The 72,089-nt window shown below is 36.5% G+C and overlaps 1 protein-coding gene across 1 annotated transcript; it reads right to left on the bottom strand.

The window, feature by feature from the left end:
- Positions 1–12,773: 12,773 nt before the first annotated feature.
- Positions 12,774–56,798, bottom strand: SAMSN1 (SAM domain, SH3 domain and nuclear localization signals 1; the record flags this gene model as incomplete). Its single annotated transcript, XM_080919671.1, has 8 exons — positions 12,774–12,973; positions 23,976–24,126; positions 26,577–26,783; positions 28,146–28,297; positions 30,373–30,502; positions 34,142–34,291; positions 38,284–38,355; positions 56,742–56,798. The coding sequence occupies 8 exons, from the start codon at positions 56,796–56,798 to the stop codon at positions 12,774–12,776; spliced, it is 1,119 nt and encodes a 372-aa protein (XP_080775797.1).
- Between the last annotated feature and the right edge of the window lie 15,291 nt (positions 56,799–72,089).

Below are 72,089 nucleotides of genomic sequence, written 5' to 3'. Positions count from 1 at the left end.
CTATTCAACAAATGGTGTTGGTCCAACTGGCACTCAGCATGCAGAAGAATGAAAATAGACCCTTTCTTATCTGCTTGTGCAAAGCTCAAGTGGAAGTGAATCAAAGATTTCCATATTAAACCAGGTACACTGAAACTATCAGAAGAGAAAGCAGGGAAAACCTTAGAACACATAGGCCTAGGAGAAAATTTCCTGAACAGAACGCCAATGGTCAAATATGGGCAAATGTTTCTAGTCCCATCCCTTTGCCTAGAAATTTCATAAAGTCATTATTTCTAATAGCTGAGTAGTTCTCCATTGTGTAAATGTATCCATTCCTCTGTTGAAAGACATCTTCCAGAATCATACAGATACAGTTGAGGATGCTTGCAGCTCACCATTATACTGAACATGGAGATCACAAATGAAGGAGCTAGAGAAAGGACTGGAGGGGCTAAAAGTATTTGCAACCCCATGGGAAGAACATTATCAACCATCCAAACCTTCCAGAGCTCCCAGAGACAAAACACCAACCAATGAGTGCTTGTGGAGAGATCTATGTCCCCAGGTGCATATGCAGCAGAAGATAGCATTGACATCATGGGAGGGGAGGCCTGTGGTCCAGATAAGGCTCGCTTTCCCAGTATAGGGGCAGCCAAAGTGCTGAGGTGGAGAGGGTGGTTGGGAGAGGGAGAACCTTTATGGAAGCAAGGGGAGGGGGATGGAGGATGGAATGAGGGAGAAAAGGGATAACATTTGAAATGTAAATACAGAGAATGTCCAACTTTAAAAAAAAGAGTTCCCAGAATTCTAAGCATAAACTATCCATAACTGGCAAAAGCATGCCTGTACCAAAGCAAGAGAGACAATCATGGTTAGCAGGTGTGGACAATCTGAAGCAGCCCACATCCCATACCTGGGATTAAAACAATGACATAAGTCACATAACTGGTTTTTAAGGAAACTAAAATTCTCCTCTCACTGGAGAGCACATTCCTAAATATCTTACTTTGCACTACATTTTGTTCTGTGTATGACTCTGATGTAATTTGAACTTGATGCCATATCTCAACCCAAATCTGAAACCTTCTTGCTTGTGCATATAAACATGTCCATCAAAAGATTGCTTGACTCTTCTAGGTTCGGGTTCAAACCTCTCCTGTGAAGTAGTGACTATATTCATTCTGTTTCAGACATCTTTCATCTCAATGGCACAAGTCTCTTGTTTATGGATTAGACAATACCATCTAAACTACACTTAGCATATAATACAATAACAGTTATTTTTGACATGCTATCAATGTTTAAAATCTTTCATTTTCCAGAATTTAACTCCAGTATTACTAGAAATAATGGAAACTTTGGAAATTGGAAATAAAAAGATGAAATATGCGTGTCATTCTCATGTTTATAGGCACAGACTTAGAACTGATATGATGTGGCTGGCTTTTGTTTGATTACAATTATAACTGTAGAGATTCTTGTGTCTAAATGTTCACTTAACCTTTATATATTTATAATGTGTTTTACTGTGTAGTATATTGAATTCTCAGTTAAGAACTGGAATGAGACAACACAATTCTGGAACCATTATTTTTGATTCCAAATCTTTAAACATCTCCAGTTCCTAGTGAGCAGCTATACCTACAACTAATCACAGAGTCAATCCTGTATCATTTAAAAAATACGTATTAAGCTTGTAAGAACACTAACAGGAGGAATCGACATGAGCACTACTCAATAGACTCAGTGAACATGGAAAGAGTAAGGCATTGTGCCCACTGTCGGAACCTGAAACCTACTCCTGAGTAATTATTGCTCATTGATTTTAAATTGGCAATTGTTCTCATAAATTATACTTCATGTAGCTAAGTATGTAACCTCACAACTTACTATATATTTATACTAAGTGTTTGCGTAGTGCTTTTCCTTTCATTTTTTCTGATTCAAAGTGAGAATGTGTAAGCAAGTTGTCGAATGGCTATCTGACCATGGTAATCAATTGTGTTGTCTGTCTTCTCTGAACTCCACATGCCTTCCTTGATTTGTCAGTTTGGCTATATTATACATCTTTGCTCACGACTGTGCTGTGATTATAGCTATTGTCATTGTCCTCAAACCTGCAGTTAGGTTGGGACCTTTTGATAGCAAAAACCATGTCCCTTATGTTTTATTAGGCCAAGTGTCTAATGGAGTTTTCTGTCCTGAGAAAGTGTCAGTTAATATTTGCTGGAGTCATATGGGCAGGACAGCTGTCAATTTGCACCCGGAAAGCTCACAAGGAATCCTGCAAGTATATATTTGGTTTCCTGTACATCAGATGATCCATGTTGTTGGGCTGCGAAGCTGGTTTGTCAGACAAAGGCACTTGCTGTGCCAGTCTGGTGCCATGAGAGACAAGCTCAAAAACCCACACATAGGTGGAAAAAGAGAAGAGACCATAAAGTCTTGCTCTGCCTTCCAAATGCTTGCCTGGCATATACACCTTCTCAACACCATAATAAATAGGCAAAGAAAATAAATTCTCTTCCTCTCTGTCTTTGTCTCTGTCTCTGTCTCTGTCTCTGTCTCTGTCTCTGTCTCTCTCTCTCTCTCTCTCTCTCTCTCTCTCTCTCTCTCTCTCTCTCTCTCTCTCTCTCTTCTCTCTCTCTCTCTTTCTCTCTCTCTGTGCTCTGTGTGTGTGCCTGCTACCACATGCATGGGGAAAAGACAACTTCAGAGTCAATTCTTTCCTTCTACCATGTGAGTCGCAAAGATGCTGCTAATCTTGGTAGATTCATCAATAACAGCCTCTTCTCTAAGAACCTTTTGCTAGTCCATGAATAATTTTTCAAAGTACATTTTGTTCTTCAGTCATTTCCAGAGAGTTTAATCTCAAATCTTATGTAGGTTTAAGATATTCCAATACTGATAAATACCCTCACTTACCTAAAATAACAGATTTATTAAATAAATTAATTATTGAAATGGCAATGTGCATAAAAACATAAGATAGCTTTGAACTTACTAAAAAAGGTAGAATTTTATTAATTGTAGTGATCATATTGCCTAAATTATATCTCAAACATGTATTATAAATTAGTCTTAAATTTATATCTTTAACCAGGTTTGAAGAATTTGGAGTTTTTGTTCAGAAGAAAACTACTGTAGCCCTCTTAAAGCATAGTAAGTATATGTACAGAGCCAAAGAACACTCCAGGAAATTTACATAAATCCAGGTGCCTATATTAACATTTAATACTCAAAATATGGTAGTAATTTATCTCATTAAATTTTCTTGCTGTAACAGTGATGCTTCAGTATTTCATAAATGTTTAATGATTTGTTATGTCTTACAACTTCGAATGGACAGTTGTAACATTGTAATAAGTTTATATATGTAGGCCATGCAGAGAAATGGACTACAGAGGTGCCTATCACTGGGAGTGTACCGTGGAAAAACTCGGGAAAATAGAATTCTCAAGTTTTAGAGGGAAAAGAAAGATATTAAGTTGGATTTTTGAGGGTATAAACGTAAAAGCATCTAATGGAGCTAACTGTTCATTCTTAATTTCTGTAAGTATTGTTTTTAGTGATGTGACCGCAGTGAACTTGGCAGAGGACAATTTTGCTCGGGTGCCTTTCTTGTTCAAGCTCAATAGGAGCTTTACAATGCAGACATTAACCTGACTTTTACATGGCTCTTAGGTGCTTAAGCACTTGAAGAGAGTAACAAAACTAAGCTTCTTCCAACCCCCTCAAGCTCAGACACCTTTGCTCTTGCCTTATGCAATGCTGACTTGAATGCTAAGAAAAAGCTATTTTCCTTTTGCTCTCTGTAATTTAGGTAGCTCTTTGCATACTGGCTCTGGCTCTGTGTCACATAGGAGCTTCCAATAACTGCCAGTCACATGGTGACAATTATGCTTGATTAAGCAGATCCAGTAAGTACTTGATGGACTTTTTCCCATAAATGCTGACATTCTGAAGCCAAAGGGAAGAGAACACATGCCGTTATCCTGTGCACTCTGCCTTCTCCCCTGGTCTCTCTTGATAATACCAGGCTCTGGATTTCCTAAGATCAGTTCCCCAAGACACTGAAAGTCACCCAGATCCCCAATGTTTTTAATCAAATATATCCTTAAGTAATTTGAATTTCTTGAGGTCTGTGACTCTTTTAAACCAAAGGGTGGTGATATGTGTGATTGGAAGGGATCTTTGACAATGAATTATGTTTGCTTTTGGTCATTTTAACCTTGATAACTGACTTTGAAGTTTTCATACTGTTCCAGAACCCTCTAGAATTTCATACAAAATAAGTGTCTACATTTAGAAATGATTGTGAGCAATTTCAATGTGAGAACATAAACCTTTGCTATAGGATAGGACATTGTTTAATCAACCACTGAAAAGGCAAGGTTCACATTTTCTTAAAGGTAACACAAGGTTTTTATGTGTTGGGATTACTCAACAAGTTTGACACTTAGCTTAATAAAATAGTTTAATTTTATATGATGCCATGGCCTGGATCTGTCATGTTTGAAGGACTCTCCTCAGAAAATGACCCAAGCCTTCACATTCTTTCCTTAACATGGGCCAAAATCCTTGTCTAGCCATATAGGTGAAGGAGTGAAAGGAGACCCAGATGAAGTAAAGAGAACTGTAGGAGCTGAGGGGAGGAATCTCAACAGAGGTTTTATGGTTCAGTCACTGTCTTCGGACAGAACTTATCACATGGACTCAAATGGATGGGAGAGAGCTCAGGTATGGCTGGGAGCCCAATAAACACCCTTTGGTGCACACAGGTCATTTTCTCTGCCTCATAACTCACATGACTGAGGCTTTCTAGAACAGGAAAAAAGCCAAGCAAGCATGAAAAACTTTGATCATAACAATTTTAATGGGTACCAAAGACTGCCTTTATGGTTAATATAAACCTGTGTAAGGAATATATGAGTATAACCTGTTGGACATGCTATTTCTGTTTTCAGAGTGTACAGGGTGCTTCTTGAAAAAAAAAACTCAAATTGGTATTCTTGCTAAGGAACGTTTGAAACCACAGGTGTACTTTAGGTCTTATAACTTGTTTTATTGACTCAGGACTGAGCTCTTAAAAAGGTTTACATTTGGCTTACACCACTAGTATTCTATCATAAAATGCTTAACAATTATGAACCAAGATACATTTTCTCTTCCACAATACCCTGAGCCCAACCATTCTGAGTATTTCTCATTATGTAACCCCCCTCCGGGATTTGCATGTTTCATCAGTGGCTTAAACTAGTTCTTCAGTAATAAATGGAGGATAAAACATGCACGAATACCATGTGAATCCACTGGTCTCAGTTTACTAGAGGGATTATGTGTGCAGACATATGTACCCAAAGTAAGTTGTGCATGTGCCCATGTGGAATGTGTATCTTCAGGGCAAACTTTATTAAAGGAACAATTTGTTTTAATTGATATTCACTGGGCTTCACTCCATTGTTTATTGTTAGCTACTCATGTGTAGTGTTGGTTGATATCAGTAGCACAAACATTTGTTTCAGATAAATGGTGTTTCAGTTGGATAAATTTTAATTAAGCAACCTTTATTGTACAAGTAGCTGCTTTTGAAACTATGAGAAGAAACTAAATTCTCTAGTTCTGTTATCCAGAACTGGAAGCTGTTCAAGATTTTCTTCTATGACCTTGAATAAGATTTTGTTTGTGAGGTTTCAAAATACACATAAAAACAAGGAAAAAGAAATGTTTCCAATGTAATAGATTACACTTTTTATTTCTACTGAAAATGCCTGAACATGGATGTGTGTGTGTGTGTGTGTGTGTTTGTGTGTGTGTGTGTGTGTGTGTGTGTGTGTGTGTGTGTGAGTGTGTGTGTGTGTGTGTGTGTGTGTGTGTGTGCCTGAGGTCCAGGTCTGGTGACTTTTGTTCTTTTGCTGGTTTGTGAGCTTCCTTAATCCACCCATCTTCAGCTTCTATGCTAGAGATACCTATGTGGGTGGTGCTGCACTTGGGTTATGAATATTTGAATTCAGGTCTTCATGCTGGCTCTGGCATCTCCTCAGGCCCCTTCATCTCTTTGTTAGAATCACAATTCTAATGGCATTTATGGATCCACACAATCCTGCCTACTATTCTATCTCCAGATCCCTAATTACACTTACAACGACTCTTTACCCAATTAAAGTAGCATGCACAGGAGTCCCTGATTTAGTGTCTGCTGTCTTTGGAGCAATAATTTAGCCTAGTCCATTTGTTTCATTCACACTTCATTATTGACCAAGTGGTGAGATACAAAATGATATAGAATAGTCTGTTTTTTTTTTTTTTCCTCATGGTCCCAGAAATAGTTTGTGCTGAAGAATTATACAATAAACAACACCATAAGAGAAATGCTGCTTACATCGTTGACTTTGGCATCTGCTAGGATCCATCCTTCGGTTTGTGACACTCACCTGCACAAATGCTAATTGTCTGGCCCAAAGCAAGCTCATTATGCTGTTGATTGTTCCCACGTTAAGAATTTATTTTGGTCTCCATTTGGCGCTATGTTTACACTACTATTAACTTCTTTTTCATATGGAGCATGATCACCTCCTCATGAACTCCTTTTGGTATACTTCATCTCTAGGAATACCAAGAGGGGGAATAACGACCAACTGTGCTGTGAGAAGCTCTGTAGCAAAGACAAAAGGCTCAGAATGATTTCAATAACATTTTGAAACACAATTCCTTATAAATAGGAAGAATATGTTTTCATCATTCCATAGCTAAGAACAGCTATACTACTAGTGACCTTACAGCTGATCATGGAAGAATCTAGTTTATTTTATTTTATTTTTGATTGCTTAGTAATATTATTCTAACCACGAAAGAGAATAGCTATTACCTACAGGATAGTTTTATCTCCTACTATGTGGTAGATATTATGTACAGCCTCATTTCCAGCACAGTTTATATTTCTACTCTTAGGCATATAATTTTCTATAAAATTTACAAATTCCTCAAAATAGCAAAATTCTCTGCATAACAATTTAAAATAACCAAAGTCACACAAAAGACTGTTTAGTTGGGAGAGGGTAGGATACAGAAAAACAAGAATACTCAAAATTGCATAAATGTCCTCTGGCTCTTTCCATGTTCTGAGGGCGAATGTACTGTAGCAATTCATCAGTCATTCTAATAGTCTTTTAACTTCTGTCAAAAAGCCTACTAAATGCTAACATCTTAAACGTTTAATATTTGAAAACATATTTTCATTAACCATAAAAATTATCTGGCCATCCATATTTTGAAATAAATTTCTTCAAGACTCAGAGTCTCATGTTTTTGTGTGTGAGAGACTAGTGCTAGGGAGTGATATTATATATAAAATGTAACTTTGAATTAGACAATTTTATATGAGAAAAGTTGCTAATATAATCCTAGTGTGAATCTAATACCATTTTTATACAAACTCCAAAAAAGCTATTAATGTCAAACATTTCTGATACATTAGTTATTAGCTGAATTATGTTCTTGTATCATTCTGGTTTAGTTCATAGTTAATGGGTGAATATTAATGTTGGTAGATGTCTTTTGTCTTAATAGAAATGACCCTATATTTCACATAGAGGTACTATGGGTGTGGTTATTGCTAAGAAGGAGCTTCTGGCAGCTAGACTGGCCTGACTGTATTGTGATAATATCTTATGATATCATGCTAGTTGCTATAGTTTCAATAACTTTTAGCTTCTTGGAAAAATAATTATATATATGAGGTCATAAAATAGATAAGGTGTTGAAAATTTGCAGAGCATATATTTTGTTTGTATCAGTGGAAAAGTTTTACTTTTCTCCTGTCTATTCCTGAAATTATTGACTGTCACCAGGAGCCAAGTCTGGGAGTAAGATAGAAGTAAATGACCTGAGACCATTGAAATGTAGTCATAGGTGAGGCATAGAGCAGTGCTCACTGGATTCATTATAACCCCAAACCTAGCAGTCATGATGGATAAAAGATGAATGTATTACCATAATTCACTACAAAGAGCAGATGGCACAGAAACACACACACAAACATATATATATATATATATATATATATATATATATATATATATATATATATAAAATTTAAAGGGGTCATATTTTTTAAAAAATAATTACAGAGGTGTGAGCACAGGAGAGAGGAGAATAACCAAAAATGTCTAGGAGAAAGTAAGTGTACAGCCTTAGTGGAGACATCGTTACAATCTATAAGAGTCATGTATAAAGTTACCTGTCGAGAACTGACAAGTGACTTTTTATTAAGGGGGACTGCTAGCACGCGGTTATAGTGTTCACATTTTCAGCCATCCCACCAATCTCCTGATGTACTGCCCATTCATTGAATCCAAGTGGTACCGCCCATATACAGATCCAAGATGGAGGTCACAGAGATGAGCTTGGAGTGGATAAAGGAGCATCTTTACATGGTGCTGTTCATGTCAGTAAACCTTTGCCACATCCACATTGCCGACATTTAATACTCTAAAACATATTTCATTAGGTTCTTGTGGCATTACATTTCACAAAAATGTCTCCTGAGATTAAGAGTCCTGGATGAAGTGAATCTGAACAAGATACTGGATTCAGAAGCATCTGATGTAACATTAATGTCACTTCCTCAGTTATGGAATCAGCTACTATTTCAGTGATTTTCCTTAAGACTTTTGTTCAAACCACAGCCCATATATATTAATATCAATGTATATTATAATATATATTATATATTAACAACATTTTAAGCACTGTTGCCTCTTTCTGGGTACACTTAATGAACTGCCTTCATCTGTAATTAATCACACCTTTAGAAAATACAGAGAAACATGATCCAGACAGTTCACTATCAATCCTCTATTAGTGTTTTTTTTTTTGGATGGGAGGGGCATAAAATAGAATGATTGAAATGTCTGTGGTTTATATCTCAAAAGCATCCTTTATGATTTCACTTTGGTGTGTGGTTTGCCTTCTAATTATAGTCTCTAGAAAAATACTTAAACATTACTTCCTGAATCTTGGATTCTAAGACACAATAAAAACTCAGAGGGGAATATGTTTGTTTCTGTAGAGAGAGGCAGATTTTCTGCCCCCAAGGCATTGTCAGTGAATGCTTCAGGAAGAAATGAGTAAAGGTTTGAAGAACAGTTGCAAAAAACACAGTTACTGCTGTGCATAAGTTCGTGTAGCCTTTGGGTACGAGCTCTTATGTGTCTCCTTTTGTTGAGTTCTCTATCATTTTATGAATATGCATGTCAGGGAAAAGCCTTCCATCTGCTTTCTTTTAGCTGATTCTATCACATTTTGAGTTGTGCATCATTATTGAGCTTCGGAGAAAGATGATCCTTTACACCACATATGGATGTAAAAGGGTGAACGACTTGATGAATTGCAAACAAGTGTAATTTATACTGACAAACTATGCCAAAAGTGGATTTCACCCCATTTTCCTCTGCAAATGGCAGGATTCCTGCCCACTTTATTGGCCTGGTGCCCAAGAACTTAAAGAGAAAGTGATCTTCTCAGCCATTGCACCACTATTCCAAGCCCTGTGAGGAAACATTCTTCTGCTCTTGGGCTCACTTGGCCCAGAAGCTCAAAGATATCACAGACTCTACTAAAGCCAGCTTTCATACCTTTATCCATTTTACATTTGTAAAATACAACAGAGAACCCAACTAAGTGTTGGAAATGGACATGTGAGCAGTTTTCATGATGCACATGTGGAAGGAGAGTGGTGAAGGGCACATGTACATTCTCTGTAACATGCTAACATTTTGATGGCCCATGGAATCTTCTGCCTAAATGTGCACAAGCTCCATATACATGAAATACATTTACAGTGTCTTCCTAGGGGCCTCTCTGTTGCCTGTAACTCATAAACCATGGCTCTGTAATTTATGGGAAGCCAAGGCCCAAGACATTAACAATCCTAATTTTAATTTTTCATTCATTAAATAATACTTTATATATTTAATAATTCATCATTAAAATAATTATTTCTTTCATGTCTCAAGAGTATAGAACCAAGGCTAAGTGCAGTATAGTGTGTTTCTGAACTGATCAGATGAAAATAATGAAATAATGCATTATGCAAAACCTATGAGCTGAATTCTACATACCTAGCTTACTCTCCTTCATTGCAACTGACCAGCAAAGTTAGTCTTTAGACCTCAGATCACTGATGTTTGAAAATGTCAAGATACCCTAAGTACCCATGGTATCCTGTCTGATTATGTAATGAGTACTGCTTCTACCTTAGAGCTAGAGCTAAGGGAGGAGAAAAGGAAATTGTAGATGTAAAAGTTGTAGTAGCTTTCACGCAGATACTACACAGATGATGTTGAGTACTTCATATACACATCCCGTAATTTATAGCATTTTTAGATGTAAAAGAGTCACCTTTTTATAATAAATGCCTGAATATAGCCCCACAGTTCTCAAAGGCAGATGAATCAACTCCATAACCTTTAGTTTCTAGGTACACATGCACAAAGAGTGCACAGAGGTATTTGGCAGTGAAGTGGAGATAGAACAAAATTGGGGTTACTTCTCTTTGATTCCCACAGCTCAAACACCTACCAAAGGTAGAAGTTATGGTTATACTTAACCTCTTTAGGTTTATTAGGTTGACTTATCTCTGAAACTTTTTATAAATTTAGTAGGGCTGCTCCCTCTAACAAGAGTATTTGAAGTGTCAAGGCTGCCTAGATAGGAAGTCCTTGGGTGGCAGTGTGGAGCAGTGCTGTGTAAGAGGAGGGAATATCTCAAATGTCATCACACATTGTTCTCAGAACTTAAGCTCACAGCGGAAATTTCTCAACATTAAATGTCATCAATTTGGCCACACTCAGGAAGTTGCAAAACACGTGGCTATAACTTCAGTGAAGTGGGACTTACTGAAACCTAATAGTCAGCTACAGATCACTCTTTAGTTTGTTTTCATTCATCCCTCTTAGCAATTTGATTTAAAAAAGGCTAATAACATATTTTAGCTAAAGATACTGTTCAGGCTTATAAATATATCAGTTAAAGGGTGAATGAAAAAATAAAACCAAAATGGTCTAAATTTTGAATTTATCAAAAATCAAACAAATAAACAAATAAAACTGAATTGGATCTGATGATGCTGACCTGTAATCCCAATAATCAGGAGGCTGGGGCAGGAGGATTAAAAAGATTATACACACACACACACACACACACACACACACACACAGGGAGAGGGAGAAGAAGAAGAGGGGGAGAGAGAGAGACAGAGAGACATAGAGACAGAGTCAGGCAGACAGACAGTCAGACAGAGACAGTCATAGACAGAGGGGAACAGGGGACTGATACAGTTCTTGCCTTACATATACATGCAGTAGGAGTCAACCCCAAATATTGAATATTGCTTGTTTATTAGAATATTTTATTTATTTAGTGTGGGTAGAATTTCTCTAATCTTATCTACTCTCTCACAGCTAAATTTGCTAATATCGGAAACCTCTGGGATAATTTAATCACTGAATATGAGAAAGGTTTTACAGATGTATAGCAATACTTGTGAACTACTAGTTCAAACAGGTTGATTCTGTTGTCTTTCTAATACACATTCCTTGGTCCAAAAGACCTTATTGAACAAGTCTAAATAATGAATGTGATTGGTCATCCTGCCAGGTTTAACCCTACAGAGCCAATAAGAATATCCTATAAATATTACCTCATGGCATTCTGACTCCCTTCTCATCTGCTCTTAAAGAGCCCAGGCTCTCTTCTAGAAAAAGCAGTGGGAGCTAGAGTTCCCTTGTTTCATTAGCTTTAGGTGAGGTGTTTCTTGCTTTTCTGTGTTGCTCCAGTCAGTTCCCTGTGTATGGGCAATAGGTGAGAATCTGCTGCCTCTGATGTAACTTTTTTGACATTGATCAGTGAGAAGCTGTTGTTTAGAAAAAAAAAGGAAAGGTAAAAATAAAACAACGGAGGCAGTTTTATGGGTGAAAGGAAAAGTTCACATCAATCTGAAATCTGTAGTATTCATGGAGTTCAGTAACATGGATCCAGAGTTAGAAGATAGTTTGGAAATCTCTGCAACATCGTACCTTGGACTGACTAGGTACATATGACATGGTCAAATAGAAACTTTTCTTAAAAGATAATATTAAAATACTTCAAATAACTTCAGTCTAGGAAACATAATATGTACATAGTTTATTTTATTATTATTATGGTATACAAAATTTCAAAAATATTTACATATAAGGGTGAAACATGTCTACAACTATGTGAACTAGAGCAGAATAGGCAGTATCTTGTTAACTCTATCTGAATATCAGGTGACAGTGAAGAAACAAACAGAGAATTGTTACTAAAGCTCATTTCTGAATACAGTGAAGTCTGTAATCCCAACCTCTATTTTAATTATTTAATCAGTAATTAAAAAGTAAGTATATATTCTACCTGTAGAAATTAGTTTAACTAAAATTCTGTCTATAACATATTCAATAATATATATTAATTAGCACATGGTCTCCATGTCTATACTTATGAAATAAAGGCAAATGCAGTACATACCACACACGGGCTTGTGTTATATCTTTTTTTCTAATATAGGCAGGTAAACTTTAACACATATTGATTAATAAATATACATTTTATGCACACTCAATGGTAATTAAGGTATATAAATTTGCATATAGAGTCATTCATATTAACACTTTGCATGCTGGGCTGTATTGGGAACTGTCCCATTTGATCCTGCAGCAGACAAAGTGTTCAAATGGAATTCAGCTGTGGGTGAGGACAAGACGGTGTGTTCAGTCACTGGGCTCTCTGATGGCTAGCTTCTGTACCATGTCAGGCAGATTTTCTGACTCCAGATCTTCTTTGCCATTATCTGAGTTTCCTGATGAGATGTAACAGCCAGAGTCCCTGGGACAGTCATCTAACTGAGATTTCCTTATGATGTCTGGGTTTGAGGACAGAGGCGTAGGTTCCTCTTCATGTTCTGCAGTGGCTGTCAATGGAAAAGGTGTCCTGGTTAGGAAGAGCCATGACAACTTTTATATGACTCTCATCTTCAAACATTAACCTATTTAATTTATTCCAATCCTGCATTTATTACCATGGAAACTCCTGAGAATGAAATATCCGTTAATTTGTTACAAACACAATCAGCACACTCGGATATTCAAACTCTTGGATGTCAGTGACTGCTCATGACTTCACTTTTAGTTTCATGTTATCCTTGCAAATTACCTATATAAGCACTGTCCAATATGGACTCTCTGTTTACATTAATAGTATGTTGCCAAAGAAAACAGATTGTATCCACAGTATGACAGACATCTGGTCCAAGTATATCTTAAGGGATCATTAGAAAAATTCATGTGTAGTTTGAAGTATAATCCAAGTGATTTTGATGAACTGTTCTGGAATTATGAACATGTGGATATGTAACTAAAAGATTAGTCACTATGTGCAACTATATAGCAGGTCTTCAATTATTTGGAATTAGGTAATACTATTTAAAATATCCAAAATTGTCCTGTATCTGCATTCACCATAAAAATAAACATAAAGAAGAAAGGTAGTTTTTTGAGTATAAAATTACAAATTTTCTAGAACTCCTTTCTGAAACTGTAGTTCACCTTATGCATCTTTGTAATTCTAACAAAAGTTTATCTTGTGATTGATTTGATAAAGCACCTTGACATGAAAAAAAAAAAGAAAAGAAAAAACCCTTACTACATTTTAAAATAAAAACTTTTAGAACTTAAGTGAGAGTTATCTCTAGAAAACCTAGGCAACTTTTTATAATGTGACCTCTTTCCGGGCTCCTTTATCATTAGCCTTCTCTTTGTCAATGGGATGTTTGTCCTCTTTGGTACTGGAGATATACATTTTGCTGCAACATGGGCCAAGTTCTCCGGACAGAAAATGAACATCTAGTTGTCATCTCTTAGCTCTGACAACACTAGCATGTCCCCTGTTTTCACTTAAGAGCTGGAATTTGTCACTTCTCAATTCACTTCTCTCACCCTCGGACCAGTGAGCACATAGATTTGTAGTTGAGGCCAGAACTGTGCCTTAAATTCTTAATCACATTGTCCTATACTTATCCAGTTTCAGTCAGAGGATAATAGAGCAAAGCTTCAGTGTTTTCAATTGACTCACCCAATGTTAATTGAGTTCTTCTTAGGAATCTGTCCTTACCTTGCATGTCATGTTCTGTTTCTCAAGAGCATTGTCCAGGTTTCATCTTGATCATGTTGGTTTCTGCTCTGCCATCTACTTAATCCATCCTCACTAACCTCATGAGAACTGAGCCCTGGTAACTTTGAGTACATGTGTATGTAGGGAAGTAAGGTCCCTTTCATGGATGGTAGGAGTTATATATGACCCTTACAGATAAACTGAGAAAATAAATGCGTAACATATTTCCTGATTCTATAGTTACAGGGTAAGTATTTGTTCAGAAAAACTAAAACCCTTTTCTGAATTTTATTTTCAAACCACAAAGCCACATTTATCCCACAAATTATTCCTGATATATAAGATGAACATTGACTATGCAATACAATATATAAATAATATTCTCCTGGTAGGGTTTTTTGATACAACTTGTAAGTTTCCTGGTATTTTGCCCTTGAAGCCTTGTGCTGTGAATGGTTTGATCAGAAATTCTGCTACCTTGAAGCATTTGCTGTTTATTAGCAAAGACCCTAGAGTTGGAGGAGTCTGACTTCAGTGGACCAGATGAAGATTGGTCACGGGTTAGCAAGTCTTCCTCTATGGACAGGCAGCTAAGTGCAATCATCACTTTCTGTTATTTTTGTCCTGCCTTTGCCTTTTAATCTAATGCGACTGAAAAAAAGGATTTAGCTCTGTGTCCCATCACTTTTGCAGAAGGCTATCCAGACTAGTTTCTGCATACTCTGCCACATTTGCAGAGACCACCTTATCCAGGTTATCACACCTTTAGACTTGCTGGTGGACAAAAGGCCACATTAGCTCAGATTAAGTGTTGCTTTATTACCTCAATATAAAATGAAAAGCCCTTAGTTAGTCCTGTTCAGGATGAAATTCTAACCAAAACTTGGAATGACAAGAACTTTTAACTCCTGGCCCCATGTCCTATTTAGGTTGAGCAGAATTTGTGGAGCAATTCTAAAGACAGACAACTGAGGCTCAAATGCCTCTGATTTCCAAAATTATTTACCCTTTCTTTCAAACACAAAGCAAAACAAAACACCTAGCTTCTGTTTTCATCCTTCATTCACTACAGATGGTCACAAAACAGTGCATGAAGCTGACCTTCCCAAAGCACATTCATTGTTTTAGTAATGAAAGAACATTTGTTTGGTTTCCACCTGAGAGCTGCAGTCTCTGAACTGTAGGAGTGGCTTTGTTTTAAAGAGAACTTCGTTACTGTGCGAGCCCTTTCTGCAACTTTTATGAAAAGAGAAGTCATTTCTCAGTCTGAACGTTAAGCAGCACAGTAATTTACAGAACAGCAGTGATTTGCTAATGGTCTCCTCGTCAAGTGAAAACATGACTCTTCTCCTCAGATGCCTCCCACCAGGCCTGCAATGATTTCAGGCAGGTTATCAGCTGGAGCCCCTCAACTGTAACTATAAAAAGAAAAGTAGGGTCATTATACTTCACCACAGAGAGGACAGCTCCTTAGCACCCCATCTTTGCATTTAGAGGGCCAGATTTCCTCCTTGTTCCTTTTGTCTCAACACCAATGTCACAGATTGCTAGAAATGCTGGTCTTAGGCTTCTGTTGCTATTATATTTGTTTGGGTTTTCATTTTTGCCTACAGAGAGAATAAACTCGGGGTAATGTATTCATATTTTCTTTCTAAGTCATTTAGACTGTTCTTGTGTCAGCAAAACAGAGCAGGGCTAACTGGTCTACCTAGAAATTGAAACTACAACCTACATCAGCTATGTTCTATGGTCAAATCATCTCAGCTAACTAGGCAAATAACATATTGTAAAAAGAAACAGTTTAATGCCGAAATTATGGCCTTCCCAGTGTATTTCTGAGTGTGTTTTTACATACTAAAATGTTTCTGGTGATACATTAAAAAAACAACAACAACAAAATAACATATATTTTCTATACTATGTTATTCAAGCTATGTAAGAGCATGTGTTCATATAATTAATAAACAAGTATTCAAATATTAGGTGAATTTTCTATTATTTCTCAGATATCTGTAACATTTAATATTGTATGTTTAGATAGTGGAAAAGTTAAAATAGTATATTTTACTCAATATAGTCACTGAATGGTTTGCAAATTTTCCAACAGCCATGCATTTTCAAATGTGAGTATGATAAATTTTTTAGTAATTATTGATATATTTCTCTTATTGCAATCAATCAATAGCCACAATAAACTTTAGAATTCAGTTATATGTGCTACATAATAAAAATGAAATTACCATGTTAAGAAAAGATTATTTAGAAAATATTTTATTTTCTACCAAAAAATTTTAGAGAATTATATATGGTCCATGACTGTCATCAATGTTGAAAAATAGCATGATAATTAAGACATAAGACAGCCAATATAATTAACATAAGATAATTATATTGGAGTTATGACATTTAATTAATTAAGTGTAGGCAGTCTCAATTATACCTAAAATGAAGTTTTAAAGACATAAAACAAGATCCTTTTCCTGGGAAGAGCATCCCAGTTTCTAAGGAAAGCAGTCCTCCCAATTCTGACACATTAAAATGTTTAAGGAGCTGTTGGAAGCAGATGCAGAGACTCACAGCCAATCATCAGGCAGAGTTCAGGGAGACCTGCTGGAGAAAGGATGGTAGGAGCCAGGGGTATCAAGGGCATCACCTAACCTGGCTCATAAGGGCTCACAGAGACTGAACCAATAACAGGGAGCCTGCATGTATCTATCCTGGGCCTTCTGTATGTATGTTATATTTTTGGTCTTTTTGTGGGACTTCTAACATTGGTAGTAGGGGCTGTCTCTGACTCATTTACCTGCTCCTGACATCCTTTTCCTCAAACTGGGTGCCTCAACTAGTCTTAAAATGTGGCGAGTTGTCTAGTCTTACTTCAACATGATATATCATGTTTAGTGGGTATCCATGAGAGGCCAGCTCTTTTCTGAAGGGAAATGGAGAATTGGAGGGAAGGGACAGGAAGAGAGGAGGTGGGAGCAAGGAACTTGAAGGAAAGTGAGAGGTGAAACTAATGAATAATAATAATATTTATTATTGTAATTATTACTTAAAGTTGAAGTTTCAGTGAAAGTAAGAACTTCCCGTTTATGCTTGACCTTTCAGGGTTTTTAACCTAAATTTTTCCAGAATTTTACTTTTACTATTTTGTTTGCTTTGTATGTTTAAAAAAAACTAAACAAAACAAAAAGAAACAATTCTGTGACCCCAAATGCCTGAAAGTAAGTTATTAATAAAAGTGGTTTGACAATAACAAAATAATATTTACACTGGTTAGTTAAATTAAAACCAAAGACAACCAAAAGACATTTTACAAACTCTTGAAGGTAATGAAGGCACTGCTTGGCTTTATGAATCTTTCTCTGTCTATGCTCCATTACCACTGAAGAGAAACACATTTTAGGATATCTACAAACCTGTTCTGGTTTGAACTCCATTTGTGTCTCTAACACCGAAACTTGACAATTCTCTAGTCTCAAACTGTTAAGACAAATTCCTTTCTTCCCTTAAGTTTCCTCATGTTATTGACTTAGCCACAACAATAAAAATGTAGAATAAACAATTTAATGTTGTGCACACATGTTCATATCAGTACAAAGCTCTTAATATCTTCAAAATACCTTGTTTTTAGGGTATGTCTCAATGCTTGGAATAAATTAATTGGTATAATTTTTAAGTTGTGAACTAGACCTACTAGTGTTTCAGCTAGCATTTTTTGGTAATTTTAATGGAAAAATCTTATATCTTGAATTGCTATACATTTAAACTATCCACATATTAAAACTTCAATTGTATATACAGTTGCTTTCCAAAAATTATTTGTACTCTTGGCGCACACATGCATATGTCACTAGCATATCCATGAAATAGATCTTGACCACACACCAAACTTTTATTTGCCTATTTGTGGAATTGATACATGTAAGGTGGGCTGGAGGTGATAACACTTTCTGTCTCCAGGAAGAACTCTTCCTCATTATTTGTAAGCATCTTTACTTCAAATCCTCACTTGGTACAAAGCAAGTCTGTAAGCATGTGTGAGACTCCTACCAGATAAGAAGCAGACTAGAAGCTTTAGAAAAGCACGATTTTAGATGATATCATCTTGTTTGACTGAGGGAATCATTTCAAAGTCATGCCTAGGCTAAGTCCCAATCAAACTGTAGACTAAAAACAAGTACAAGAGTATCTTATACACACACACTCACACACACACACACACACACACACACACACACACACACACACACACAGGGCAAGGAGGAAGGAATTGGGGAGAGAGGAGAGGAGAAATATTACAGTAATATGACTGATGTGAAAATTCTTCTCACTAGATAAATTACTCTCTATAGAAAGGGTAAAAATGCTTTGATTTCAGTTTATTTTTACTATGTACAATATGCTATTTGTCATAATTGAACCATCAGATAGTAACAATAAAAATAAATCTGAAGAAATTAAATCCTAAAGACAAACAGCTCTGACTGAAAATATATTAAATTGTGTGTGTGTGTGTGTGTGTGTGTGTGTGTGTGTAAACAAATACCAATAAAACATCTCTTCATCTCCTCTACTGTTTTATGTGAACAATTATTGTGTCTTTCATAAAAATGTGTATCTTTTTAAATAAAAAATCAAATTATATGCCAGGTGGGTTACAAAACCCAGCTACACATGTCAGGAGCTAGACACCAGGTTAGACTGGCAAGCGGCTGGACCAACTGCTGGATGACTGGCTGGCATCACTACAAATCTCCCCTCTGGCAGCTCACGTTCCAGCTCCTGACAGAGCCCTCCCATTTGCTCTGCATCAACTTGGGCAGGCAGGAGTGCACAACTGGGGGTGGTAGAGCATTGAGGAGCTGCTGTGACCAAAGCCGGTGCCAACCACCTGGCACACAACCCACCCTTTACCCTTCCTCCTCACTTGGCACCAAAATCAAAATTTACAAGTACCTAAAATATCCGGAGTAGCAATTCTGAGAAGTTGGCTGATTTTGTTACTATTATTTTTCTATTTAAAACTTAATTAGCCCTGAATGTAAAAAAGGAAGATATTTCCATCACCCTAAGGACCATATATATTTTGGTAGACACATTTTAGGAGACATCAACATAATTCCAAATGTACAGAAAAAAAACATATAGAAGGAAAGGAAACTATATACTATAAATGACAGTTAATTATTTTATTTTAAAGAATATTTCCAAGTAAGATAATGGGGCATTAAAAGTTTATTTGTAAAACACCTCCTGGAAAACACAGACACAGACACACAAACACAGACAAACACACACACACACACACACACACACACACACACACACACACACACACATCTTTCTCTTCAAGTTGATGGGAACATTTCTTCTCAAAGCAGAGACTAATTTTAAAGGACGGATAAGAGGAAGCTTCGAATGTGGGCCCCAAAGACAATAGAAACTCTATAGGAAGACCAACAGAATCAATTAATATCGACCATTAGGGCTCTAAGTTTCTGAGAACCAAAAATCATACACGGGCTGGACCTAGGCCTCCCCACACATATGTAGCAGATGTGCAGCTTGGTTTTCTTGTGGGCCCTCAACAACTGGAATGTGGGCTATTCCAAAAGCTGTAGTCTGTACATGGGATGTGTTCCTCTAGCTGAGCTGCCTTGTCTACCCTCAGTAGGAGAGGAAGTGCCTCTCAGAGACTTGCTGTGCCAGGGTAAGAAGATATGTTGTTGGCCAGAGGGCACCAGCTCAGAGGACCAGGGAAGAGGAAGGAGGAGAATTGGGGGAGGTGGGCAGTGAAAGAGATGTTAAATGAATAAGTAAAAAAAAGTTAAATTGAATTTTAAGGAATTCCATCATGAATACAGCAATCCTGCATTTGCTGTTCTGGGAGCTGGACCACAGTCCCCTTTTGTCTCATTCTCTGCATTCCCAAGTGGAAGAGCCATGAGCTTATTCTGTTCAGTGATGATGTAAAGTGGGAGCGAATTTTGAATATCTCAGATTGTCCCGCTGGGACTGCAGAAGCCCAAAGTCATCAGTGTCCTCCAGAGTGATCCGGTGATCAGCTCCAATACCTCCCAATCACCCTTCTATCAGCTAGGTAGAGAAGAGTCGTGACTCCTGCCAAGCAGTGGCCTAAAATATTTAATCCAGTTTACATTTTAAAGGTCAAAGTGAGAGCCGTGCTATCTAGTTCTGAGCCAAGAGAAATTAAAAGGTGTTTTTTTTTTTTTTTTTTTTGTTGTTGTTCTCAATTTTAAATTGCCATTCTCCACACCTGTCCTTTCTCCTGTCCCCTTCACACTTGTGATAGATTAAAGATTCACTCCGGGCTTATCACAAGGATTTAACACTCAAGACGCTTGCCCAGTTTGCTTAATTTTTGTATTGAATGACTGGAAAAGCCAAAACTCTCCAAACATTCAACCTAACAATGGAATAACATAGATATTTCCTGGCCTTGCTGAGCTGTTCTGATTCAATGGTAATACCACTGTTATATTCATAAAAGGAGGGTTCTTTACATGGCCCATTCTTTTCAAAGAGCTATTTTTAGTTTGACTGTGAAATGTATTTGTTTTTTTTTTTAAATAAAGTTGCATTTTTATATAGCCATATATTCAAGGACTTTATCATTCAAGGAACATGAAGGTTGTGCATTTAATCTTTAGCTTGGTTGTAGAAGATGTGATTCATAAAGTTGGATAGACAAAAATAAGCCCTCAGCAGCACGGTGCTGCATCATCAGAATTCACCATCTTATCAACAAATGCAAGTCATTCTTCTTTATTTCTTGAGTGAAGCAGTTTCATATAAGATGAATGGCTTCCAGTCAAGGAAGCCTAACACACGAAATGCATCTTTTTGACATGTGCATGCTAACACTACTTTATACCTTAAGGTTAAAATAAGAATAACCTCGGAGTTGTGTGTTGAAAATGACACAAGTCAAATCTGCAATTCTGTATAGTTTGTTCCCTGAACGTAGAGTCTTGGTGTGTATTCTTACACAGAAGAGGCACTCCTTGACTTTGAAGTCAGCAACTCTTGACTTTCAAGTACCACATTCTAGAGTCTTATACAGGGAAGTCATTTCTAGAATCTGTCCTTTCTGTGTCTAACAGTGAATGCTACACAATGTTTCTAGACAACAGTGTTTTAGTTTCAGCGACCAGGAAAATCTGGAACATAGAGAATCTCAGAGGACTAAGTCCCAGATATATGGGTTCAAAAAATCAAGTATTCATTCTTTAGTTTCTCTACCTTGAAAGCTCATATTTTTGATAAAATTGCATCCGGCTCTCTATTACCTCTATAAGTAATTCTTCACTGGCTAGAATAGGTAATGAGAACAAGTAATGAGCGATCAGATGAGGAAGTGAAGTGGGCATTGGTGACTCTACCTTCCCTTCGTTGGATCCTACTGAATACTGTTTGTCCCCAAAAGCACTGCTTGCTGGAACATAAACTTCACAAACCCTGCTGCAGGACAGCTTGCAGTAGCTCCTTCCTGTCAAAGGATGCTATGATAGTATTGTCTCTTCAACACAACACCAATTCTCTCTCTCTCTCTCTCTCTCTCTCTCTCTCTCTCTCTCTCTCTCTCTCTCTCTCTCTCTCTCTCTCCTGTCTCAAAACCAATAAACTAACCTAAAAATCACCACCATCCTCTTGCCTCAACCTACTGCGTGCTGAGCTGAATTTGTGCTTGCTCCCTGAGCTAGAATGCTCAAATAATATCCTTTAAGAAATTGATGAAGTAGCAGAAAATTTTCATTTTGAAGTATTTATCATTTTATATTTACTGGGCTGCTCTCGAAGGACAGAGTTCTTGGCTTCCCAGCAGTACCTTGGATCACAGCATCACCTCTCCTCCTTATCTGATCATTTCGCTCCTTCACAATTTATTTCTGAACATTTTCATCAGTTGGAAATAGGAAAAGATAGTTGTTTTGTATTGTAGGAGAACGGTAATTATTTTCAAATATCCAGAGATGACCCTTCTTCTCCTTGTATTTCATGCTCACATTCTTTTGAGAAACCTACAGAGTTGGTTTCTCAGCTCACGGTGTCTAGTGAGGGGCCATGGGCTAAACTGACAGGATGTAAAAGGAGCTGTGTGTGCCTGAGAGGGATCTCTGCGTCAATGCACACAGGTCAGTTTTATCTGGGCTCATGATACCAAATAAGCTCTCTCCCTCTCTAAGTCAGTCTTTGCCTGACGTTGCCTTCATTTTCCTCCTGTGCTCTTAAGTCCCCAGAAATAAAACTTTAAAAACACAAACCTACAATCATTTCTTCTTGCACTGGGCTCATCACTCATGCAGAAGATGCAGGAAAAAGATAAATATCTGTGCAAACCCAAGACTGCAAGTATGACAGAAGTAAGAAAGCGTCTCAAGACATACACCAATTCCTACTGCACATGAAACAAATATAGACAGACTGTGCCTTGGTTTGGTGGAACACATGGCATCAGGTACAGGATAACTCACCAAAGAAGTCGAGAGGACTGGGTGCTATACACAACTCCCTTCTTGCTCACTATCTGAGCTGTTTCTTGCAATGCTAAGAAGCCCAGCACTGCTTCCCAAACACTGGGTTGGAATACCTCACTCTGAAATCACTAGGAACTTGAGCTGGAGGCACAAGGCACTATCTGCTTCAGGTTTCCCCATTAAATAGGGAGGCTCATTGTCTGAGCAGGAACAGCACTAAGGACAAAACTAAATGTATAGATAGACCTTGGAATGAATCTTCACTGTGTTTATATGTTTGAAGAAAGTAATGAAAAGCTACTGTTGGTATTACTTTTGAAAGAGAAGGCTGACTGGATGGTTTAAATTACTTTTAAGCTTCGAAGTTAGATTCCATCTCCCCTCTCTCTTCCACCCCTTCTTCAAACCATACTTCCCAAACCTCCCATCTATGATTATAGTTCACAAGAACACACAATAACCTAAGAACACACAGTAACAACAACTGTACATATTTACCTGTGGAGTCTAATTAGCTTTTTCTTACTTGCATGTATTTAGGGCTGAGACTTCTTTTTCTTTTTCTTCATTACAAAGTACTGTGCAGTACTTGGCATGTCCTAAGCTCCGGGTTTGGAGGCCTGACTAGATGTAATAGAAATGGAGTTCTGAATGGGTAATTGTAAAAACGAAAGCTACTCTGTTTAAAAACCCATCTGCTATAACTCGTACACAGCCATAAATGAATCTACATTTATTATTTCATCTTCAGTTTATATTTACAAACACAGAGAGCCATCTCTGATAATAAGAGTGAGTGCTGAATATTTTTGCAAGCTATTATAACATTTACAAAGAGTAACACAAACACCCACTGGAAGTGACTATATGGTAATGAAATGAATTTTCTTGTGTGGTGGGGAAGGCTCATTAGCTTAGAGCCAGGCTCTGCGTTGTGCTAAGGAAGACATGTGTGGCATTACTTACTAATGGCTCATGCTGTCACTGGGATATTTTTCTCTAAGTCCCTTGGTCTTTGAGAATGCAGGCATCCAATTGTGTATAAATTAATAGCTTGGCAGAATCAAAAACAAGAGATCCAGAGAACTATTTTCCTTTCCAAAGAATATACTGAAACTCTTTTCCGTTAATTATAAATGTTGGCCAGAGTTGTATCCAGTATTGTGTAAAAATACCCTCATGTTATAGGAAAGAATTCTTCATGATTTTTTTAGGAGCTGATGCCGAGGCTTTGCTTTTACTGATTCACTGATTATATTAAGTCATGATGACTGGGAGTGGGGAAGAAGCGTGTACACTTACTTTCTTCATCCAGGAGACTCTCTGCAGCAGACAGCAGCCGTGCCCTGTCTTCTGGATTGGTGATGTTTAGTTCAATGAGATGACATTCTTTGATATCCTTCAAGTCATCCAGGGACTCATAACCATTGAGCAGAAGTGTTGAAGTATATTCCTGTAGGAAGAGGGAAATAGGTAAAATCTAAACTAGCAGGGTTCAGGTATTTATTTTCTCTAAATTGAAAGCAAGTATATAAATGCCTGTAATAAGCAAACCACGAATAGAACTTTAGACTAAGGCCATTTTATTTACACTAATTTCACACAAACAAACTCAAGGGCATTTGAGAGATAAAAAGTAAGTTCTTAACCTTCAGGAGGGCAAGTATAGAGAAGAAATAATCACTGGAATCTACAATAGTGGTAAATTGTGGGTCATTTACCAGCTGATTCTTCTAGCCCAGTTGGCAGTTTTACTTCATATATAGTGAAATTGACAATGACAACATTTTAAAAGTTTTTCAATAGAATATATCTAATAGATTATGTTACAGAAATATTTCTGAACCAATCTCTCCTTTTTATTTCATTGTCATAAAAATATCTACTCTTATTATTTTCTTAGTGTAGTTTGAAAGTGAACTTGAACTCCTGTGAGATGGATCAGTAGGAAACTGCTTACTTCCGAGGCCAATGGCCTAAATAAATTAGGTCCAAGAACATACACGCACAAAAAGAGATTCATGCTTACAACTTTTCTCTGACCTACACACACACACACACACACACACACACACACACACACACACACACACACACTAAATAAATAAATAAATAAATGAATAAATGTAAAAAGTAAAAATAAACTTAAAGCAGATAGAATTCTGTAGACAAAGGGAGTTCATCATTTTAACTGGTTAAAATATTGTGTATCTAATTAATCTCAGACTTGCTGTTTAATTTTTAAGTTAAAATTTTAATTACAGGTGGAAGGTTTGGAGTTGGAAATAGTAGTATTTTCTTTCCTCAGTAGAGATAGTGTGTGTATCATTTGCAACAACATATATTAGGCTAAAATGCATAGACTTTTTGAAAATAAAGTATCTGTCATTTCTATAATGCATGTTCTAACAGACTGAATATGCAAAGTGAAGATAAATAGTTTTATAAGCTTCCTCAAAAATTCCTCCCATTTACTTGAAGATACTTTCAATATCTTTATTTCGGTTACTAAAATTGAATATGATTAAGTAAATCTAGTCAATTCTCCAAACGCGGAATTGAGGGTGTGCCAAGTACTGCAGAGTACTTTGTAATGGAATAAGAAAAATAAAAAAAAGGAAGGAAGGAAAGAACGAGAAAAGGAAGGAAGGAAGGAGAAAATGAATGAAGGAAAGAGAAAAGGAATGAAGGAAAGGAGGAAGGAGAAAAGGAAGGAAGGAAGGAGAAAAGGAAGGAAGAAAGGAAGCCTCAGACATAAAAACATGCAGATAAAAGAGGAACTAATTATTCTCCACAATCAGGAAAGATTATTACAAACCACATTTTAACCAAAAAGGGGGAATAGTAATTTTTTTAAATTGCATTTTAGAAGAATGCAGAATAGCCAAGTGTCCTTTCGAACACAACCAACTGTAACTTCTTGAGCACAACACCTTTAGGTGTTTTTCTCTTGGTCGTATGGGTGGGATTCAAACCCCATTTCCTCCCAGGAGGATCACACTGTACCAGTGTTATGATAGAAACACTTGGACAGTATGTTGCCAATAGACTTAGTAACTCAGAAACAGCACTTAGGAAACATATCATTTATCCTGTCCTGGTGAGTTAATTTTACGAATGGAATGTAAGAGTGTAGATGGAATGAGTCTACAGTACATACTGCACTGTATGATGCTTTATACCCTTTAGCAAGAGTCATTCCCTTTAAAATGCACTAATATAAGGAAACCAGGGTTATCAACCAGACAGTCACAGTGCCAGTGGTAGAGTGGGTTCAAGTGAAGTGCGTCTAGAACAACCCTTCCCTTGACATGGTCACTACACCAGTGAACAATGTTTCTTTAATTACTGTGCAGTATTTGCAGTCATTTTCTTTGTACTTTATTTAGATTTCTCTATATAAAAATTCAAGCTTGTCAAGTTTTCTTCTCAGCCCCTCAGATTTCACTATATTCTTCCTATCTCTTAATCATTTTCATTAAAACATTTTTCTATGATCTCCAGTTACACACACACACACACACAAACACACACACACACACACACACACACACACACACGTGCACGTGTGTATGTGTGTGTATGTGTATATATAATATGATATATATTCTCATATATAGTGTGTCTGTGCGTGTGTGTGTGTATTTTTTTCATTTTCATTCCTTTACATTAATCTCCATTGTCACTGGCTGCTAAGTATCTTTAGGGTTTAGTACAAAGGGCACTACATCAAATCTTATCCTTGAAAAATAAAAGTAACAAGGTAAATAGAACTGTTCTAAGAAAATGGGTTTTCTTTTGTTGTAAATCATATTTTTAACAACTTACATAGATGACGATCCACCTTTCTCCACTATACTATCACTGTTTCAACAAAACCAAACAGACCACATGCTTACTAACCTGAAGGTGAATCCTTTCTAAGAACTCCTGGAGAGTCTGGGGGTTTTCTCTTCTACTACTTCTGGGCACCTTTATTTTCTTAGGTGCTGCTTCTTCTTCTGAGATAACATCCACATAAATAAACTTGAAGTTCCCCACTTTATTGTTCAGCATCCCTGTCCACATTCCCATTGGAGTTTTGCAGATAATGTCTATGATGTCTCCTTTCTAAGGATGAAGACAAAGACAAGTCAAATTCTGAAGCACCATCATGCTGCAGTAACATGTAAAGAGAAGGGAACTATGGAAATGTAGAGAAATAAGGGCAATATGCAAAACATCTACAGAGATTACAGAAATCCATGTGGGGTTACTTCTTCAAAGTCAGTTTTCACTGTGCAGTGAAGAAAATACCAGCATGCTTGAAGATGCTTTTCTTGACCTTATATTAACTCAGTAACTTATATTTCTAGAACAATATACATGATATATTAAATATACTGTTATATGCTGCTCACTACATATGTGTTGGATAAATAGTGCGAGGTATCAGATTATTGCTTTAAGCATTTTAGGAATAGAAACAGTGATATTACATGAGGTCTCAAGAGCTTAAACAAAGTTTAGGATGGGGTCAGACTTTATAGTCTACCTTCCTCAGTCAATATAGGACTAACGTATGAAAGCATCATTCAATGTGCTCTCATAAAGGGGAGGAAGGGAAGAAAGAAACAGTTGACTCTGTCCATGATTTTAGCTCATATGACATAACTCATTTACAGGACATAAATAAGTCCATGCAAACTGTTTTCTCCTCATAAAGCAATGAAAGTATAAGATGTCCTAAGTGTGTAACAGAAGTATTCTTTCAGCCAGGCATTCTGTTTCATTCTTGAGGTACTGATAGCACACTACATATACATGTCACTGTAGCACTGAGCTGTGATATGTGGAGACCCATTGGAATGGCTCTCTGGCTGGGTGGAGTTCTAACATTCCAAACTACTCGAAATATAAAAGAATTAATCTATTTGGTCTGGCCAATCATCTAACCAAAGATTCATTGGGACGTGGGTTGATGTAAGCCATACTCAAGGGAAAAAAAAAGGAATAATGACTCTTTAGAGAACTAGCATATTCTGACTTCCCTGAGTTGTCAACCCTAGTACATGGCTGTAGACATTGGCCCAGGTCAGTCTGAATTACTTAGGAAAGTTAGCTCTACCCTTTCATCTTCCTATCTCTCCTATAAGTGTGTGTTCTCTAATACTTTTGCTCCAATATTTTTACCCTAGTATGTATCAGGTGGCCATGTCTAGCTGACTACTTATGAGAGTTGCAGAGTTCAGAAAACCATAGACAATTCATCTCTTCCCCCACAGACTCTGGATCTATTTTATGCTAATAGCTGCAGTAGATGGATGGCTTGCACCCCAGTTTATGCTAAGTTCAAACTCTTCACACTGTGAGCTAGTCCAACTTACTATATGGAAAGAATGCACATCCTTACTGCCAGCTTCCCTTAGTCCCTAAAGTATAACATGCAATTAGCGTTTGACAAACCAGGAAGCAAATGTAATGTTGGTCCACCTTGATTTTAAGGGAGTCGGTGTCATAGGGACTTGGCGTGAAGTCTGTGTGCACTCTGGCACGGCCACAGAACGGTCCTGAGTAGGGGCTGTCATCATCCAATCGAAAGCTGTCCCGATTACTGGTTCCGTCTGAACAACTTGTTACTCCACCTGAAAGGGGAAGGTTAAAGGTTCTTATCCATGGTTTTGAGCTCCCTGTACCATTGCCTCTAACTGGAGCAAGGGATGCCAGCCTTATGTAGCTCTCAGTCACATTCCCTCAGGGACCCTCTCTTCTGAGCTAGTTTTGACTTGTTTTCTGTCAGTCTGAATACTCTTCCTAATCCTTCTCCCAGACCTTCTGGATGATCTCCTCATTCCGATCTGATATGTCATATAGGGGATGAAACGGTACCCACTTGCTAAGTTGGAGCAAAGTGTGTAGGTTCAAACTTTGACCTCAACAGATAATTTCAGAGTTGAAAACTAAGAAAAAAAATTCAATAGAAAAAGCTTAATCATTTTGCGCTGCTATTGATCATTCGTGGTCAACATATGACATTTCAGAGTTTCATACAACTTAGATAATTGTAATAAAAGTCTTTCCCAGAATTCTCACTGTATGCCAAAGACCATATGAAAGAAACATCTTGTAAAAGGTGACACTTTGGTTTGTCACAAGGGTAGAGAGGATAGTTGCCAAAATGTGTGAACCTCCAAACTATCTTGAACTGCCTGGGGTGCACGTTCTTTGATCCCCTCACTTCTGATCTTGAACATCAGTTGAATTAAAAAGAAACAACAACAACAACAACAAAACACAGGCAAAGCACACAGAGACTATTTCATCTTGCTCCATTCTGCTTCCTTTCTGTAGTGCCAGGCCTGTTAGCAGTGAGAGTGCCTAGCTGTTTCTCCCATGCCCACGGTCTCCTCACTTCCTCCTTCAGGCTGACCTTTCGCTGCTCTAGGAGGCAAGAGCTGTAGTTTCAGTACTGTGAATTTTGAAATGTGGCAAAAGTCCTGAAAGTTCCACAGTGGGTGTGAAGAGAAATGTAGCATGTAAGTAGCATGTAAATGAAACATCCCCCTGCCTCCCTTCTGGATGAATGTGTGGGTACTGGCGTTTATGGTATGGTGGAGTAATAAAATTCTTCTCACATTCAGCACCAAACCCTGAATTTGAAGACTTTTTAGCAGAACTGGATATTTATGAAATCTGAATATGCCGCCCCCCACACACAGACACACTCACACACAGAGAAAATATATCCTTCCAATGTCTCTGCATTAGCTTTGGACCACAAAATGACTACTCTATATCTAATCTGATGAAAATTGAGAATATTCAGAACATCTGCTCTTTGTGGGCCATCTTTGAATAACAGAAGTAGTTGATTTAAAAACAAGTTGAAAATCATCTTTGCAGTGACATGTAGAGTCCTGAAGAGACTGGACTGGAGAAATATATCAGTTTATTTGTATAAAATCCATGAAGCACCAGCACTGTCAGTACTCTTGTAACTACTGCAGGAGAATGTAGTTGTTGTTGACTGATGTCCTTCTTAGATCACTCCTTACAGTTCCTGCTAATCGCCTTTCCCATCACACTGGTGACATATCTATTACACAGTATCAATCACTGCTGCCTTAGTCTACTTACTAACAGGAAATGGAAATGACAGAACTCAGGCAAATATCCTGCACTTTGCAGAAAAGAGAAAATCAAAGACTAAGAAAGGAAGAAAGAAAGATAGAAAGGAGGGAGGAGACGGAAGAAGAAGAGGAGTGGGAGAAATGAAAGATGAAGAAAAGAAGGGACAAAAACAGAAAAAAACATCAAAGAAGGACCATGGGAAAAAAATAAAGAATGGAGATTTCTTTATAGAAATTCTATAAAGAAATATAGATATTCTCTTCTCTATTTCAAATAATTTCATGTCTTTTGAATGAAGATAACACTAGGTTTTCAGAGCATACAGTTTTGGTACCAGATTTTATTACATAACCATTTTTGAGGCATTTTCATAAGAGCTTTGTAGGCTATAGCATCAAAAATATGTTGTACTATGTATCTCAATCCTTAGGAATCCACTACATTCAATGTATCCAACCTTTCCAACTTCTCTATTAACAAGTATCTGTTTCTAACTCAACAAACAACCTCAGAGTGACCATTCCCTGTTTTTAATTAGCTTATCCCAGGCTCCATGTCTACTGTGGCACCGCTTACACATTAGCCTTACTTGATGAGCTCTGCCCACTGTAAAGACTTTCCATGGAGTCGCTGGCTTTGAGAGAGATCTTCTCTGTATGTGTTCCAATCATGGGATCACTGTTCCGACACTGGAGGGCTTCCTCTCCACTTTCCTCATCCTTCAGGAGAAAGTGTATCAGAGGTTAAGTGTGCAGATCAGATTTCCATGGAGATGTTCACCGTGTGCACTGACTCAACAAGCAAGATACATTTAAACAATAAAACACTCATGAATACATCAGCATAAAATATGAGCATCATTAATCTTCCGTTCATTTTTCTAGGAAAACAGTTTAGAGGATACTTGGGAAAATTCCCTAGATGAGCCATTGCTTATTGTGGAATTCAACTGCAATTATAATGGTCTATTTTTTTGCAAATAAAGATGAATATCATATCAAGAATACTTCATCAGAAATGCTAGATGCACTGGCGTGAATGGCTTCTGCTGAAGCGCAGTTACTTTCCATGTTCTCCTTATCTGTTTGCCACCATTACTAATCCTCTGAGATCTGATGCTCCAGCTTTAAACTCTGCGCATTTGTTTCATGTCAGTTATTTGCAGGCTACCAGATCACTAGATATGAATAAAACATGCTCGCTTTGCAATTCTAAAGTAAGGCTTATCTAGGGAGCTTTACAAATCTCATACTGTGCTTGCCACCTAGCCAAGTGAAAACCAAACCTTGCATAAAATTAGAAAAGACAGACAATTTCAAAACAAATTACATTTCCTTGAAAACATCTCAAACGTTTTCCATTTTTAGAACATTTGGACAAAGCCTAAGAATTTCTTAATACTCATCACAATGTAATTTAATAGTCTTATTTTTGAGCATTACTGAGCATTGATAAAACTCATAATATGTATAGACTTTGTTTGGTTTTCTGCTTTTATCTATTCTTCACTCGTTTAGTCATTCAGGGAAAGTTTATTAAGCACAGAGTAGGTACTTGCCACTTTTCTAAAATTTGTGGATATTTTAATAAACAAGATAATACAGTAAAAGTACTTTGGCTCTAATAAATTATGTTCTAGTCTGTATTAGCTATGTATATAATACAAGCTATAGTTTATGTGTCTTTAAAGTAGTTGGAAATAATAATACTACAACTAATAATAATAGTACATAAAAGTATTATTACACACACACACACACATACACACACACACACACACACACACACACACACACACACACACATGTATGGAGATAGGCTGTAGAATGTGAGAGAACTAGTAAATCAAGCAAGGATGAAGAAGGTTAGTTGATTTAGGAAAAATTAATTCCAAAGACTTCAACTCTAAGAAAACAAATGGCCAGCCTCCACCTGAAAATGTATGAAGATACTCTGTGATGATATGAATCTCAATTAGGAGGAAATAGAATGTACATTTTCTTATAAAGATAAGTTTTAAGCAAAAGAAAAGATGAGAACAAAACTGAACTCACAATTAGCCTTGATACACAGTCCAGTATAGTGAGAGAAAGAAGGTCATTACATATTAATGCTTTAAGTAGGGTATGAGAGCATCCTAGAGCACCCTGCTGGCCATGGGCAGAAACAGAAAATGATAGCCAGTTCATGAAGAGCATCCTAGATGTGCTGGCCATGGGAATGTGACACCTACCCTTCTTGCCATGGCACTACATCTTACTGACTGTGATGTGTATTGTGAGAAGCATGTGAGCCTTGGGGACTAGAGACTAACTGCTAGGATTTCATTTTGTTTGTCATCTCTAAAAACTCACATGTGTATTCAATTTCCACTGTGTAATATCATAAATGAAAAACAATCTGACTCCTGTGTTTAGAGACAGGGCCTTTGGGAGGTGACTGCGATTGGATGAGGGCATCAGAACAGAGCCTCCATGACTGGGTATTGGTGGATTTACTAGCAAAGAGACAGGAACTAAAACATTTCTACACATTCTGTGTTTGTTACTGCATGACATCTTCTGTTGTCTTGAAACCCTACCACCAAAATAATTATCATGAGATGTGGCCCTTTCTGTGGGACCATAACCATGACCAAAATAAGCCTTTTGTGAATAGTCAGTCTATTGTGTTATGGCATTAGCAGCAGAAGCATGACTAGCACACCCAAGCATCTCTGCTCATTCCCCTTTGTATCTACCTGTGATTTACCCTGAAGCCAAACACAGCACTGTCCTGTGGGCTGAATACAACATATAAATAACATTTACACATATTCTGGTGAAAAGGAAGGTGATTTTAGTGGGGAACTTTGGTTCAAGAATTTCCCACGCATCTACCCAAATGTGCTCAGAACTAGAGTGACAAGAGAAACTGAATCTTCCCTCTTCCCTCTCTTTTTATAGCCGCCATGCTTGCATTGTCCTGGCAAGGCTTGCCCTACGCACTTACCCTTCTTTAGAGCTCATTGGCTTTTCTCCCTTGTAAATCCTTACTGTTTTTCTTATTATTGGAAGTCTATTCCAACAAAAGGGACTAGTTTCACTACTCTGTAATAAAGAATTTTTTGCAAGATATTCTGAATTTTTAATCTGGATCTCAATATGTCCTGACCCTGCTTTTCAGATGTTACTTCAGGCCTTCTTGTCCTGACTGGATCTTATTAGATAATAATAAGACATAGGTGGCTGATGTAGTTATGCAGATAGGGGAGTAAACTAGTGCCTTCATCAAATCATGGATAGTTTGAATAAAAAAAAAATGGGTTTTAAGTATTCTTTGGATATTAGGGACAGGATGATACTGTGATTTGTTAATGCTTAAAGCAGGAGAAAGAATTTGGAGTGATATTTTTCTACTAAATTTTTAGGCATCTAAAATCATGAAAATATTTTTTCTTTGGCACTAGACTCTTTCATTGTACAAGATATGTAAATCAAAACTTCAGTATGAGTTTACAGCATCTTTACTAGTAGCTAATACTTAAAAAAATACCTCAGGCTGACATGATGTAGAAACATTGAAGCCGCTTATTCATTGATATCAAGTAGGGAAAACTGTGCAGAGTCCAGAGCACACAGTTGCCATTGATTCAAAATATAAGAAGTAGAATTACCATACATCAAAAAGAAACAAAAAATATCTTCATAGAAGGAGTCACATCAAATATTTACAGTAGCATTATTCATAAAGTACCAAAATAGAAACAGTCCAAATGCTAATTAGTAGATGTGAATAAGTATAGATTGTTTATAAAACATGATACTATTTTGCAATAAGAAGAGATGAAATACAGGTACTTGGTACAACTTAAGCAACAGACTCCTCTTCACCCCTTAGCTGTTTCTTTTGTCTCCCTTTAATATGTGAGTAATGATCTTTTAAGAACCAAAGAACTGGGAGATCTGAATGGCTCAGTGGTGAAGGCACTTGCTGTGCAACCCCACGGACTTGAATTTGATCCAAGAAACTTGCATAGATGTACAGAGAGAAAAGATCATGGAAAGTTGGTCTTCGCTGTCAGCACCACTATATGAGCACAGTTTTTTTTAAAAGAGCTACAAAACTTCTTGGGATGATATGTGAAGGGAAAATACATGTCTAGATGCCTCATAAAACACCAAATAATCTAGGTCTAGAGAAAGAGCCTACTGGATATTTTCAAAATAGTATCATGTTTTGTAAATAATCTACATTTTTCACACCTACTGATGAATATTTGGAGATATATATATATATATATATATATATATATATATATATATATATATATATATATATATATATATACACATACATATGGGACAAAATATACTTACTTTTTCCTCTGAAAGAGCTTTGATGTACTTTCTCCCTACTTTTTTCTTCATTGTCCATGAAATAGCTCTCACTCTTTTACCTAGACTTCCTCCATTGCTTGAAGTCTTGCTTTGGTCTTCACTTCCATGTGTCAGTCCCCCCTCACAGACCTGAAAGAGGATGTTATTTCAAAAGACAAAATAGTAAATAAGCAAGGATTATGTATTTGAATCAAGTGTTTTTCAGTGTAAAGGATTCCACACGATAGGCAAAGGTTCTGGTTACATCTGAGCTCTGTGTCCAACCCGAAGAGCTTTGATTGACAACCTCTTTAGGGAGAATCCAAGTTGGAATTTTTTTGTTTATTTTGTTCTTGTGCAGCACACCCTCTGGGTATAACATGTATTGTCCAACTGGCTGTCTGTGTAACTTTGTTGAAAGTTCTTGTCTTCACATGTGAAATTCTTTGAGCATTTATGGTTTAATAACTTTATGAGACAATCATTTTAATTCTCGTCTTTGAGGTGAACAAAGTAGAAGTAACCATCAGGTGTCCTGTGATTACAAATGTATAGATTGGAGAACACTTAATGGGGGATTAGAAAGGGTTTTAGCACCATCTGTGAGGGAAGAGCATTACAAGTGCCTCCTGGGTCGCAATCAAGTTGGTATGATCAACGTTAGTTTTAAGGGAGTTGTGAAGTTAGTTAAATTGTTATAATTCTACAATGTTTTCATGTATACCCCTTTTTACTTGTACTAATAAATGTTACCTGCCTTAATTCATTGATAAAGAAATATGTAATTCATATATGGCATACATGGTACTAATTAAGTCTTTTATTTGGGTGACTGTTACCTGGTGTACCACACTCAAAACAGCCTATTTTTAAGAAAACAGTATTTGAGGACAGTTTGTTCAAGTCATTTGTGGTGATTCTGACTCACTGACCTATGATAAGATTTGGAAGAAGTGGTATTCAAATATTGCCATGATAATGCATCTCTTCAACTTTATCCTGATATCACTAAGGTTTAGATTTGCTTTTGCGCTGGCTTCTCTAAGTTAGCCACACTGTATTTTTTAAGCTATCCAAATTTCCTAATTCATAGCACAAGAAAGATGTCATCTTATTGGTCTCTTGCCATGCTTTTCCTCCCTTCTTGTTTGTTTCCCTGGTTTGTTCATCTCTGGTCTTATTTTATTTGACAGTGTTGTGCTCACTTAATGGCTATCTACACTTTTCACATGATGCCTGTTCTGTGGAGTAAAGGCTTTCTCTGTATATTTCATTCTAATCTCAGGAATATTTCCAGGCACATTAACTGGTGCTCAGTAACCTTTAAAGAAATGAAATTCCTAATGTAGAAATCTGAGGCAGTTTTCCTGCCTCCTGCTGGAGGACATATTTGGATTAGATGGTCTTGATACCGCAGATGTGGAAGCAATGAACTGTGAAGGTCATCTGCATGAGTACTGCCTACCCTGCTTGACAGGTAGACAGCTATTCATACCCAAACATAAAACATGACGGGAAACTTCTGTTTAGTGAGCATGAATATTTTAATGTGGGAGTTTAAGCACATAGTTAACATCATTATTAATCAATATTATATTTTGCCTTATATCTTACCCCAAATTGCATATGATAAATATGAATGGACAGCCAATTTACGCCCTCATTGCACATTGTTAATTTTTACATTCAAGGTTACGAAGGCAAAGAGTCTTTGCTTAATTCGAAATATCAGAACAAAATAGAATTGGGAAGCACTTAAGAAATTTATTTGGCCTTTTCTTCCCTTGTTCCTGTGTTTAAACTTGGTTATAACTGTCAAGTTATTTTAGTAACTGAAATAAATGTCATTTAGTTACAGTCGATCTTGATACTATCATTGAAGCTTCAAGCGGTGCACTGCAAATACTGCATAGCTTGCTTCTCATTGTTATAGAAGGTTCAGAGAATGGTCTTACAGATTTTGAGTTAGTTTTCTTTGCTGTGAAGTTCCACATAGCTTGAACTACATTTTCCATCTAGAATTTACAGCTCTTTTGTCATCATATTTAATGCTATTGCTCCCAGTCTACAAGCATTCTGAAGCAGGTATTTCCATCTTGGATTGCAACAGTACTCTGGAGTACCTGCCTCTGTGTAGATGACTGTGTAAAGTATTGATGCTGGGCTTCTGACAAATGGGAAACTATGTTATCAGCTCTACTAAATGCTTTAACAAATTACAGTGCCATTACTACTTATTCCAATGTCAGTGAATGAACCTGAGATAATTTCATAGGTTTGTCAAATCGAACAGCAGTATATGGTTATAGAGAGGTAAAAATTAATGTGAAAATAGTCATAAGTAAGTTATCCACTGTATGTACACACGTGTATATACACACATACATAAAAGAGAACTTATAAATATATGTTTATGTGAGTACATATACAAATATATATAGTTGTCCATTAAATAGACAGGTTGTAAAACATGGTTGCAGCCAACAAGTTTTATAGTCAATTTGGAAAGATCTAGAATCACTTAGGACTTGAATCTATTGATTTTTTTGTGGAGGACGACCCTGATTACATAACTGGAATGGGACCAGCCTCCCAGTCTAGACCATCCACCATGCCCTGGGTGGACTCTAGGAGCAGAGAAAGGAAACCGAGCAGCAGTGTGCAGTCATTGCTCACAGCTCGCTATGAATGTGATATTACCTGCTGCTTCGAGATCGCACTGCTTTGACTTCCCCACTGTGATGAACTGTAACCTTTAACTGTACTATAAAAAATAAAATCCACCATTTTTTTCTAGAGTTCTTCTTGATCATCTTCTCTATCACAACAGCTTGGAAAGAAATTAAATCAGGTGTGTGTGTGTGTGTGCGTGTGTGTGTGTGTGTGTGTGTGTGTGTATAATGGCTTCTCTCTCTCTCTCTCTTTCTCTCTCTCTTTCTCTCTCTCTCTCTCTCTCTCTCTCTATATATATATATATATATTTATATATATATCAATAAAATATATGATATATTACATAAATCAATAAAATATTCATTCTACATATTGCTAGTGGATATATTAAGAAATAATATATGAAATTTTATTTTAAAATATATTATATCTAAAATATTTCTTGCTAAAATAAAGAACATATATATATATTATATTCATCTGTATGTGAGATTTATATAACCTATTTATCTAAAAGCAACTATTAGTGAGTTCAATGAGTCAGTGTTAGTGTTAAGTTTAATAATGAATATGTGTTTCATTCTTAGGTTTATTAGTGTGAAACTGTCCAATTATTTAACTAACTACTGTGCCTTTCCCTAAGTCGCTTGCTGCAGATAGCGCCTAATAAATAAGATGGTCTAAGAGAATGTCAGACATTAGATCAGATAAGAGGTTTACTTCTGCCTTCATCATTTGATAATTCTGTAGTAGACAAGTAACTATGATCAATGGATACACACACACACACACACACACACACACACACACACACACATATGTGAACCAATAGTTCTTAATTAGGTAAGCAAACTGGTAACACTATACTTCTTTCCTGACAAGCACTTCATTAAATATAACTGTCATTGGTACCACTATTATTGTTATATACAAAAGTTAATGTTAACACACACTTTAACATTCCTCTTAGGCTGTCTACAAAGTGTGTTTAGTTTATAAACATGCATGTAATGGTAACCAGTAAGATATTTAAGGTACACACTAGAAGTGACAGGGGTCAGTGGTGTAGCTACATGCCCATTTTATCAGACTAACCATCAAGCTGACTTACTCACCTAGCAGGCTATTAACTCAGGCATGGATACTGCTTCAGCATGGAAATTCTCAGGGGACTTGGAACTGTCAATGTAACTTTGAATTATAACTCTCTTTATATTATAACTAACTTGAAATTCACATTGTTCCCTAATATTGAGTAGGCTTTTAGAATAGCTGTTTTACTTTAATGCTCAACATGGTACCAGGCCCTAAATATTTGCTTTTCTATTTAAAAATTTTGTGTAAGCATACATGACTTGAAAATGTATTTAATTTCCTTTTCCCTAACTCAGAAAATAATACTATCCTTTTACATAATAAACTTTTATACTGTACTATCAGAATATTAATAAAGAAAATAAAATACCAACCTCAACTGAGTCATCAGATTTTGATGTGGAATTATTCCGAAAACGATCAAAATTCCCAAAACTGGAGCTGCGCTGTAAAATTGGAAAAGGGAAAGAAACCTAAGGTTTGTGACTTTCACAACTGAAAGCAATAAACTTATTATAGCTTCTCAGAAATGCCTTTTGAATATGGAAAGCTATAAAAAGTCCTCTAGGCTATCAAATCACTGAATGTATAAATATTAATATTTCATACTAAAAATTTCTAAAATATCTTCCTTTGATTTGTGTAATAGTGGTTAAGACCGTGATTATTTTTTTAATTATTCACAGTATCACTTAGACTCTTGACCCAAGCATCTGAAACCTATGAGAATTCCAAACTCAGCCTTCTTTAGGTAGCTAAACAAACACTAAGTTATTTGCAGTAGGAAAACAAAGGCAGTGTTTACCAACAAAGTGGGCAACCAGTAAAACGCAACAGTGAAATCAAACAAAGGTCAGAGAAATTTTTCTTCTGCTTCCTAAGATAAGCTTACTGAGAAAACAAAACTAACCCAATTACACTTCTGACTAATAAATTTTGTTAACTTTCAAATCTCTGCCAGTTATCAGAAAGAAATGCATATGGGGGGCTATTAATAAACTGAACATGTAGGTATGCACAGAGTAAGATGGAGTCATACTGAATCTCTTCCCACTTCACATGGAACCACAATGAGTTCCTCCTCACTTCTCTCATGGTGCAGGTCAAGTTCCCTCATTGCTTTCAAGGACAAGCTCCACAGGTTGTGAGGAGACTACACCCCTCGTTCTATAATGCTAGATTTTTATTCTTATTCACCTCAGTCTAGGTAGGTAATCATACGAAATCTTGAGATGCTTCAAAGTTAAAGGGCTCCCTTGAATCCTTTTCAAAAATTCTTCTAGATCACTGAGTCAAAAAATTGGCTTTCTCACTGTCTATTGAATTTTATTTATTGTTTGGGGTGGTGGTTATCTAACTGTGTGTGCGTGTGCTTTTGTGTGTGTGTGTGTGTGTCCTAAGAATTATACCTAATTTCAAAATAATGTTTTAGAAATTAATAGATTTTACTGAAAAAGAGACCTAGAAATTTGAAAAAAGGATCAACAGCAGTACTCAGTAATCTATAGAAATTGTTATCATCTACTCTGAATGTTTTCTCACTTTAAAAACTCTCTGCTAGAGAAGTCTTGTGCTTGGAATCATTCTTAAACATGTCTCTTACCTCCAGCTGCCACTAAAATTCTTTATTTTTCTTACAAAATGAGTTGAAATTAAAAAAAGACCTTGAACGGGTGACATATAGCTAGCCTAGTAGACATTGTGCTCTAGAACATTCTTCCAAGAATGATGGCTGCCCTCCACAAACTGTGCTTTGCTGACTTGCCTTCCCTGCTGAACTAGCTCACAGCTCTTTTTGCCTGTAGAGAGAGTGTAGAGTCAAATTAGCTGAAATTGAGTTCCACAGTGGAAAATACTAAACCATCCCACACAGAGCCTACCAAGCTAGAGAGAAGCCCAAAGCATGGACCACTTCACCTTGCCTAGTGGGCATTTTCCACCAGGCCATCAAGGCCCAGAGATCAGAGGGAAGTGAGGAAACTATTGTCCTGCTTAGAAATGACTCCATGAAGGACAATTATTCCTTTGCTGTATTCTTGGGACATTCTTATGAACTATTTTAACCAGGCCTGTGACAGGTCAGAAGCCTACATCCAGCCTGATGGTCCCTGTTACATATTAATGAGAACTACAGAATGCTTCCCACTGTTGGATAATGGGGCCTGTTGCAAGGGAGGGCACAGAATAGATTCACTTCAGCATTCCTCTGCACTATATTATTCCATTAAGTAATCAATAGCCACCACCTCTTAAAATTAATTCTTCCCCCATTATACCAATAAAGAAAAGCAGATATGGGAATAGTAATTTTAAAAGATAAAAACCCTGCTACTTTGGGTCTTGTCATTCTTATCAATACTAACTCCTCAACAACCTAAAGGCCGAGGAGTTGGTCTGTCCACCCTGAGATACTCTTAAGAAGCAAATTTCAGTTCTTATTTAAAAGGGCACTTACCATATTTCATTATCCACTCTAAAAGTTAGTTACTTTCCGAGAAGATGGTTTCATAATATATTTATAGGTTATAGCTTATGTCAGAAAGGAGTTAATGTCTACTATGAGGTATGGACACAAAATGGATTTATAATTTCTACTGTCAAATTTTATAGTGAAAAGGTGAATTATGAGGGAGCAAAGCCTGCTTCCTACATAGTAGTCCTTAATAAAAGAAAACGTGTTTGAATATTCACAAATTCATATGGTGTGATCATTTTGCAGGCACTAGCTGGGGACAGGAGCTCTGATCAAGATCTAACCACTACGTGAACAAAAATAATTCTCTGGAAAAAGCAGTTTGAATAAAAACAAGCAATTTGGGAAATGTAGGCAGTATTTGATAATGGTGGCATTAGATCCTGCTTACTCCTTACATTTTGTGTAATTATATTATAAGGGCTTACTGTATAGCTCAAAAATAGAACATATGTTTTGCATGTATGTGCAAGGTTCTATGTTCAGTCCCAGCTACACCACAGTCAAATGAAATATACAGTCTTTCTTATATGTTTAGTAAATCCCGTGGATAATGGCACATCTGTGGAGGGAAATTTGGCAACATGTCTTATATATTTGTATTTTGTCATAGCAATTAAATTAGTAAGTTTTAATGCCTGACTAACTTGCGAATATACTGACCTATATAAACATGACCACTAACATGTAAATGTACTATACATTCATTGTAACATCTTACTCCCAAACCTATAAACCCCAACTTTCATCAAGAGGATGCTAAATGAGTTGTATGTATTTATATCAATAAAAAAAGAAACACTGAAATTTGTTTTTCCGAAATTCAGCTGGAAGAGAGCTCAGGACTCACTACCATATAGTGAAACTGATAATACAAAACAGAGAAAGGTGTGCAATACAAGTGACCATGCATGTAAGTGAGAAAATAATCTACGTGTCATGGAGGCCAATGCGGCTTTCTTTCAAAGAGATACAAGTCATAGCAAGTGAATGGGCGTGGCAGAAAGAAAATCTCTCTCTCTGAATATGTGTTGTTTCAATACAAAACTCAAATCCATAAAGTAAATTCAATCAAAATAATAAGTTCTAAACATCCAAATAAAATGCACTACCTAACTCAAAAGCGATTTGGTTGTTTAAGGGAAAAGTTATTACAACTCATTTTGAAACAAAGCAACCTGGCAATCTGTACAAAGAAATACTGCAGGGGCAAAACTGAATAGGAAACTAAATCTTAACCATTTTCCTAGTTGGTAGGACTGGTGCATATATAAACACTGGGAGATAATTAAAGTCAGTAACAAGGCCAATACCATTTGAGTCAAATTATCAGAACATAATAAAATCATTGCAGATATAAAATAAAATACTTAAATAAAATCCATAGTCTTAAATCCCAATTCAAAGCCCCATGAGATTTTCCTGGTCACCTTCTAAAAACACCCTGTTTCTAGCAGTATTCACATATATAATGTTCTAGTAAAATGACAACCAGCCCTGTGTCAACCCCAGTTCACAAATTACACTTTGCACATACCTTTATGACTCTACATACACACATATAAACCACAGACACATCGTTTAAATAGCAAGGGGGCTAGGCTGAAATGTTTTAGTGTTTGGATAGATTTTAGTTCAAGGCATGCCATTTTAGTGTTAATGGAAGCGATACATGTATTATACTGTGAGATAATTTCAGTATATCTTGACATGTCAAAATCTGTTGATTTATCATCACACTGAAGAGAAATAACAGTGTTTGACTTGGGAAATATAATAATTGCATTTTGAGAAGAGTCAAAAATGAAAGACAATAATTTTGACTTTTCTGAATGAAATGTATTTTAGAGTTAAACAATTGATCATGGGAAGTTATTCTGAATATGTATATATTCTAGTTATTAAATTTGATGAAATTATAAAACTATTTTGCTAATCTCTACTATAATACTGAATATAGAAAATAACTATCAATGCCTACTGAGCAAGAAACAACCAGAACAAGTTCTTCATGACTACAGCACTGTATAAGTTTGCATGAGATGGTATTCACAGGGAAGGGGAGAGGGCAAGGGGAGAAGTATGTATGGCATAGGGGTGGGGACAAAGGATATAATTACATCACAATTCTGTCTCTGGCCTGGTGCTCACTAATCAGGTTGCACTGGCTGGCAGCCAGCTCCAGGTATCCTTCAGCCTCTGTCTCCTCAGTGCTGGGTCTCCTCACTGTATCCAACATTTTTAGTGAATTTGGGAATCAAATATCTTTAAGCTAACAAAGATGAATGGTATGTAAAAAGTCTGTATGAGAAATGTTCTGTGATTAAAGAGCCCCTGGCTACCTGTGTGAATTTTCATTACTACAGGCCATAGGAGCATGCTCAGTGCTATGAAGAGGATTTAGTTCTCTGAACAGGACAGGATGGTAGAACTATGTAAGCCTCCTAAACCACTAACAAATCTGTTCTATGAACACGAAAGAAAGCTGGAGTCTTTTTTAAAAACATGAATCAAGCTTTTGACCAAAAATGGGAGATTTGACCTTACGATTTCTTATCCAGCGCCCAGCTTATAGAGTTTTCACATAAAATCTCGGTGCACTATGACTTTAAAAACAGAGCAAGGCACTGGGAGAAGTGTCAGTCTATTTCAACAAAAATATTTGCATATGTGAATCAGACACCCACCTTGTTTTGAAGTATCCTGGCAAATTGGAAGTTATATATACTCACTGCCAACAAGTTCTCACATCTAAACATTACTCATAAGACATTCGTTAGTATCCACTCTTCAGGTCAAAATTCCATTTGCGCTCATCATTAATACTGCATTATAAAAAGTTAAACCTCAACAAGTCTGTCACCATTTATCCAAAAGCATTCGAGGATTTGATTCTTCTGGCTGAGTCAGGTGGAAAGATGTGGGAGAGTGAAAATCACATTTAACTCACTTAAAATAACCTGTTAGGATTGCCTCAGTGTGAAATAATCAGAGCATCATGTGGTGTCAATGGAAGGCAGTACGTGGGGGTGTCAGGGAACTTCGAGCTAAAAAGGCAACAAGAACTGAAAAATCATGCCTTCGACACTAACACTACAGCCTTCTTTGAAGGCAACTCAGAGCTAAATAAAATGATCAAATCATCAAAACAAAGCAGAACACAAGCCAGTGTTATGGGTATTCTCACTGTGTCTGGCTTCCAGAAACCAGAGTTCACTGGCTCTTCCTCTACATCATTAGCTTCATAGCAACTGTAACAACATGTACAGAATGTGCAGACCCCAATGCTAACAATGATTTCTAAAGTTTGCTCAAATTTTCCATAATGAGGCTTTGCTTTCAGAATTGTATGTGGCACTAAACTGTTTTCTGCAGATTGAAACTGTTTCAGAGTTAGAGTCGGATGGGGGGCATGTTTCAATAATAACTGAAAACAGTCAGTGCAAAAGTGATACTTTTAACAGCTGATGTAGGGCATTAAACAAGTTTCAGAGTGAAAAGTCTTACGTACTTGAGATTCTCAATTTTACCTTTCTATGGTTTACCACTCTGTTCCATTTTTTTATACTTCAACTAAAGACTATAATTCCTGTAATGGTTCTAGATTTCAGTAAACACTATTCCAGTCTATGTTAGTTGAAGGGAGCTTAGAAGGAGTATATGATGTACACTAAATACATATTCTAAATACAAATTATCATGGGACAAAAATTACTATGAACAATCTTTTAAAATTAAATATATATAATAGATGAAACTATAAACTTTAAATTAGCAATATTGCTCAGTGATCAAGTTCCATTTCTTGTAAACATATGAATGTGTGCTCCCTAACTCACTAAAAATATTGGGTGCAGTGCCACTCCCAGCACCAGGGAGGCAGAAACTGAAGGGTGTCTGGAGCTTGCTGGCTCCCCAGTTCAGCCTGATGACTGATAACCAGAAATCCTGTTATCATAAAATGCGGTATATGCTATTTCAAAGAATAACAGAGTTTCTTTTCAAAGTTCCACATGCATGTGCACATAGGTACAAGGGAACCCACATGGATAAGCTGGTAGATGCATGCATGCCTGAACATACATGATCATAAAGTACTCAATCTTAATAATACTATTATGTATGTATGTCTAGGCCCATACCTATAATCACAATTCTGTAGAATATTACTTTAAATGGTCAAAATTTGGACATGAAATGATCACAAATCAACACAATTTTAAGTTGCTTCAAAAAAATTTTGTTCTAAGAGATTCTGCTGCTGTTTGCAGAGATACTCTTTGTAAATCACTAAATCCAATGGTAGTATTGCTTTTAAAAATATGAAATAATAAAAAAAGGTAGTAGAGTGTTTACTCTATTTGGAAAGTACTTCTTGAAGTCAAAAATGTGACTAATGCAAACTTTAATTCCTCTTTAGCTGTTGCAGGACAAACAAAATACTGTCATATGGACATAATCATTTTAATGACTATTTTTTTAAAAAAAATTGGAACACTATTATTTCATTAAATGTTTTTTATTGTTTGCATGGACAGTAATATCTCAAACTTAAAATTAGTGAGGTTTTAAGTTTATATGCAAGTATGTTAGTATGGATAGTTTGTTAAATGATTTATGAGGAGCCTCATTGAGAAACGTTGAAAAGCCACTTCTAGGTTTTCAGAGCTCCTGACTACATGTGTTATGCATGGCGGTTTAGGTGCACAGGTGGAGCTTGCGAGGGTGTGGGTTATAGGAAGGAAAGACGTGTGGATACAAGATAACAGGGCTTCCATATCTACTGCCCTTACCAAAAGCTAAAAATTGCCTCAGGCAACTTCCTTGCTCCCAGTGTCAGTTTCTATGCACCGTGGTACATGAAAAGCTGTGAAAAAGATGGGGATTCAAATTTCTAATGAGAAAGAAACACACGTCATTCTACAGTAAACTGAAAAGAGAACTTTTGCACACACCTGCTATTTTTAATCTGTGACCAAATGTTAAATATGATATTAAGTGGTCATGCCATTACTGATGTTAATCTTCTACCAATTTAGGCAACGAAGTAAACTTCAAAAACAGTTCTGCATTCTAATATTTTGTGTATGGTATGTCTAACAACCACAGCAATAGTGAAGACCCTGGTGAGAGACGGCAACCACAATATAGAAGAACTGCAGACACATCTGCTATCGGAGCCCAAGTTTTAAATAAAATTTAAAAACCTCTTTTTTGTTTCCTTAATAAGTGTATAACTTTCATCTTGGACTGTTTTCAAATAAAATCATATCATGGTATTATATAGAGCAAGACTAACCTCAATGAAACATGTGAAGCAAAAGCAAAACTTGAAATTTTGGTATGAAGGATGTTCAAAAACAGCAAGAGCAACTTTTCTTCTCATTTATTGAATAATTCTTATTAGAAGGTAATAGCTCATATCTTTTTTCTATCTTTATCAATAATTAAAGTTGGTACATCCTGAAATCCTGATCAGTATGAGGAAAGGATATACGGCCCTTCCAAACTTAGGATATTTTTTTAACGTATTAAATCATTTAATATGTTGATTCTAATTTTAGGTTTATGAAAACTCCTTTAATAAACTTGTCAGTCATGTGTTTCAACAAATAAGTCTATCATTTGACTTTTATATTAATACATGATACTAAAAGATATGATATATATTATGTTAATATAATATCTGATTATAATGTATAATTACTCACTGCTATGGAATCATAGTTAAAGGTTTGGAAGTTAACTTGGAGAGAATGAATCCAGTAATTTTCCACCAGATACGCAGGAGCACAAACCCTGTGAGTCCCCTGGGTTTTAACCACACTTTGCTTTCAGGTAGCTTCTGGGTACACAGTGACCTTTCTAAAGGTCCCCGCAAGGGATATTTTAGTCATGCAGTGATCTCCTTGAACACGAGTAATGACAAACAATAAGCTAATTCTCAAAAAGTTTTTTAAGTCATTTTTACTACTTTTAAATGGGTGGGTTTGATGCATGATTTTAGTGGCCCTGATTAATGGTCACCGCCAGCCCAGCTTCTGGAGTTGTAATGTGTCTGTGAGCTTCCCTTCAGCCAAGCTCCACCATTAATCCAGTGGCATATGTCAGCTCAGCAAAGCAAGGTCACTCTTCTGCTTCAAGGGGAACCTTTTTAGAAATAATAAAACTGACAGAAAGTTCTTTTTTGCATGCTTTATGCTGCCGAGGTTGAGTGCTGCAGTTAATATCACAAAGCTTATAAACATTCTCTTCCTGGGCAGCAACTGCTGCCACGGGGCTTAGGAGTTTAAATGTGTTTTTCCCCCCTTAGTAAGAACAGACATGTTTATGTGGGGTAAATATATGATATGCAATTTCAAACAGGGAGGAATATGCGGAAAAAAATAGTATAAAGCTTGGGTGCAAGGTTTTTTGAAAGAGACCATTGTGTTTTCTTTATTATTATTGTTATTATTATTATTATTATCATTATTATTATTATTATTACAACTAAATCTATCATTATAAAAAACTTTTTTTCTTCCTGCATATTCACATCTGGCTACATGTGTATTTCTGTGTATTGAGGGATACATAAAATTGATAAAAATAAATTTAGCTAAAAACCACTCTATGTCCTAAAGTGTTATTTCTCATAACTGTAGAACATTTAGTTATGAGGGAATTCTATTTTTTAAATTAAAAACACCTGTTTCATTGTTAAAGGCTACTTTAAATTTGGTAGATATTAAAAGGAGGTAATCATACTAAGGTAGTCCTAATCTTGAGTAACCAGCAAACACCCTAACTTAAACAACCCAAAGAAATGCTATGACTGAACCAAAGGAAAATGATGCCTATGCAATTCTAGTAGACAACATATGTAAGGTAAGAACAGACATTAAAAAGGAAAGTCAACTATAACAATGAATATTCAGGGAATGTCTCCAAACAATGTCTGTGTGTTCTTTGGTTAATATCTATTTCCAATCATTGTGTATTGTAAAGTAAGATTTTACATTGGCTAAATCTGCTTGAATCTATTCTAGTAAAACTTCATAATTATAGAACAAAAAACCCTTTATTTACTGGTTTTGCTTTATTACACAAATAAAAGCTATATGAAGCGACCCTAGTTATTCTTTCTAGGAAACCAAGTACATTAAGTGAGTGTCTATGTCAGACCCAGGTATGTTGTCAAGCTTACTGAAATAAGAACTTGATTTTGACTCACTTATAAACAAAGATACCAAAAGTTCGCACTGTCAAATATCTCTTTCTGTGATCGAACCTTCTTAAAAAGAATACTTACTCCATGCTAATGAAAGAATTATCTCCCCTGGAAGAAATGGCACATGATACTGCATGCCACTGGTATGTCCTGGTTTGGTTGGTGAAGCTGGATAATTGTAAAGTCAATTAGATGGCATCAAGACTGGAGATGTTATTTCAAGTGGCATCTCATGGCTGTGAGCAAGTCTGCAGAGCTAAATGAGATGCTTGTTTCCAATTGTATATATTCACCTGTATGATGTATAATGCTCCCTACAAAGCAACACAGTCCCGCCAGCAGTCTTTCATTTCTCAAACATTATAGTGCACTATGGATTTACTGTTTTACTTCATTGCATTCTGATTCTAGAAACGGTTGCTCTGTTTTTTATCGTGTCTTGCCCAGATCTTTATCATGGATGTGTTGCTAGGCATCTTTGAAGTAGGTTACTTCTGTAAATGACTAATAATACCCATTAGTCATGCCACACTCCGGGCACATATACTGACAAAAAAGTGCAGCTTTGTCTTCTATAAATTTTTATGATAGTTAGAAATAAAAGGAAAAGAAAGGAAAAAAGGAAAAAAGGAAAAAGAAAGAAAGAGGGACTACTTTCAATGTACTCTGGAAGTGAGAAAGACTGAGTTTTAACCTTCTTGAGTCCTCCCCAAGTCAAAGGAAACAAATTTGAAGATAAATCTTCTGTCTTTGACAGGAAAGCTACTTGGGGGTAAAAAAATTGTAGCCAAGAAAATGGAGCAGTTATGAAATAAGTAATACACAAGATTATCTAGTGAACACAGTTAATCCAGAAAATACACACGTGCTAACATCCTACAACAAGCCTGCATGACAGGCTTTATCATGTCCTTTTTTTTCCAATCACAACACCAAAGCTCAAATAAGGTTTAATAAAATGCTCACAATCCGGCTCAGAAATAATCAAAACCGTGCCTTCAAACCCAGGTCTGTGTGACTCTAGTTCATGTTGCCTACTGTTCTGCTAGCTAATGACTTCTACTGTGTTTGAGTCACTGGGGCAGACTTTCTTGAGATGACAGTCAGCTAAGTAGTCAAATAAAAATGAGTTCATGAATACACAGAGACATTCCAGTGGACAAGCAACAGAGAGGGTGTTCATAGCCTCAGGAACAAAAGTCTCTATGAGCCCAGGTACATTAGTAGGTTGTATTTTTAAAGCACCTCAGAACTTCCTAATATGTAATTATAAAGTACTACTTAAGGTATAGAGCAGATTTTCTTTCTATATGTTTTAAATGATGCCTGGTGGAAGCTACTGGATTATAGCAGAGGGCCATCTGCATGAGAAAAGATGACTTTGAAGTGGGCTGGAGGGTGTGAGAAAGGGGAAGCATGCATGGCAATTGAGTGCAGACCAAGTGTGGAGCATCTATCAGAAGGAAGGCATCAAAGGTATCCTGGAAGAAAGAAGCAACTGAAAATCAATCCTCACCTCTACTACTGGGCACTTGGACTATGAGTGGCTAAGCTGTTTTGCCCTCTGTCCTGTCTTCTAACTCTAAGTGTTTTAGAGAAGGTAACTGTGTGTGAAGAACTTGGAAGAGATCATTAACCAAATGATGTAATCATTGGGGTGTTCCTTAATAAAAATCCCACTGGATTCGTTAGAGGATGTTGTCAGTAAGACAGAAAGTGATCCTGGAGCAAATTTCACAGAAATAGATAACATGGGCCATCCACATAGTGGCCAAAGACAGACGCTCTGTGACAGTCTTCTCTTGCAGACCTCCTTAGAAACCAAGCTTCCTCCCATGTAAATTTCAGATGAGATGAATTTAACTGTAGTGACAATGGCTTTCTTCCTGTAATAGGAATCACCCCAACTACCACAACAGTTTCAAACCATCCCTTCTTTTTAATGCAAGACAGTATTTTTTTTTCTACTAAGAACTGAATGTGAATGGGTTATTTCTAAAAATCCACCTGAATTCTTAATATTAGCAACAGGAAGAAATGTATCAGTTGTTAAGACATGACCTGGAAACGTAGATATATTGTTTATGGACTTGATTCCATTGTTTGAAAAAAATACATTCCCTGTGGATAACAAAGTCATTTTTCTCTAAAGCAGGGTAAGACAAGAGACAAATGGTTAAGTATGTTGAGTTTTTAACAAACAAACTGTGTTAGTAGTCTGAGAAGTGGCTCTACATTCTGCCTGTAGGATATAAAATATTCCGGTGTTATACCAAGGGGAAGCCAAGCACTCTTAAGGCTCTTACTATCTTTGGATTTTTCTGCATGCTGACTTAGCATTTTCTAAATATTGGCAATCCATTTGGCCCAAAGTTTTGCTACTTGCTTGAGATTATATTTTGGTTTTGGATTTACATTCTATACAATGGGAAAATCTAAAGCAAATCAGTGATTTGTTTGAAAAAAATTCATCACTAAAAACAGTTAATAATTTTAAGCAAATTAATAGTAAATCGGATAAGCTATCAATTCATCCATCAAATAAATGTATTTTGAAAAATGACAGAAAGACCTCCAAATGTGGTGTATCAATTATGGATGATTTCTTTGAACTAATGAATAGTAAATATGAACTATTTCTTATCATATGGGCACAAGCTGAATACAAGGATAGTACAGTGTTTGCTACATTTGATGTGTGAATAGAGTGAAAGATGTTATTTGTCCAAAAGGATGACAGATTTTAAGTCTTGTCCACAGTATACTCGTGATACTAATTCCCTTGGTGTTCCCACAGTCTTTCAACTCCTATTATTTAAAACACTAAACAGTGAACTGAATTTATCTCGATAAGTATATTGAAATTAAATCCAAAAAGAAACAACACCAATAGCAAGACGAAGATTTGGTTATAAAAATCCAAATTCCTTCTTAACCTTGAGTGAAACAGTTCACATGTACAGGATCACACTGTTTTCCATAAATTAACAGAATTTAGTGCTATGTCTCTGAGGTGTTTGGGATATTTTTAAAGTTAATGGCCCTCAGTGTGTGTCAAATACCTTGAGTTGTTGATCAGGAGTTTTCTAGTATCCACCAGGCAAACACCAGTGTTCTTGGTTGTCTATCAGAACTTGATGGTAAGACCCTATTATTGTAGACACTACAGATTTTGGTCAGCACATATTGAAAAAAATCAATATTCTACTCACCAGAAACCTTCCTCTCTGCTGGCTAGCTCTCATAATACTGGGGGTACTGTGTATGCTATGGGACAAGGGGTTATCAATGGTCTACCTAGCTGTGAACCCTATGAGCTATCTTATTGAACAACATGGTCAAGTATTCCTATGGCTGCAATGTAGCCACAAAAGTTAGTTGTACACACACACACACATACAGGGCAGGGGATGGGAGAGAGGGAGGAGTTAGAGTTGCAAGAGTGGGCTAACAGACAATTCTGATTGGATTTAATTTATAGTTCATGCATGGTGTTATACATCTGCACAAGAACTCGTAGTTGAGTAGTTCACAGACCACAAGTGTGTGCCCTGAAAGTACTGTTTTGTTTAGTGAGGACTGGAGCAAATTGTCTTCTAAATGCATATCCTTATACCAATAGATTGCTATAGCTCTCGTGCTTCATCAAAGAGCTACCTCTGTGACATGGGTGATAGTTAATGCAAAACTCACAATCTCCATTTGAAGAGAATAAGTGACAGAAGATTGTTCAACCCCTAAAGGGACATCTGTATCAACCCACCAACAGAGTTCTGGAGGCCATATGGAAGATGGAATAGAACATTATATCATGAGTCAGGGGTTAGAGAAGAACAGGGGAAAACAGTATCTTCTGGACATGACAGTACCCCTGCTCCACGAACTCACAGCGCCTGTGTTTGTATGTGCAGGATCTACAGGAGATAACATTAGTAAATCTTCCAACAGGATGGGTGGAGTCTCACAAGCTCCCGCCCCTGAGAAGCTATTGACAGGTGCTAACTTCTGATGAAGGGTTCCTTTTCCTCAAAGATGTGGCCCTGACTGGCCAACCACGCTCCAGTGGATAACCCCAATGCCATGAATATGTGGCCAACACAAATTGGACCTGGTGAGTTATTTAAAGTTGCAAATAATTATTTTTGATCAGTAAGAAAAAATTAACACAGTTCTGAATGCTGAAATTGGACAGATCTATCTTCAGTTTATCTAGGAAGGGTAGGGGGTAATATGATCAAATTTTTATTCCATAAAAAGAATTAGTAAAATAATCAAAGCACATAGGCTCCGATGAAAGTGTCTTGTCTCAAGTAAGTACCAGGTCCCGAAAGAACCTCCATTTTCCTGTACCTGGTTAAATAAGAGTTAAAGTGCATTTTAACAGCCTTGATACAAAAAAGCAATGCAGGCGTCTCTTTAATGCCACAACTATGTGTCATCCCTGTCTAGGAGCATAAATTTGCACAGCGGGCAGTGCAGTGAAAACAGCTTATAATCAACTCATCACCTCTCCTCATTGCTGGGATCAAATGCAAATGGGAAAGAATGCCACTTCAGTCACTGCTAGTGAAAATTAGCATCTCTGACACTAATGGTGTCTCATTTTGTATGCACTTTAGATTAAAAAGAACCTTTTTTATAAAAAAGCTATTTCAAGAAGTGCCATTATTCCGATGTTTCCCTTTATAATGACAGTGGTATTGAGTCTTCTTAACTCAAAGAAGACCTCGGTTAGAATCTATTTATACAGATTACCATATGCCGACATATGGAGTCCGCATTGTCCTAATTACAGTTCCACATATTCTCCGTGTGCTTCATACCCTTTTCCTTATAAACCTCCTAACTTTCTCTCTCACCTGAAACAAAGGTTGACCATGAGAGAGAACAATACGCTTTCTAGGGATCTTGCAAAATTTTGGGCATATTGGAGTTGCTCTTTAACACTCCAAAATGAACCAGAGATGCATTGAAACACATGCACAACCTGATACCCAAAGTCATACTTAACAGACTCAGGAAACTTTAACCTTCCACGTATTTACAGAGACCTTACTATGCTGGAAAGCTAAGCAAAAAAGAAAGATAGAAGGACTAAATTTTGGTACTGAATAACAATTGTATAAAATCATTTGGCAACTAAGAAAAAAATGCACACACTCTAAATGCTAAAATTTTGACAGATACAATACATGGAGCAACACCATGATAAAATTCCAGAATATAGTTGGAAGAGGAGAAAGTCCCTAAATTCCTTTTCAAAGAACAAAGATTTCTAATGATGGGGTGTTGTCTTTAACATTCATCTGGCATTTAAGAAAATAACAATACTGTCACGGTGGCAGTAAGACATTCAGGCTTTTAACAGCCAAAACTGGCATATGTTTTCATATGACACTTTTTTCATCTATGTATCTTTGGTTAAGGTAATTAAATTTTTAAAATATATGTAATCTTTAGTGTTAAGCCTTTAACTTTTCATTTCTGTCACTAGATAAGACAATTTCTCATAGAGTTAGAATAAGTATTAAACAGAGTAAAAAATCTGAGTACAGCAACTGTTACATAATACGTTAATAATAAATACAGGCAGCAAATATAACTATGTTAGACAAATACAAGCATATATATATATATATATATATGACGAAAGCTTATTGGGTCTGCATATGGAATATGCTTACATGTTTCGAAAGTCACTGTCAGCATCAAGCACTAGTGTTAAAACAGTAAAAATAAAACTCAACAGGAAAGTATGGGGTGCAAAGTAAGGTTATTTTTAACTAACCTAAATGTAGAATCATTAGCCACTACTCATCAACTTTCATTCTGAATTGGAAATTACCAATGTGCCAGATGGAGTTTGGTGGCATACTAAACTTGCAAGAACTTATTAACCTTTTAGTATATACAGTTACCTAATTTATAATATGTCTTTATATATTTGGGGGCACCCAACATGGAAGACCTTTGATTTGAGACTCCCAATCCTTGCTTTTAATGTTTATTAACATATTCTAACACATTCTTCTTACATACAAGCTACTTGGCTAAAATAATCTTTAGCAAAATAGAGAAACAAACAAAAGAAAGGTGCACCACAAATGATTAAATATGATATGGCAAACTATAATTTGATTTGAACTTATTGGTTTGTTTATTGATAAGTACTATGAACAAAAGAAAACAATACATTACTTTTATGTATTATAATCTAAACTCTATATCTGCATATTAGATTTATAAATATTTTAATGTCACAATGATAGAACCTGTTAGAAAATACAAATAGCAAAGTCTATTGTTGTAACTTTAGTTTTAGCTATTATATGAAAAAATAAAAAAATTGTCAGATTGTATATATGTCTGGCTGCAATACGAATTTTGATACATGTGTAAAGTCTATAAATGTTTAAATCAAATAAGCTCTTCCCTTTACAAATATTTATCAAGTTATTTCTTTGTATGTGTGTATGAATATGTACATGTATGTGCTTATGCACATGTAAGTGGGTGTAAGTGGGTACATGTATGCTGTATGTACATGTGTGAATGAAGGCCACTGGATAATCTGAGGTGTTATCCCTTCTCAGGCACTGTCTGCCTTCATCTTTGAAACAGTGGTTCTACAAGTCAAGATTGCTGGCTAGGCTAGCAGGGCCATTGTGCTCCAGCTCTATTCCTGCATCTGCCTCCCCAGTGCTGCATTAAGAGTCATATAACACCACACTGTATTTTTCACAAAGGTTGTGATGAAAAACCATAGGTCGCCATGCTTGCATCGAAAGCATTTTATACACCAAGTCTTACCCTCACCCCAATGTATCATTTCATCAGAAGATGCTAAATTTTAATTACATATAGTCATCTTATTTTTCAAAAGTATCCCAGAACTTCTTTTTTTTTTAATCCCAGAACTTCTTACCCCCATAAGATTTAGTACCCGTTGGTATTCTATATAAACACAAAGTTCATGAGTTTTATTAAAGGTAGTATTAGGTATAATAGGTTTCTCCTGTGTGTGGTGCAAGAGGATTAAACCAAACAGAGGAGGTGCTGTTCCGTGCAGTTATAGTCCAAACCCTTAATTCTCAGTTTTAAAGTGTGGCATATGATGAGTCACAATAAAATCAAGGAATCCCACCCCTATACTCCACAGCACAAGATATAAATGCCTGCATGTCAGGGTATGGAAAACATCTTCTGACAGATAATCAGTATAAACAGTAGCATCCTGTATTTCAGACCAATCACTTGGTAGCTCTTTTGTATCTTTCTAAATAGTTATCACACTCCCTTCTTATATGTGGGGGAATTTGTACTCTTTCAACTAGCCATCTGTGTAAGGGTCAGAATATATTGTGTTCTTACAATTCCCTATAGATTTTGCCCTTTATTCATGAAATACGCAAACGATTTCTATTGAAAAATAAATATGAACTAGTAGAAGATGCTTCAAAGACATAATTATAGTAATTGGAGGACTATTAGTTTCACAGCAAAAGATGAAATCCATATATGTCTACATGTGACTATTTCTTGTGATACATTTTATTCTCACACACATCACGTGTGTTTTTATTTTCTATATGCAGACATCAGTAAGATGACTTATAGTTTATATGTACTCTAGTAATTACTGTGATTAAAACTGTGGCATATACTGTGAAATGATATACGGAAAATATACTGTGCAATACAGTCCTTTAGAAATAGTCGAATGTCATTTTTTGAAACATTTTGAGGGAAGCTACTGTTCTAACTTTCTGTATTATGTCCCAAAGTTAGAGTCAACTGAATATTTTCATAATTTAATCAGGGGTATTTTACATAAAAACAATCATATGGGACTGAAAATATGGCTCAGCCATTAAAGGCTCGGCTCACAACCAAATATAATCATATGAAGAAACATAAATGATACTTTGAAAAATGTTTTTTGTTTATTTTTGGATGTGTTGTTGTGAAATTTTATTTTAGTAAGAAAAAGACAGAAATTACAATATGTTATTATACTATATGTTTATAAGATGCTTGTCTAACCTTTGCTGAATTTTTGTATTGGAAGAAATAATATTGAAAATCATCTAGTTTTAGTTTCCTATACTTGGAAATAATTTAGTCTCACTTTACTTCAGATCTTTAGGAGAAGGTTTTAAATCATTGAGGACAGTTCTATGCTACCTCAGTTCAGAAGGAAAATCAGTCCCCAAACTCTCCTTCTACCAGTAAGAAATAAAAGCTGATGAAAAAGTATAAACTCCTTGACACAAAGTTTATAAATTTGATAAACCAGTCTTATGTAGAATATTCTTGTATTATTCCCCTTGATAACAATTGCCATTGAAAATAATATAGAAAAAGCCAGTTTACATTTTACAGAACACTAAACTGGTTTTACTAGTAACATTAATTTTGTTAGTATAAAATTATGTTAGAATATTTCTGTTCTATTTATACATTCTTAACATTTCTCAAAAAAAATCAATCTTTTGTTTGTGAGATAAATACTAGTTGATTCTTTGTCACTAGAGAGAGAATTGTGTCTTGTGACAATGTAAAAATGCATGCCTATCACAAGGTACCATAGCTTATCAGTCAAATTACAAAAAGCATTTTAAAAACTAACCTAAAATTTCTCCATTTTATAGCTTCTTACTGTTATGTATTTCAAATGTCTACATTTTAACAGATGAAATAATTCCTTCAGCACACTGGTAAGACATTGAACAACCAAGAAATGAAAAGTATGCAGAGAATTCATAATGTTAATGGTTAAGTAGAGGTCACTGAACAGAGTTCCCTAAGATTATCCTAACCCAATCTTGGTTACCAACATAAATGGTTGAGTCTAATACACAATTGTGAAGACCATAATTGCCTATCAGTATTTAAATTCTTCCTTATTTATTTTGATGTACTCAGCCCTCTACCAAAATTAATTCAGAAGTGACAGATAAAATGTCATGACAGTAGTGGGGTGATGGTGTAGGCTCTCTCTCTCTCTCTCTCTCTCTCTCTCTCTCTCTCTCTCTCTCTCTCTCTGTGTGTGTGTGTGTGTGTGTGTGTGTGTGTGTGTGTGTTATCATTGTTGCTTTCTAGTAAAATGTTTTGGTTTGTTTTACTTTGTTAGAAAATAAACTTACCTTCGGTTTTTGGTGTTTCTCCTTCTCTGAGGCATTGGATGGCTTCCTCTTTAGCATTTTGAATTCAGGCCACCTCCAGCGAGCAGAGTTTCTGCTCTTACAGGGACAACCGAGAGCCGGCAGAGTTTCTGTCCGTGATACACAGCATCTGATAGCACAGAGGAAGTGTCTGATATGACACTTCCTCCTCTGGTCAGGATGTGACTTCAGTGTCTGCTTGGGTGAAGGTTTCTTTTTTTCCCTCCTCCTTCCTTACCGTCATCATTTGGTAACTCTGTACTGTGTTCTTGGTGCTGTATTCTATGAAATAATTCCTGTCTCACACCTCTGACATGGCTACAGTAATTACTAAGGGTGTAATGATTTGAAAAACAAAACTTATTTTGTCAGTTTATATAAAAGTAAAAGAATTTAACATATTAAATAAGGTGGTACAGGAAGAAAATATCTGAACCAATCAATGAAATCAAACAGAATATTGTGGATATTTATTATTAAAAATTTGAGATTATTTACAGAATGCCATTTTATATTTCTATAATATTTTATTTTTCGATATCATAATATACTTTACATCATTTCTATCTTTTCCTTTTCCTCCTTCTAAATTTTCCAAGGTACCTACATTTTAATTTCCCATTTTAATTGCCCATTTTTTAATGTAACATAAGTCTGTATTTTTATAAATACATAATTTCTATCTGAAATTATGTATTTATAAAATATACATTTCTATCTGAAGATCAATTTGAAGTTAAATGATATTAATCCTCCCTAAAGCTACTATAATAGGGTATATATTAAAAGTACCTAAGTGTAATAGGGTTCTAACTCCGGAAGTTAATGACTGGTTATTGGTGACATTTAAAAAGCAAGCAAATCATTGTTATAAACCCCTGATTAATAAAAGAACCACTTTCTGCTACACAGTATGTGCAGTCTGTATTCTGAAAATTCCTGGTGGGTAGATGATGTCCTGGTCAGTCCTCCCTTCAGAAAAGGCATTCAGTGTCGACTAGGTGGGCCTCAAATATCCCCAACATGTCTTAAAATTTTCCTAAAAGCCACATCCAGATATCCATGCTTTCTTTGAAAAAGCCCTCATCAGATGCGCTCATGCAGAGTGTTTCAAATGCTGGCTCTGGTTAAATGGGCTGCTTCAAGAAAAGTGTTACTTGATGCTAATAAAGTCCTTAGATTAAAAACAGTAGCACCCTATTCTCAGTTAGTGCTTCTCCAGGGACCGTGCTCTTTCCCCTCTTTTCTCGGTTTTCCCTCCTTCCTACCTCTGTGCCTTCCTCCTGGAGTCTTAGCAGAAATTCACCAATTCACTTAAGAAATACTGACTTGAGTACCCACTCTGTGCTATTGGACATAGTGGGTAAAAGTTTCAATGTGACAAACCTCTTGACTAAAAATAATGAAATGGTATTTTATGCACTACAGTAGAATTGGGTAAACCATGCATGAGGATTAGAGTTAATAAACTGCTGCAGTTCTTGGCAGGAGAGTTATTTGGAGAACTAAGAGTTTGGTATTTTCGGAACAGTGACAGGGGAATCACACCAGACCACCTGAGAACCCCAAGGCTCGGTAATTCCCTAGCACTGTGGCTTTATGTAAACTTTCTGGGCAGGGCTCAGTAACCCAAGGAAATAAATCATTCCATCATCTAAGAAACTGAAAGCCATGAAAAAAAGATTTCCTGATCTGAAACATCAGTGCTCCTTGTACTCCTCCACCTCTTGGTCTAATGGATCGAACTTTAATTCGGGGGTGGACTGTGCTCAGTTCAGTGAAAAGGGTAACGGTGATAGTTCCTACAAGATAGTTTCACTGAGAGTGGAAGCTAATGCCAATATAGACTACATTTAGGCACCATCACTTCAGAATTGTTTTACACCAAAATTATTTGTGGATAATAAATGAATGTGAAATATCAAACAGTTATATTTGGAGACTTTTTTATAATTTAGATTTTTAAAATGACAACTAAAATGTAGTGCATATTCAAGTACCCACATTCATGTGTGTGTGTGTGTGTGTGTGTGTGTGTGTGTGTGTATGTGTACAATTGAAATGGAGTTATACAACATGTGGTAGTAATGCTCTTCCAAATAATCATAGACCAACTTAAATCTCCATGCCAGTCATAGGAAGTACCCTTTTACTCCTTAATTAGTGCTGAGAGTGACTCCAAGAGACTAACCAAACAATACATACCACTGTCATTGTCCTCTGTTACCTCTCAGATGCAAACGTAGTACCATAGTGATGAAGATACCACACACTGCAGATACAGGGCTTAGATGAACTAAGCTGGAACTGACAGGGAAAGCTCAACTGGGGAATAGCTCTCATAGTGTCAGAAGACATTTATGCCACATGCCAACAATTAGTTCTTAGAAAAATATGCCCAGTGGCACAAGAGTGGCATGATTATCTTGGGTGTGACCAACAGCTATCACATTGGATTTATGGCCCAGTCAACAGGAGGAAATCCATGCATAGGGCTGTAAACAGAGCCAAGAACCTGTGACTGGAGAGGTCATGAACACTGGAGAAGACCTACTGCTCTATAAAGAATGAAGAGACGAGGAGTAGGGAGTGGTTCAGGATCTTAGGTGAAGTAAGAAAGGGGTTTGGGTGTATATGCAAATCAAGATTAATTGTATGCACTAATGAAATGATCAGTGTATAAATAAGATGATTTTTGTAGTAAACAATATTTTACTTAAGAATTCCATAAAAACATCTGTTTATATGTCTAAGTATTTGACCAGTTCTAATACCACAGGATGTGTTCAAATTGTAAATAAAATTAATATTTTGTTTAAACTTATATATGAAAAAATTGATTCCAGTCTTTTATTCATTGAGGAAAATTGTTCTCTGACAATGAAAAGATAAGATGTTTGAGCTCTTATTAAAATGTAACCATGTTGCAGTCCTGTTTAGAAGACCTCACATGACAAATGCTTCCATTAACCTACTTATATTTCAGGGCAGTCTGCAGTTCAGATATTTAATGAGTGAGCCCAAGTGGTCCAGTTCAGAAGTCAAGTCTCCAACAAGACAGAGGTGAGGAGCAACAAAGAACACACCTGCTGCTAGTCACAGTTGAAGTCAGCCACTGGGCCAATTGTTGCTTCAGATATGTGTGAAAAGAAGGAAATTGCAAAAGTGTCCTCTTGGTCCTTTGCTTTCACATGCTACCTCAATGGTTTTATAACACACGCACCGGATGAAACACGGTGTTTATAGCCACTTCCTCTTTGTATCATGGATGGTGAGTCAAAATGGTGAGGAAATTTCAATGAAGTGAGATAGTGGGGCATATATTTTGAAAACTTAGAGTGAGATTTACCCAAGCTGTTTTATTGATCCTCTAGTCCTTTATTCAGTCACCATCAAAGTCAGTAGTAAGTGACAGAAAAGTAGTTACCATGGGACATTCTGTCTGATGGATGGGATGTGACCTGAACATGTTGATTGGTCGAGGGTTGCATCAGCATCAATCTCTTTACTAATATAACATAAAGAATAAAATTAAATAGAAGTGTCTTGTTAACTATAATTTACTCTTTTTTTCAACTTATGAATGATTTTGAGGTCACATCCTTTGAAATCATTCAAGATATGCCACATTGCCTTGAGAGTTGTGCCTTTTCAAACTCATATGCTTGGCCATATGCAATTATATGCTCCTACACTTTACTGAGACAACCGTGTCTGAGACCAGTGTCAGATACAACCAAACACATTGTTGACTGTACTTCCAATGCTTGTTAATCAGGGGCATAGGGAACTCTTGAGAATGTTAAAATAAGCAAAATAAGACTGCCAGAATGTACTGCATCTCTGAAAGTCACAATATAAAATAGATTAGCAAAAAAGAAGAAACTATTCCCTTAAAATCTGCAGATTTCAGTATGTTGCAAGAAGAAAAGGAGCCAACCATAAAAGCAACTTGACTTTAGAGGTTCTTTTTCTCTTTAACCCCTCAGACCAGGCTCCCTTTTCTTTGTGCTGTGAACAGAAATTTCCTGAAAATTGTCTAGACAGAGGTGTTAAATTCTAGCCTATCTATAATCTAGAGAAAGTTCAGACATTGAGTTATTACAGAAACCTGTCTCTGTGTTGAACTTCATGGCTTTTCTTGCTCTGGGGAGTCATTTGCCCATTCCCTGGTGTCCTTGCTTACTAATCCTGTCATCTAGATTTTGTGGATTCCTTTGAAGCCTACATTTGAAGGTAAAATCTTTTCCATTAATCTACCCTATGACACTTGGTCTTACTTGAGATCTGTGACATATGTTTTTCTATAAATGCACACATAGGGATGGCCTAGTCCCACTTCTCCTAAGTAGTTTGGAAAACTAGAGAAGAAACTTGACAGGTTTACCTTGTAGAAATAAATTAACAGAGGTCGATCCTAGTACTGACCATTCAAGTTGGCACACTTCACAATCGCAAAGCCTACTAATTAATTTTCCTGACGATTCTATCCCCACAAAAATTACAGCATGTTGAAGTAGATATGTGTATGTCTTCTAGCTGGATATACATAAACAACAGATGTATTTAACTCCCATCATTTGTTCTTGCTCTAGGCTCCTTTAAAGACTGAATGGACTCCTCAGAGAGTTAAATTTATCTTCAGAAAAGACAACAATTCTATTTGGACACCCATTTGAAACTCTTTGTGATTATTTCCTTTGAAACTTACTTTTAAAAAAAAAATATCATGAAGTGCATTCCATTGACTACAACCTTGTGTTTGCTTGTGTGAGTGTATGTATATCTCTCTGTGTGTTTGAGTGTCTGTGTGTACGTGAAGACGAAAAAGATATTCACCATTGCACTCAGAATATTTTTTTGGAAGATGAAACACAGATGTGCTAAGAGGCTTTGGATATTTGCAGAACCTTCTTAAAGACAACCTGGCCCTGCAAAAATATATCTTATTTTAAATTTCTAAAGAGAAAATGCAGTTCAAGATATTGTGATGTTGGTTGTAGAATAAGGATACAAAGGACATGAGCAAGTACCCAGAGCATCACACAGGTTGAAAGTTACTTGAAAAACATAGAAATTTTTAGTCCACATTTACCCATGGAAGATTCCTGCGAAGCAGGGTAAAGAGACTGAGAAAATCGGAAGGGAGGTGTTTAAAAGGAACTGAATAAATTAGGAGAGCTGATAAAATTAATGCATAGATATAAATCTCTCTGATTACTTCAATAAATTAAAAATACATACTTGCTGTGTAATTTTAAATTATAAAGATGTTATAATGATTCCCACAATAAAGATAAACTTTATTCTTGTGTGATTAAAAATTATAATATTCATGGATGACTCTCATCCTCAAACTTAATAATATTTATGAAGTGATTATGATTTTAAGTGCTTATTATATGTCATAAAGTATGCTCTGTGCGTTGTTTGTATTTTCCATGCAATCTTTACAAATTCTCTTGGGCTCGTTCTAATGTGATTATCGTTGAAGTGCTGAAGTCCGGATTCAATCCAAAATCTGAGCTCATAACCATCACTCTATGTCATAATTGTGTCTTGGCACACTAAGAGAGCTTGGCATGGAATCGTTGTGATTTATGAGGTAGTTGGGGTCAGGAATGGTTAGTGTGGTCTGGGAGGATAATGCTCAGCAGCTTGAGGTAGTTGTAGAGAAAATCAATTCAAGAATGTGTAAAAACATTGACGACTAAGTTATCTTTTAATTCAAACTTCTTTGCTGTAGATGTTATCACTTCTTACTGCTAATCTTAATTATGTCAGTCATCATCTCTAATCTTATGCTAAAATAAATTGGTGTAATGTGGATAAGAATACTTCTCAGTCTTCTCTATACCTTCTAAAAATCCTTTCACGTTTGAAGTTATCCAGTTCTGTGGTCTGAGTACCTATAGTTTGTAGAATTCCAGAATTTCTATGTTTAAATCCTCAGCAGAGATGTGAAGAAGCACCTCCACAACAACAACAACAACAACAACAACAACAACAAAATGCAAGTCATAAAGAAGAATGGGACTCATTCATCATTCAGGAAAGAAGATGGAAATAAAGGACAACGTGTTATACATGCTATTATACACACATATACAATATTCATGATCATAAGGTAAATGTATAAAACTTGAAATTACTTGAAAACTGAAGAGGAATTATTTCAAAGGAGGTGGATGAGAGAGGTGGGGACAAAGGCGTATGTTTTACTGTCTCATAGTTTATCCAAAAGAAAATAAACATATAAAAGGAGAGCCAATGATTCTAAAATTGGATAACTAAGAAAATAGAAAGCATAAAACACTATTTGATTCAGCCATAAACATTACTGTGTACATAATTTTATAACTAGATAGAAATGAAATCTGGAGAAAGATAGCAATGCACAGTCCTCAAAGACAAAAACAAGAATCAATAGATAATTTCTAATACATAAATCATAAAATAATATACTTATTATTAAGAAAATTGTATGCAAATAGCATATTTTAAAAAATGTTGTATTGTGTAATTTTATGCAAAAAATGCTTAAAATCTGTACATTTATCTTTGTTTTGTAAAATAAAGTTGTTAAAAAATGTTTTAATGCCGCAGGGATCAGAAAAGAACTAAAGAAAGAATTCTGGGAGGAAGTAAAGAAGGAGGCTCTAGGAACTTAGGATTTTAATTAGTTGGATGTAAGCATTTTTAACTTTACTGAACAAAAATTAGCATTCAAAAGTGTATGGCAAACAATCTTCTAGAAATATGAAAATGAGTATGATCATTATTTCAACATAATGTTAAGGCAAGTGAAATGTGGAAATTAAAACTCATGACTAGGGAAACAGAGAGCACTTTTTATAAACAGAAATTGAGCCCAGTATCAGCTTCAGAGATAAGTCCAGCATGGAAGGGCCAGTAAGGCAGGGACTTAAGTGGCAGTGACATATCCACAGGTAAGAGCAGAGAGAACCAAATGTACCTATACATCCTTCTTTTGCTGCTCAGCTAACATTCTACTCATACATAATCTACAGCTCTGCTCATGAAATGGTGCCTCCGACAATGGGATGGCTGTTCTTATATTCCAGTACCAAGATTGTCCTTCACAGACTTCACAACATGATGTAGGCAACTTCTCCTTGAGATTCCCTTTTGAAGTGATTCTAGGTACTATCAAGTTGATAGCTAAAACTAAGGAGTGCTGGCATCTAGTACCAGTCTGCAGCTGTCACTTAGTCTCAGCCCATATTCATCTTCCATCATCAGGAAATACCAATAGAATTCTTTTGTCTTCTCCCTTTTGCAAATTGCAAAAGGGAATTTTAACTTTTTGATAAACAATGTAGCTTATATATTATTGCATTCAACATATTTGTAGCCAAAGTTCCATTCATTCTTGGATTTTGAGTTTTCAGTCTATTTGGTTCTGTTGCACTGGGCCTCTGGTAACACAATTAATCATGGTAGGAGCACACTCCATAGTCACCTTTTTCACTTCACAGCAGTCAAGAACCAAAGAGATAAAAGGCAAAATACATCATCCCAATATTCCTAAGAGCATTCTTCCAATATGCTCATTCTTTCTTGTAGGCCTCATCTTCGAAGGGTCCACCACCTTCTACCATCACCCCAGACTGCGACCAGGCATCAACCTGTGAGCCTCTAAAGAACAGTTGAGATGAGCTCTCAGTAAACAGAATCTCACTTGGACAAGTCTTGCTGTCCTGTGTGTGTAATTTGTCACTGGCATCTTTACTCTCCCTCTGAAACATTATCTTATTTGCTAAGCTCCTCATTGCAGGAAATATGTAGCTAATTACAGAACATGATTCCTATCATTACCACTTCTACCCTGTAATTTTCAAAACTGACATAATGATATGGCTGCAAATATGACTCGGTAGGAATGACAGGACTCAAGGGTAAAGCCGTCCCCTGGAAGGCCAGCCTCCCGCTCGAATGGTCGCTGCTCCACATGCTCATGGGCTTCTCATTACACTTGAATCAATATCTTCTGCAATGTTCTGCCTCTTTGTCATCACACCTAGAAACTCACGTTCTTGTCACAAAATATTGAAAGTCACCTTTAACATAATAGTATAGTTTAGTACCACCTGAATCCTACCTCGTTTGGCTGAGAGCAGCTTCTGCTCCTACCAAAGCTATGACCATAGAAATATTTTGGAAAAAAGATAAATCAACCTTAGTCTCAAGGTACTATTTCTAATATGTGCTATTTAAATCCCCTGCTAAGGAATCTGATATGGATGCCTCCTCGGAGGCTCTGCCGGAGCCATACTGATACGGAGGACAATGCTTGTAGCTAACCATCAGACGGAACACAACCCCAATGAAGGATATAGAGAAAGAACTGAAGGAGCTAAAAGGGTCTGCAACCCATGGAAAGAACAAAATTATTAACTAACTAAACCCACCAGAGCTCCCAGGGATTAAAACACGAACCAATGAGTTTGTATGGAGAGACCCATGGCTCCAGGTGCATATGCAGCAGAGAGAAGCATTTTCTGCATCAAGGGAAGGGGAGGCCTTTGGTCTGGTGAAGGTTCATTTTCCCAGTGTAGGGAAATGCCAAGGTGCTGAGGTGGAAGAGGGTGGTGGGAGAGGGAGCACCTTCATGGAGGTAATGGGATGGGGAGAGGATGGGATTGGTAGAAAGGGAATAACATTTAAAATGTAAATGTAGAGAATATCCAATTAAAAATAAATAAATTCTCTGCTAAGATCACACTTTGTTTCTCAGAATCACAAGAGGGGGAGTAAGTTACACTGACCGATAGAGTATGACTTCCTGTCTACCTTCTGAAGAAAAAATGTAATTAATAAAGTATTGCTAAAAAGATATATCTGTACTTCCTTTTCTCAGAAAAGCAATTCTTAAACAGGAAGAGAAGATCCTTCTTATCTCTTTTCTGTCTTCGTTCATCAGAGATTGGTGGTAATATCAAGAATTCTCCAAGTACTTGTTCAGACCTTATCACTTGAATCATGCTGTAATTGTAAAACTATAGACATTTGCACAAGCTGTTTATGGAAAGGATGCCTATTCTCATCACATCCTCCTCTCTACCATACAGTTAGAAGGTGAAATGTTTGTGTGCTAGTCCACTAACAAAGGAACAATACAGAATTGAAGATGTTTTTAGTGTTAAACTGCACCACAGCAAAATTAAATTTTTATCATTTATTATATATGAAGAAGCTTCATTTCATTAGAATTCCACCTTTACCATTGAAGAGAGACCAGACAATCTTTAAGAAAATCAGTATATTATATATAGGTACACAGCGCTTCTCCCCCCAAACACACACACAAAATGAGAATTCCACGCAATTGTAAACCATGGTAAAGCTCATCCCCAAAGCTCTTTTTCTGAAAACTTTGTGTTTCTCCTTAATAAGAAGCAAGCTAAAATGATCATTGACATGTTTTCTGCTCGTAAAAAATAGCGCTTTCCAAAAAGCTATATTTGTAAGAAAGAAATGTTAGATTTCTATTGTCCACTGAGTAGTCTGATGACTTGATTAGTCACATTAACATCTGGGCCCATCAGCCCAAGACAAATAACTAACATAGCACCAAGTTCAGACATGCTGTGTGAACTTGGGACCGGTGTACATTCTTTGGATTGAAGTCCTACTATTGGTTACGGTGGTGAACTTTTTCCTGATGGGATTAATGTTGGGATTAAATCACATACTATGTACAAAATTTCTGATATATAAATGTCTTGGTAAATTGGAATTCCATCCTTTGCAACATCACAAATCATGACATGCCTAGTACTTGGACCCACCCTCCTTTCAGGATGTGCTCACTGAGTGAAAAGGACGTGGCATTTAGAATTGACTTGGAAAGCTGTGTGTCACAATGTCACACAACTTTCTGGTAATGTGTTCCTCCCAACTTCTAAAGCCAGAGTGAATATTGTGCTGCTACCTTGATATTCTTGTGCTGTCACATGCTGACATTATATTTAACTATCATGCTTATTCTCAGCCAGGAGAAATTTCTACCAGAGAAGTGACTTCTGCTTTCACTTACATCTCGGGTTAGCACTTTGTTGTGGGTTGCAGCTGGACGGAGAATCCATGGTCATTCCTGTAAGTTGGGAAGCCTTAGCATTTGAGGTGCCCCCACCCCGTCACTGTACTGTCCTTTCCCTGGTCTGATCTTGAGCAGTTGTCAGAAAGCCATTATCTAATCTCTTATCTTGGCATTTACTTATGAATGAGGCTCTTGTTTTGTTCTGTTCTTTTCTTTGGACACATCTGACTCACACTGTTCTGTTTGTGGCCTCCTCATGGGATCTTCTTCAGACACATACCTCCAGATCCTTGACTTTTGTTTCTGCCTACCTTGAAGGCATCATAAGGTAGGCTTATTGGTTGCACTGACATTCAGCTCAGTGCTGATCCTGGTTCAGGAAGTGATTGTTGAAGGAAACTCTTTTCAAGAGGTGTGCATACTTTAAGACATCTTCCTAGACTGGCAAGTGCCATAATTAGAACCCCAGAATCCACATCCCTCCTCAGTGAAAAGGATGTGGCAGATAGAATCAGTGAGTGCTGAATGTAACAATACAAAGTACTGAAAATTTGTTGAAACAGGGACTGGGAATCATTTGAAAAAATACCTTTTTAATGGGGAAATCCATAATATATTTTTATATACCTTCCTAATAATGATAATGATCTATTATTGATTTATAGAACATTCTCTTCCAAGGCTTCCACACCTTTTTGCATATATTATTTTATTCTAACAGCCTTTGTGTGAAGTACTTACTCTGATTTTATGCATATGGGAACCTGAATATTTGAGTTCCCCTTTCTTTCCAGTCAGTTCCTGACTCCAGGACTGACTTGGAGATACTAGCTCTCTGGCAAAGCATTCACAGAAACAAAGTCACTTCTTCTACAGTGATGGAAATTACAGATTACCATCTCCAGTAGCATACAACCCTCTAATCTCCAAATATTGGATCTCAAATCTCTAAACTCTTTTTTGTGGAGATGGTGGTTTGGACAATTGATCCCCCACCACCACCACAAAAGGAACAAGGAATGTACTGTAGGATAAGAAGCCAGGAGGAAGCATAAACCTTTGGGCTTTAGATTCAAGATCTAGTCAGTAAATGTGTCATATTGTTTATATAGAACCATCTTCTCTAGTCCAGCCAATCAAGGTCGTCACTGCTAGAGATTAGTATTGAAGAAATCCCTTCGGTAATGGAATACACATGACACCAAGGGAAAGTGTAGAAGTCCACCCGCTGACTCCTATGCTTTCCTCACACCAAGCATTGTGAGATCCCTCAGCAGAATAAGCCATTGCTTCTGTGACCTCCTGCCAGGCTTCTCATGTCCAAAAGTTTTGAGTGAGGACCTTATTTTGTTTACTTAAAATTTACTGTGTACATTTGCTTAAATACATTAGCAGGATATTCCAATGCTAGGTTGATGTGCGCATGGCTTTCCATGAGTTAGAATTTAGTGGGAAGCCAAGCAACTGGCAGAAGACAAGGCAGTGTGCTTTGTACACTTAGTGAAAGAATTGAGTAAAACAGCTACCTGTTAGAAAGGCAAGGGAATGTTTCACTCATATGGAAATGCAGGAGGAAATAGTAAACAAAATAGGAATGTGCCACATGCCTTGAGTTGCAATAGAAGGAACAGGCATTTTAATAGTGAGCACGGAATATGAGAGAATTAGACATGAGAGTTGTAGGTATGATCTGGGAAAAGGAAGGAATTTCTTACAACAAAACTGTTAAAGAAAAATGAAAGGGAGGGGGAGGGGAGGAGCAAGACTGAAAGCTCTAGAAGGTACTAACCAACCAAAGGGCTTATTATGAATGATAATGGTTGTTTTTGGATTTTACCCAACAAAATAATATAGTTAGCCTCCGGGGCTGAAGTGATGGCTCAGTATTTAATAGCATTGTTCATCTCACAGAGGACGCAGGTTCCATTCCCATTCAACATGGTGTCTTGGAACCTTTTACAGTGCCAGCTTAGTGATTAGATGCCCTCTTTTTAACTTCTTGGGCACTGGTGTATATGGTGTAAAAGAAATGAAGTTGTGACAAATGTAACTAGGACAACATTATAGTGCAGTAAGTTAGGCCTGTCTTCCAAAGTGACTGGCATCCTGTCATTTTTGAGAGTACTTGGAACCTGCACAAGAGAAGAGCTAAAGAGAAACTCCTAGACAGAGAGGCCCATGTGAAGGCATGTGATAAAGCCAGAGTTAGGGCACTACATATAAAGCTGTGTTGAACTTCCAGGAGATGTGGATTACAGGAGCGAATGGGGATTCCATATAATAAGGAAGAATCTGGGCAGAAGACCATTAATTTTGACCTTCTCACCAGCATAAATTGTGAGACAAGTTTTATCAATTCTTTTAAGCCGATTGGTGTGTACTGTTTTGCTGTGGTGGAACTAAGAAAATGATAACATGGACTAAATTGCATAGGTGTGAGTGCATTTGGAATATACATTGTTGTAGGGTGGGAAACTATTGAAGAGCTTCAGCCAAAGGAGGCGAGGGCCACAGTCACAATAAGGAAGTGGACTTAAAACTTTAGTGAATGAGCAACAAAACCAGGGAGGTACCTGTACCACTCCTTCAGTTTGCAAATTTCTCAAGGTTTATTGACTACTATGCTTGCTCAGCTTCTCTTCCTCTGTAAAATGAAAAGCAAGAAAGAGAAATATTCATCCTTCTTTCTTTAATGTGGTCCAAAATGCCACCTCCAAGCTCCTCTGTCCGTATGACTTTGCAGGGATGAAGAAAAATAGAATACATTGAAATTCAGTCTTCCCAGAGTGCCCCATTTAGTGATGGCAATGTCACGATGAAAAATGAGAGTACTAATACCATGATGTAGACATTCAAATTATTTTGATATTGATATTTTGATGCTGATAAAAATAATTCAGTTGAGACCTTATAAGCATAAAATAAAATTAACTTTCCAGTAGCAAGCCATTTGAGTTCCGAGAATTGTTTTTCTTGATATTTGTTCTAATTGAAGAAAGTGATTTTTATATATTTATATATTGATATTCAATATATATATATATATATATATACATATATATATATATATATATATATATATATATATTTCCATTCCTGTGCAAGCAAAAAGCCCAAGAAGCATGATTTAGTTAAGATAAATACTGAGAATACTGGATTAAAGTTATTACTTCTGTTAGTTTTATTTTCTCTAAATATCATAAATTATAATTGGAGTTTTATTTCAGATACATGACTTCTTTCTAATTTGGATAGACAACATTAAAATTACAAGACCCTTAAAACTATATACACTTTTATGATTTCTAATCTGAATAGCTAAATAGTTCTATTTGAAATGCAGAAGGCTTGATTGATTTTGATATATCAGCAATATAAAACACATTATGTGCTGTGTATAAGTGAGAGATTCTTACTAGAGTGACAGAATTCACTGAAGAGCAATCAGTCACTACAAACATTTTATTCACTTTCTTCAATTTCATTATAACTTCCTGACAAGCAGCATGTTATACTTAGAGGCACACAAGTAAAGAATTTAATTAATATACACTATATTTTCCAGGTGCCTTTCATTTCTCTTATTGGAATTATATAACTAGTAGTGATAAAAAAAATGGCATACTCAGAAATTTAATGGAAATCTCTAATTGAATATGATTGAAATGAAAACTTAACAATATTTCTGTTCATTTTTATACATGAACTGCGTGGTGAGAGAAGTCTAAAAATCAGTGTAATTATTCAACAGAAACCCTTCTAAACATGAAGGCAAAACATGGTGTGAGAGCTATAGTCCCCGGTCTGTATTTGAGCCAATGCATAAAATCATAGAATGTATCTGGAACAATTTTGGCTCATAAAGGAAGTAAAGAAGCTGGGAGGCTTTTTCCTGGGGAATACTCACTTTTGCATCTAACAGGAGGGTGAGGACCGACCTTGATCGTTGGTGGCACAGACTAACTGGCTGCAGAACCAGACCGAACACAAGAAACAGAAGAGAGAAACTCAGAGGAACTAGGTTATTTTTAAAAAGGTCAATCCATTGAGTCACTTACTGCCTGTGAATATTTGCTTGGGAGTTCCTCTGGTTCAATTTAAGTCATGTGATAGCCAAGGGATATCCATTTCGCTTTTGTAAGAAAATAGTTTATTTACACTGAGCACAGCAATTAAGTTTGATCCTTGATTTAAGTAAAGTGTATCCAAGAGTTTCAAAGCTGTCAAGGATAACAGTTCACAGGAATGAATCACTCAGCTTCAGTTTTGGGAACAAATAGTTATTCCTGTTTAACCCCATGCACCAGGATTTGGTTGTATCATCTTGAACTATTGGCAATAGTGTTCTCACTGAATACCCCCAAATACTATAGGCTGCTGCCAATACTATGGACTACCCTCAATAACTTGACAGTAACTCTCCATATGGCTTAGAAAATGGAGAAATCTAACTCACACTCAAATGGAAGCTTCATCATCATTGGCCAGTATTCATAATTCTAGAATGTGCCCTTAATGTAATTATCAGTTTCATCCTATCTGCAAGCCCTAAAAGCTATGCTGACAACTTCCTTTTAAGATATATTCTCTGGTGCAATAATTATACCAGTGCTTGGGTATCACTTTTTGGTTTGGACTTAATGCCTTAGTCTGTGTTCTACTACAATGAAGGGATACTATGAACGAAGAAACTCTTATAAGAGATGTGATTTGATTGGGGCTTGCTTACAATTTAGTCTATTATCATTATGGTGGGGAGCAGCACAGCCAGCAGGTAGACATGGTACTGGAGAAGTAGCTCAGAGTTCTATATCCAGATCCACAAGCAGCAGGAAGAGAGAGACACTGGACCTGGCTTGGGTTTTTGAAACCTCAAAAGCCCAACACTAATGATACACTTTATCCAGCAAGACCACATATACTCTAACAGGCCATACCTCCTGTTCCTCCCCAAGTAGAGCTAGTCTTTGATAACGAAGCATGCAGATGTATGAGTATATTGGGGACATTCTTATTCAAAGCAGTACAGGCCTACTCCATGAGACAGAACCTGTTCCTACTACTGTCATTCAAGTACAGTGACCTGAGAAAAGATTGATCATGAGCGCTACCACTGTGATTCTGGTAAATGAGCATAGGGCTAAGGTATCTTCTATTCACATGATAATATACATAGGTCAGTTCATTGTTCAGCTACCATCAGAATGGCTTCTTACAGTAGAGAGAAATTAAAAATTGTATAACATAAACAAATAGAGATTTTTGGA

Source organism: Micromys minutus (assembly GCF_963924665.1).
Source record: "Micromys minutus genome assembly, chromosome: 7".
Taxonomy (NCBI): Eukaryota; Metazoa; Chordata; class Mammalia; order Rodentia; family Muridae; genus Micromys; species Micromys minutus.
The sequence above is the reverse complement of the archived record's forward strand: the minus strand, read 5'-3'. Positions and strand labels throughout refer to the sequence as shown.